Source organism: Ruditapes philippinarum, unplaced genomic scaffold, assembly GCF_026571515.1.
Source record: "Ruditapes philippinarum isolate M1 unplaced genomic scaffold, ASM2657151v2 ctg2707_1_1_1_1, whole genome shotgun sequence".
NCBI classification, from domain to species: domain Eukaryota; kingdom Metazoa; phylum Mollusca; class Bivalvia; order Venerida; family Veneridae; genus Ruditapes; species Ruditapes philippinarum.
Window position 1 is genome coordinate 17,320 of NW_026861209.1, and position 72,089 is coordinate 89,408.

Sequence of the window (72,089 nt, forward strand, 5' to 3'; positions counted from 1 at the left end):
TATAAAAATGTACCTTTTTCTCAATTATTGTACATATTTATTGTTTTTATGTCATATAGATAAAATGAAACATGCTATTGTTGTTGTTGTTCTTGTTGGTCTGTTTTTTTTTTCGAATTGTATGTTTATGTATAATAAAAATCAATAAATTTGAGAGTTGATCTGTGTTCATTAATTATTGTAACCAAATTAACTGACAAACATTCATTTTGGAAAAAAAAGCTATTTATCTGTAAAATATTTGTTTTGTTCTGTAACGATATCAAACATCTACTCCAAAACCGGGAGAGACCGGACAATAAACGTGTGGTACTATTCGCCGGTCACTAGTAAATCCCGGTCAAATAGACCTGGAATTACCGATAGGAGCACACCCCTCTATAAATAGATTTTCGGAATATTTAGGTCATCAACTCATCATTCTATTTATTACAGCTTTCGGATAAATGTACAACAATAACATACCATAATAACCCACTGTGTAAATAAAAAAAACCGAAGAGCACGATTTATTGACGGAAAAGGTTATTTCATTTGAAAATGTTTGCAAGTTCGCTATTCATTGTACCACGGATTAATTAATAATCAAGCACCTTTATACCGTTCGGAATGATCGGCTTTTATTATGACCGACTAAAAGGCTCCAGAAGTTGCTGTCGGCCTTTCACAAAATCTGATTTCATTCCATAAAGGGGCGCCGCGCTTCGGCGCGGGCGCCAATAAATGTTTATAATTATCTGTGTAGTTTGGGCTGAATACTCATTGATACTAAGTATCTTTACATCACTTGATTCTATTCTTACAGACATAATTTCCATTTTAACAGAAATAATTTCTATTTCTACACACATAATTTCTATTCTTACGGACATAATTTCTATTTTATACGGACATAATTGCTGTTCTTAAGTACATAATTTCCTTTTTACAGATACAATTTCTATTCTTAAGGCATAATTTCTATTCTTAAGACATACTTTTTTTTCTTACCGACATAACTTCTATTCCTACAGACATAATTTCTTTTCCTACGGACATAATTTCCATTCTTACCGACATAATTTATATTCTTACAGACATAACTTCTATTCCTACGGACATAATTTCTATTCTTACAGACATAATTTCTATTCCTACTGACATAATTTCTATTCTTACAAACATAATTTCTATTCCTACGGACATAATTTCTATTCTTACAGACATAATTTCTATTCCTACGGTCATATTTTATATTCCAACAGACATAATTTCTATTCTTACCGACATAATTTCTATTCGTACAGACATAATTTCTATTCCTACGGTCATATTTTCTATTACAACAGACATAATTTCTATTCTTACCGACATAATTTCTATTCTTACAGGCATAATTTCTATTCTTAAGGACATAATCTCCGTTCTTACGTTCATAATTTTATTCTTACAGACACAATTTCTATTCTAAAGACAGAATTTCTATTCTTACCGACACAATTTCTATTCCTACAGACATAATTTCTATTCCTACGGACATAATTTCTGTTCATACAGTCACAATTTCAACATAACATTGTTTATAAATGTATAAAAACTACATTTTATTAACACGAATTTTGTAAACCACTATAACGTATGTTAGAAACAAGCTCGTATGTTAAAAACAAACTGTTTTTTTCTTTCATTTTTAACTTGTTATGTTGTTCTGTTATTTAATTGTAGAAAGGTTCGTATATAGCACTGGTGCTGATTGTATAAATTTTGAATAAATAAACTTACTTGTGTTTACTTCTCTCAAGTATTTTTCTTTACATTTCTTTACATTTCAGCACCAATACGCTCAATTGATCAAAATGAGTGTTTTGACTTAAATGTCATTAATTGACGAGATGAATCTAAAGAACAATATAAAGAGTAGGGATGTCATCCGGAGTCCGGATATCCGAACGTTCGAAATCACGATTCAATTTTCAGATCCGGACATTCGTATAAAATATTTCAGTCAGAACAATGAACTAAAAAACATGTCATAATTATGTGTCGTTTACTTGCGTTAAGATAACCGATTAAATAGCCATTCAAATTATCAAAAATGATTTTTTAAAATATACTTTTATCTTTTATAAAACGTGAAATTTCTTATCAACATCATAATATGAAGATAGTTACCTCCACATAAAGTCCCGTTTTTATCAATTTATAAAATTTCTACAACTGTTTGCTAAGTCGCTAGAGAAGAAAGCTTTCTAAATGTCAGTTTTCTTTCTTTTTTTATATATTTTAAATAAAATATGTCTTTAGAAGTGACTAAGCAGTCGTTTTCCAATTCTTTTCCAAACTTTTACAAGATTAAAATTTTAGGCCGCTAGCCAATGTTACCTTCTATATTCGTCGAAGGGTTTTTTTATAGTTCTCTTTTGTGATTGAGACTGCAAAAACACACAGAGACAGTAAAATAAATAAATTATCAACACAAAGACAGGAGTTAGGTTTTCACTCTACATCTGTAATTCAAATCTGCCGTGCATTCCATAAACATACAAAACCGTCAAAATCATGAAACAAACGATGAAAGAGAAAATGAAGAATGAATATACATGTATATCAATACACTTTATAAAAGTAAAATTACCTGCAAAAAACACACAGAAACAGCAAAATAATTAAATAATCAACACAAAGACAGAGTTAGGTTTTCACTCTACAACTGTAATTCAAATCTGCCGTGCGCATGCGTGGCGGTAAATCATGACGAAAAAAAATGAGGCCCGTCACCAGTTTCTATAGTTGTGTATGATATATGATGAATGATTATGAGGCTATGGGAGTAATATGAGATGTTGAGTGGATGGGACAAGGAAGAATATATTTATTTAAGAAATTGCACTATATATCATATAAGATATAATAATGGTAAAAATATATACATGTATTATATTAATAACAAAGACCCTGTGACATCCTTCCCCGCTCAGTCAAATGTCGTTCAGACATTTCCAATATCATACAAGTCATCTAAATTAATACTACAACATACCTAGGGTCAGAAGTCTATAAACATCTACTTTTTACAAAGCAGTCACAAAATATTCCACCAACAGCTATGTTGTTTAGGTTATAATTAACATTTAGTTTACATTAACGTTCTATCAAAAAAAGAAACGTTAATGATCAAGATAATTTCATACATTCCAAAGGAATGTTTCACAAAGTATTTAAGATAGACTGCAGTTCTATCTAAATACAAAAATTAAAATTAATTCTTTACCTTTCTTGTGTAGTTATACACATAGAAAATAAATAAACACTGTATCAGACATTTCAAATAATCCGACATGTTCAAATTTTATTTATTTATAATGCAACAATTATCACAATAAATGGAAGATAATAATGCAAAATTGATGCTACATATACTGGCAAATATAGCACTGGAATTCGTGAAGATTTTAGTAAAACTACAAATCATGTAGATAAAAGATAACGAAACGAAAACATGTAAAATCATCAATATCAAGTAATCCAGTCTTTGTCACGTAACCAGGCAGGCTTCTGTCTTGTCAGGAACAAATTCCTCAGCTTTTGGATTGAGAGTAGATGTTCTTCTCTGAGGAATAACATATTTGGGAACATCTTGACTTTCTGGTGTGTTATCTGAAATGTTAGAAGAAGAATCAGTGATGGGCTCGGTCTGTACAAGAAGCTCGGGTCCATCATTCTCATAAGAGGGATTTAACTGAGCTTTCCGTACAGGCAAACCCATAAATGGGAACAAAAGATTTATGTGGAGAGTTTTTATGCAACCTTGACCATGTTCTGTTCTAACCTGAAAAACAGGTATAGAAGGATTAGGTTGAGATGTCACAATATAAACCTCCTTATCCCACCTATCAGCTAACTTGTTTTTTCCCTTTCAGGTCTACGTTTCTAATCAAAACTCTAGCCCCGCGCTAAATTTTAGCGTCCCTAAACCTTAAATCATTACGACGCTTATGTCGTTTACTTTTACGCCTGGACTCACGGTTGACAACCTTATATGCAAAATGGAGGCGTTTCTTCAAAGAAGAAATGTACTCCGAGGTACTTTTCTTGGCTGAAGTTTAGTCAGGTTCGATTCCAAGAAAAGAAATAGATAACCTCGGATGCCTCCTAAACATCAAAAAAAGGGGGTGAGCCCAGTGGTCTCATGCCTCGTAGAATTGTAACCATGGACTAAGGTGGGTATATGAGCCTTCCAATTCTGCTTTTGCTTAGTTTCCAGGGTCCCCAACATATTAAAAAGAGTCTGATAAAACATTTCGGCCATTCCATTTTCTTGTGGGTCATCTTTGATAAGGAGTTGTGTGAGACTTGTTCAATATTGGCAATCTTGCACAGCTCACTTAATCACCCCGCACTTTCGAAATTTCGACCCTGGTCCTATATAAACGGCTGGGAAAGCCATAGTGAATATAAAATACTTCCAAAAGATTTTGGCTTTTGTACGTTTAGGGACCGTTTGGTTTTTAGTAGTTTATGGCCTGTGCAAAGCGGGTAAAGGTGATCCGTAATCACAAGTTATTATTTTTCTAACCGCCTGCAGACATTTTTAAAAAGATACGAAATTTCCATACAAACTTAATTCAAGGGGGTTTAAGACGTGTCAATGGGAATTTTAAACCAGCAGGAGAAACTTTGGCATGGTGTTTCTGAAAATACGGCGGGGCCCAGTTTTGACCCACGATTGTTCAAACAACTGTTCTAAACCAGGCGGGTAAAAACCGTCGATTTTAAAACAGCCCTAAAAAGGTTCTCCCCCGCCCCTGATGTGGGACATCATGAAGGCCGTAAAACATTTTCAGGGAAAATTTTTCCCGGAAAAGAACAATTTTGTTTTAATTTAAAAAGGGCCAGAAAAATTTCCCTTTGCGAAAAAGGGAATATGGGTTTTTGATAAAAAAAAATTTGCCCATTTCCCCTTAAAATATGGTCTTACAAGTGAGTTTTTTCTAAAGAACAAAGAGTCTATTTTTTTTTCGACTAAATGGGAAAAGTGCAAAGGGTTTAAAAATTTTTCCCCGTTCCACCCAAAATTCAATATCAAAAAATTTTTGGGGGTCTAACGGTTCAACCTTTTTCCATCGAGGGTCTAACACAAAACTAAAGAAAAAAAAATTAAACACCAAAAAAGGGGGTTTTCCTGGAGTTTAAACAAAAGTAATAGGCAAAGTCCCTTTACAATCTTTTAAATATAACTGTACAGGACAAGGAAAATGTGGAAATAGTGAAAGTGTGTCTGGATCGACGTTGAACTGCGATAAAATGATAGTTTTAAAACAAAAATTAAACTTAAGAAACTAACCAACGGTGAGACGTTGCGTATGTTTTGAAATGGGAAAAAAACATAAGTTTAAAAGGGTTATTATCAGTACGGGGTTTGAAAATAACCATACAAAATACTCTTAGAAATTATCACCCCACAGCCAATTTTGAGCAAGGGAAAATTTAAAATTTTTTGAGCGGGATTTAATTTTCCCTTATTTGGGTTTTTCCCACGAATTTTCAAAAGGGAACAGCTCTTTTTTTATTATGTAAAATTTTGGGATAAAACCAAACAATGCCAAATCCCCTGGCATCGATTTTTCTAAAAAAAAATGGTTTTTCTGAAATCCCCCATATAAGATGGTGGCGGTATAAAACACTTTTTGTAATTTAAATCAAAGGCAGATTGTTGATCAGGACCCCATTTCCAAGGTGTAGCTTAATTCTTGGATTTGCTGGCTTTTTTGGTAGGATGACCAATCAGTAAATCGTTCAGTGGTTTGGTTATCTGGGAAAACCCTTTGATGTACCGCCTGTAGTAACCAGCAAAACCAATAAAGCTCCTGAACTCCTTGATAGATTTTGGGACAGGCCAATTCTTTAAAACAGCAATCTTGTCGGGATCGGTTTCGACACCATGTTCACTGTCAATATGGCCTAAATACTTCACACTGGTTCGAAATAAATCACATTTAGAACCTTTAAGCTTGAGACCAGCTTTTTCCAAACGCTGAAAAACAGAATTAAGACGCTGAAAATGCTCTTCTTTGGATTAAGAAAAGATGATAATGTCATCTAAATAGATGAGACATCCAGTAAGGTTAAGATCACCCATAATACGCTCCATCAGACGCTGGAAAGTAGGCTAGGGGCATTGGTAAGCCCAAAACCCATACGGTAACACTCTTAAAAACCGAGTGGACCAACCGAAAAGGCTGTCTTATACTTGTCGGCCTCCTTCATGGCAACTTGCCAGTAAAATGATCGAAAGTTAAGCTTAGAAAAGAATTTGGCACAAACTAAGCTATCTATGGTCTCGTCTATCCTTGGCAAGGCATATGCATCCTTGATGGTTCTATTGTTTTGCCGACGGTAGTCCAATACAGAATCTTAAAGGCCCATCTTTCTTACGTACAAGGACTACATTCGAAGAGAAGGGACTATTACATTCTCTAACGGCACCAGCAGCTAATATATCTTTCAGATGTTCCCCTGACTTCAACATACATAGCCCGGTGGAATACGCCGATAATGATCCTTGAAAGGGGTAGGATCATGGAAAGTGACATGTCTGCATTGTTTTTCTGGCAGTAGAACCTTCAAAAAGGATCTATTCTTCCAACGACTTCTATATCTTGAAGACGACAAAGAGAGAATTGGGTTTAATGACCACAGGATGGGCAGACATATTTACACATTGTCACAGGTATCCTACAAAAAGAAATTGAAGGTTTCACATGGACAAGGTTTGGGACAAACAGATACTGATACATTTATTGTCAATATCTCAGTAACAGCTTCAGACATATTACAAACATTGCGAACCTTGCCAATAACAGTCTTGGTCTCAAAAGGTGGATCTGAACACTGATATCACTAAGACTCTCAGAAGGCAATTTCACAGAAGGTCATATTACGTTTATTTAAATATTTACAAATATGTTAAAAAAAAAAATTTTTTAAAAAAAAAGAAAATCCCCAAAAAAAAACAAAAAAAAATAAAAAACCAAAAATAAATAAAAAAAAAAAAAACAAAAAAAAAAAAAAAAAAAAAAAAAAAAAAATACATATTACGGCCCCGTACATCTAAGTATTCAAATTTCACTTTTTTTACCTGTCTATCTATAATTAACGGAATTCCGTATCCTTTATTGTATCCATATATTTTGCGCAGTGGTCATAATGGCGTACAATGCGTAAATTTTTTAGTCATTTAGACTGAGTATACATTTTAAAGGACGTTTAAAGAAAAAAATCAAAAAATTATTTCAGGAATTTTTTAAAAAGCCCCTTTAAAGCCGAAAAATGCGGCTAAACTGAACGTCAAATTTTACACAAAATTGACAGTATTCTTTCTATTTTTCAAACATTTTTCGGCGTAAAACGATAAATTTTATATCAGCTTATAGGAAAAAATAATTTCCGTCGAAAACTGTAGGATTAAAGATATTTTGTTCGCCAATAGCGTTGAAATACCCGTAACAGTTGCCAAGGATACGCAACGACGTCATGTTCAAAAACGGTCTTTGATGGTCAATTTTGACGCCGTGTGTACAAAAATTGGCTGAAACTATTGAAATAAAATCAACAGACCCTAATCAGAAATATGGTCAACTTTCTGCATGCCAATTTTCAAGACGCTACTCGAAAGTTCGCAAAGTGTCGCGTTCTACCTTAAATGCCGTTTTACTGTTTAAATAACATTTCTGCAACATTAAAATTTTGGCCGTCAGCCGCTGACTGCTGACTTCACAAAAAATGATAAAATAAGAAAAAAATCAATGTGATTTTTTTCTTTTTATATATCCTTTAAATAATCAGATATGTCTTAACGCCGTTTTATTGTTTGAATAACATTTCTGCAACATTAAATTTTTTTGCCGCCAGCCGCTGGCCGCTGAATTCACAAAAAATGATAAAATACAAAAAAATCTCAAAATATTTTTTTTCTTTTTATATATATGATATCCCTTTAATACAAAGAAATGTCTTTAGAACTTCATTAAATGCCGTTTTACTGTTTAAATAAAATTTCTGTAACATTAAAATTTTTGGCCGCCATCCGCTGGCCGCTGACTTTACAAAAAATGACAAAATAAAAAAAATTCTCAAATTGATTTTTTTCTTTTATATATCCTTTAAATACTAAGAAATGTCAACTTCACACATCTGATTTAAAAATCGCCCGGCGTTCGCAAAATCGTCAAAACCGCCTATTTTGTAAAAATCGTTAAACCGGGCGGCGGCCTTTTTATTTGTGACCTAGGCATTAAAATATCGCGTTTCCACGACATATTTACTCGTGGCCACGACATAGTATGTCGTGCGCACCACTTAATTACTTAGTAACTCGTGGCCATGACTTAGTAACTCGTGGCCACGACATAGTATCACGTGGTCACGACTTAATCATCTCGTGGCCACGACTTAGTAACACTAACTATAACTTATTAATCTCTTCACAACAGGGTGCTCGCCCACAGAAAATTTTTCGTCTTCACCTTATACTACAACAAAAGAAGATAAGGCACTTTTTGCAGTGTTTAACGCACTTGAACCTTCATGAAAAATAAATTGTCATGAATTCTACTACATGATTGACAGTAGCTAAGTGTACATTATTTCTATTACGTTCACAAAACTCCTGCCATTTTTTAAAAAATACACATTTTACTGTTTTTTCGTGCTTGCTCGCCACGAATTCATCCTGATTGCTGATACATGTCCATGACAGATGACAAACAATCAACTGAAATTTTGGATAAAGAGGATGAATTTAATCTTGGGCACATGGTAATGTCAACAGATCTTTCCTCCGTGGAAGGAGATGTGGGCGTGACACACATTTTCAGTACATTGGGGTACCAGGGTTGAGTCGTATAATATGGCAGAACAAAAATCCCCTGACCTTTGTCTATCAGATGTTTTTGTAAAACTCTGTCGATGACACTGAAAGGCGGAAAAGCATAACACTTTAAACTTGTCCAGCATAGCTGAAATGCATCATCAAATAAAGCCTCCTGATCAGGCTTAAACGCAATACATTTTGGTTGTTTTGCATTTTATCTCGAAGCAAACAAAAACAATTTCTACATGATAAGAAAACCTTACTAAAATGTTCTTGAAAATAGTGTCATGTAACATCCATTCAGTACTATCATGAAACACGTGACTCTCTTTATCCGCTACCAGGCAAGTGAGTTGCTGTCAGCCAAATGTAACATTTCTGAGCAAACTGCCAAATTTCCCTAGCTATTCGATTACACTGATCTGAGCGCGTGCCCTCCATATGTTTTATATAGGCTACCATAGTACTGTTGTCTGACCGAATCATAACATGTTTATCTTTTAAAAGTTCACGAAAGTCATCATTTCCAGACAGAAAGCCTTGAGTTCTAGATAATTTATGTTACCAGATAGGTTTGATGCACTCCACTGACCCCCCCTGTGCTAACATTATTACAAACAGCTCCCCAGCCGATTAATGAAGAGTCAGAGTTATTTGAGGGTGAGGCCTATAAATAGGTGACCCATTATTGATTTCAGGAGAGGTTAACCACCAATGTAAATCTTCAATCGCTGTAGGTGTTAAACACTTTTTCTGATCAAAATTGCCCTTTGTACCTTTTAAAGCAGCTAATTTTTCTTGTTCTTCTAATTTTGTATAAACAAAGCCAAAATGAATAGCGACACAACAAGAGAAAGAGTTCCTATAAGTTCTGTGATTTTGCGTAAAGTTGTACCCCTATGTTGCATAACAAGTGCTTCTCGGCTTTGTTTGTTTCAATTTAGTCAAATTTACACGCATAGTGATAGAATTAAGTTTAAACCCTAGAAAGATTAACATTTGCGGTGGTTGGAACACTGATTTATTTTCATTGATACTAAATCCTAACTGTGAAATAAGATCTCTTGTACACTGAACATTGTGTAAACATTCTCGATAACTGTTACCTTGTAAACAGGAGTCATCAATGTAAATAACTGACAGTAAACCTTTTGCATGAAGCTGACCAAATACGGGTTTCATTAATTTAGTAAACAATCTTGGAGCACATGCAAACCCATTTGATAGACATGTGTATTCAAACAATTGGCTTTTCCACATGAATCGTAAATGTTTTCGAAAATGTTTGTTAACGTTTACAATATAAAAAGCGTTTTTTAAGTAAATAGAAGCCATGTAGCAGCCGGGAGTCATCATTCTGGTGGCTGATTGCAAACTGCAATTTAAAATGTACATATTCAACAGATTGATTTAATTGCTTTAAGTTTAAAATAATTCTATAAAAACCGTCCATTTTTGGACGCAGAAATACAGGAGAAATATATTCCACTGGTGCATGCACGGCTGTAACAATTACACCAGCAAAGAGAAACTTTTGGATTTCAATATTAAGAACTTTGGCTTCTAATTCATTTAAAACTGTAGGCCGATAAGAGCTTGGAAAAGGTTTCTCGAGAAATTGAATGTTGCAACCTTGATTTGTTTATCTGATGTAATAGTTTTCCACTTTTCTAGAAATTCTGGTTGTCGACCAGCCTTGAAAGTGACACAGTGTCACGCACTTACTTCACTGTCTAATAATGGCGCTTTTAGATAAATGGTTCGGCACATTGTTGTGTGCTTGAGTTGCTGAAGTTGCTGACTTGCCTGCCCTCCCCTTGCTTTGAACATTAGGAACCAAAGGGCCTGTTGTGTAAAAAGGCCTACGTCGCTGCACATTAACTGGTTGATACCTATGGCCCGTACTGTGCCTGTATTGTTTCATTTTCTGCCCAACTTTGTTTGTTTCTGAAATATTTTTGAGTTGGTCTGCAATGTTGTCGCCAAACAAAAATTAAGTGACAGGATTATGATGAGAACAAAGGGATGCATAATCCTGATTCAATTCTTTTCGCATTTGGTCTCTTCTTCTGGAGTACAAGTCATTACTGGCTGTAGAGGTAAATGCCAGATTGTCCACTAAAAGAGTTACAACTTCCTCTATATTCACCTGCTCTGCGTTTTGTTGCGATTTTACTAAGACGTCGATAGCCCTCAGCACAGGAACAGATGCTTTCAAAATATTTGATTGTATTTTTTGGAGATTTATGTCTTTTGATCTTGTTTCTGCTGATAACACCCTCCATATTTCAGGATTGACTTTTGGTGTGTTTAGAGATGTAGTATTCTCCGGTATCTGGTGTTTCTTAACTTACTCGGCTTTTTTGCTCTCGTCTAGGCTTGTTGCCATTAGTTTCTGGACAAAGGTCGATATTTCACCAGACACAGATAACCCTTTCACCTCTGATAGTGAAGGCTGCACACTGTCCCAAAATGAAGCACTTGTTGTTTTCTTCACCCTTTTGACATTGACTCGGGTCACTTTCTGACCGGTCAGCAGAGAAACTTTCTGGGGAAATTTCACCATGCTCTTCATTTTCACTGGCATCATCCGCCATATTCCCAGAAATCTAGCACATTGTCTATTTCATTGATGCAAATTCAGAAACCAAGTTTTTCAGCATTTCAGCCTGTTGCCTTTGAAAAGACATGATTATTGACAATTCTATGTTTGCAGTGTCAGAATTATTCACTGTACATGTAGGGCTTAATGGTCTACCACTAGTGCCAGGCTCCCTGGTATCATCTCCACTAGCTGTGGTAGTGGCCTTTGAAATAGAAGACTTATCGCTTTCAGTCATAGTCTTTGGGTACTTACTGCCCCCTCCATTTTTTCAAAACTGAGTTCCAATCCCAGTCTTTGCAGGAAACCTTCCTGCGCCATGCTAATACTGTCACTGTCTCAGTCTTAAAATCTTAAATTGTTCTCTTCACAATTCTAACTTAATATCCCTTTTTATAATTTGCAAAGTTTCCATTAAATTTTGTAGTTTTAAATATTTTAGAAACACCAAGTCTTAAATCCAACTTTTCCAAATAACAAATACCATAAAATCACTTTTTCATATGTCACGTATGTACTCTACTGGAACTAACTTGCAATTGACCTACTAGATACTACAAGCATCTCTCATGAGGGCCACATCACGTGACCTTGTGCTGATGCAAAAATGGTGATGAACAGATAGTTTGAAATCATTATATTCTTGAACCATTATCGCCGAAAAAATCACTTTTTAACTACAAAAACCCGTAAGGACCCTCCTACAAAATTTCAACACAAGAATACATTAAATTTTACATTAGCAAAAGAAAATAAACAATACTTATACCTGTATTTTCAACTCACATAATGTATCAATCAATGTCAACATAAAAGTATTTTAAAACAAATATTTCTGGCAAATGATAAATCCCTACTCTGACCTTTTAGTTAAATAACAATAAATTCAAACATGTGCTCGTTTGTTTAGGAATATGTTGTGGTAAAAGTCTTAATGTATCCACTAATCTAATAATTAGAATAAGATAGGTCAGGGATCTATACAACAAAAACAACAACAACATCAACATTTATTTAGCAATATTGAATTACAATGCTTTTAGCCATATTATACAACTGACATACAAGGATCAGTCTTTAATCAAAATAATGATGCCGTATTGTGTATTTAGAAAGTTTATTCACTTCCATGGCAACGCATTATAATTTGATAGTCCATGTGTAATAAAATTCAAATTTTCGATACAGCTAAATAAAAGAAATATTCAAAAGATAAGAAGCTTTAAAAACAATGAAGTAAAACTCATATATATATGTCGTATATATATATACGAATGACTTACAGTCGAGCATCGGAAAAAAGACTAACTGTATGTCTCAGCTGGAATGACTTCAATCGCGGCTTTAAAGCCGTGCTTCAATTCATATTTTAAGAAACTTTAATTTGAAAACAATATTTGCCGCTGAAGTGATTAATGTTCACAATAATTTGAAAAATAAAATCAAAAACTTAAAACTGATATATTTGTGCTCTAGAAGTAATCGGTGGCATAAGAGGAATTTCGTATTCATTTTACAACGATTGAAAAATTACGAAAGAAAATGTGTTATTTACTCCACATAGCTTCGTTGTCAACAAAAACTCCCAAAACACACTATTTATAATACAATTCATAGATGTTCTCATCTATTTGCGGGAACTGGTAAGACGTACATGATAGATAGGGATAACCCATCGTAACTATAACAACGGATTTCTCGCAGTACATATTTAAAGCTAGTGAGGTTTAAAAATAGAATCTATCGGTAAACTGGTTTTCACTTAGATTGATTCAATTTTGAGATGTAATTTTTTCAAATACTTAGCTTTAATAAATATTTGAAGCCGTCAAAGTCAACGACGAGTAATGGAATGGGAAGAATTTTCTTTTGAAATAGATCTATGCTTCGAGAGAAGACAACTTTCTGTCCGTAGAGAATGAATATTAATACTCATCACAAGACAGTATCTTTATTGATCTCAATTATGTTATACGTAAATATGTTTTATTTTTATGTTCAATAAAAATGTTGCATAACTTGTAGTTGTTTTTATCTTTCAATGATCATAAAGTATTTATGCCGGCATGATGAACAGTGATAAGGAACCGTCAGTTGCAAAATGGTATTGTGATCTTATAATGAACAGTTGTCATACTTTCTGGCATGCCATTTCACAGTTTAGGTCTTCAAAATTTACATGATTAACAGTGCGAATGTAGTAATGAAAAGTTCTGGAATATTAACAAAATTATTAGTCCAGCATATTAACCATATGAACGGATAAACGCAACAGTAAACTTTAAAGATAAATGGCGCAATGGACATATCTTGTTATTTTGGAAACATTTGTAATTACAGCACATTTGAAGCGAAAAGAAAAGAATTTATAACTCTGAAACATTCTGTCACAGCCTCCCCATCAGTACATTCAGTGCTTTGATTTATATACATGTAGTAACTATGAGTCTCAAAAACGTTTATTGCGTTCGTTTTTAAAGCTTTTTTTACAAATTAGAAATCATAGCCGCATTCGGGACGACTTTTTTATGCTCATTTGTCAATCCTGTTCTTCCTACAGTTGTTGCTTTAATACTGCGCAAAGTTCTGAACGATGTGAGCAATTTGATTGAGGTCGTTCTACAGACTGACTGGACAAATTGATTTTTTCCAACAATTGAGTATATAAAATACATATATTTGATATACAGCTACAAATGTGTTGAGGTCGTCAGAGACTCTGGTAAGGGAACAGCTATCACAGTAATTTGTAAATTGTGACATGCATGTCTACGAAAGACCGTGGGGGACATTTCAACTTCATGAATCGCCGATTTCATCTTCGTGAATTCAGAATTTTAACTTTGTGAATTCACGTTTTCAACATACAGAATATACGAATTTACGATTTCAGCTTCATGAATTCAAGATTTCAACTTCACGAATTTAAGAGTTCAACTTTACGAATTCATGATTTCAACTTTACAAATTCACGATTTCAACTTCATGAATTCACGATTTAAACTTCACGAATTCCACTTCGTGAATTCACGATTTCAACTTCATGAATTAACGATTTAAACTTCACGTATTCTCGATTCCAACTTAATAAATTCACGATTTCAACTTCATGTATTCAACTTCGTGAATTAACGATTTCAACTTTATTAATTAAAGATTTCAACTTGATGGCTTTACGAATTCACGATTTCAACTTCATGAATTTGTGAAGATAAAATCGTGAAGTTGAAATCGTGAATTCGTGAAATTGAAATCGTGAATTCGTGTAGTTAAATTGCGAAAAATATAATTACGCACTACACTATATACCATACTTATATCGGGAATAATATCGATAGAAACAAGGAGTTAACAGTTTTCTAAAGAAGCCCCACGTGGTTCTTCATTTTATCTAGGTTTAAAGACTTCTGTTATATATCTTGAACTAGGAACTAAGTAAGAACGAAAAAAAAATCAAGAAAATACTTTAAAATACGACCTGAATCCATTCAGATTTCGTTTAAATATGGAAAAAAATTGTATTTGTGAAAAAATGCTATGCCACCGCATCAATACAACACTAAATAGAAGGAACAGTTGTAAATTATTTTTGTTTCAATACAGTTTTACTTTGCAATAATGCAGAAGTGTCTACTAAGTGAATATGGGGTCAATGTCATATATATATCTAAGCATGTCAAATGAAAGACAATGTGCGGATGATTGTGTCTAATGTTCAGATAAGAAGACCATAGTATAATAGCAGTTTTTTGCTAAATAACATTTTGGCATTTACTGTATTACATAGCTTTATGAAATTTAGAAAATACAGTCAGATTTATCTTTCCTATGTACTGTCTTTTGAAGTCATTAGCTATTTCTGAAAACATAAAAACATTAACAATTTAAAATCACGACCCCAGATCGTTTCATGAAGCAAACATGTCTCTTGCTAGAGGTCGTGACCTTAAGACTAACTCCCAGCTATTGAATCTTTTTTCTAGAAAAATTGCATAACATGTACACGTGTATAAAATACATTTTAAATATAAGTTGTTTCCTTTAAATAGTAAACTATGATTTGAAGGCCACTTGCAGCTAATGAATCGTTTTTAGAAAAAATGTATGACATGTACACATGAATAAAAGACATTTCAATATGAGTTGCTTCCATTTCTTTATTATACTATGATACGAAGAAACGCCATAACTTCATGAGGCAGGGCTAATTTTGACCCAAAGCTATTATTTGAATATTTTAAGATAGAGGTTCACTAGAAAATGTTTCATGCTAAATATCTAAGCTTTAGCCCTTGTTGTTTTGAAGAAAATTATTTCTAACATTTTAACTATTTACATATAAGTACAACACACTAACCCAGGAGCGGGGCCAATTCTGACCCCATGGCTATAATTTGAACAATCTTGGTAGAAATTCACCAGTCAATGCATTATGCAAAATGTCTAGTTTTTAGGCCTTTTGGATCTTGATTAGAATTGTTTCCCTATTATTCATTTTTGTTGTCATGGCAATATTTCTGCATTCATGAAATCAAATTCTTTGAACAACTTTGGATAGCCCTTCACCCAAGAAACAATCCTGACAAGTTTGACTGAAATTGGACTAGTGATTTTTAACACCGCATCGCAGATGCTGCGGTGGAATAAAAAACATTTTCTTATTGTTACCACTGGGAAAACTTAAAACAAAATAAAATATAATGCTTTTGTTTTATTTCATTTATTCTGCTTTATATCTTTATTTTACATTTACATTTCTTTGTTTATTTCTCACAAGTCAATACTTTTTCAGCGGACGACAACAGTAACCATAGAAACACTCGAAATTATTACCACATCCGTCATCACTGCTACAATACACATATACACCATTCACTTTTTTAGGTTTTCGAGGTATACCGTTGAAGTAAAGGCAGTTGATATCTGGAAATAAAATGACAATACGCTTAAATGAATCAACATAGTACAATATAGGAACTTCATTGAAAAAGAATTTCTTTGAGCGAGGATCAGACATCGAAGTGTTTGCATTCATGAGCATGATGAGAGAATCCCTGTCGCTTACTTTAGTAGTGGTACGTAATTTATCAAACTACCGGTATATCCTTTTAGTTTCCAATACCTTTAAAAAGAGAGTTTTGTTGACAAGATAAGTTGTTACTCTTTGTCATATATACGCTTAAAGACATCTACAAAATGTGTTGTTAATTCGAGTTTCTGGTTACAAAAAGTATTTCAGCTATGAATTTGAAACGTATACAGTGTATGTGTTATGCGATGATAATTACAAAAATGTACAAAGATTATTTCATTGACAAAGATTTTGCGAATTTTCATCGCATAACAATTTGTATTCAAACATATTTTTTTCAAATTCTAAAAAAACACATTTGGTTGCCACAGGCTAAAGGTGTCATACATTTCTCAGCAGTCTAAGAAATGCATATTTATTAAATATTTTTTCGTAAAAGAATTTCATCGTTTTTCGGCTGCACAACATATGTTATACATTTGTACATAAGTTACATGAAAATGATTAGACGCTACAGTCGCAGTACATTTTCTGCATACTTTAAGTCATAAGAAAAATACGTTATAAGTTACTTCTGCAGACTAAATTTTTGCATGGAGTAGCTCCGTCATTGTAAAAGGTGTTTATATTCCAATTTGCACACACGCAAAAACGTCTGTCTCCGCATCTCTGAAAATATAATAAATATATATGTATTGATCTCTTTTTATTCAGCCATATATTTTATGTTATCTTGATTTAATTAAGAAATAATATATCCCAAACTGTGATTTTATTGCTCAATAACATCACTGTTTGGAGTTCGAATGCGGGGAAGTGATATAATGATGCGCATCCGAACGACAAACAGTGATGTTATCAAGCAATAAAATCATCGATTTGGATATATTATTACGATTCTAACACGACATCAACAAATAAATGCTGCCGTACATGATAATTAGCTAAATTGCGTCTGATTTGTTTCCATACTTATTGTCAGCGCGTCACATTTTTAGTGGTTACGTCACGTGTATAATGATTACGTCACATGTCTAAATATAGAACGTCAAACAGTGATTTCATAGCATAATAACACACACTTTCGGTTCTTCTATGTTCAATAGGGAAAAATGCGGGTCGTGTTAGAATTTCTCATAAAACACTGTAAATTGAACTTTAGAGAATACATTGTTTTGTATTTATACAAAATGCAAATGGGTTGAGCATCAAGTTCTAGCAACATTAGATTAAACCTTTCCCAGAAATTAATATTATAAAAAAAATACTTATTGGGCAACACTGATTATTTTTAACATGTATATAAGCTTAAAAATATGTATTTGTGTTTTAACAGTTCATTTATTCGTTAAATGTACAATTTTGATATGTTCGATCCATCCACAGGTTGCCATCCTGATCTCACTTTAGCAGTGATAATTAACTGAATTGTAGTTTGTTTTTTTCGGCTTTGTCAAGGTGATGAGGATAATTAACAGTGGCGTAGCTACTATTAGGCAATGTAGGTCCAGGCCTACAAGTTGGTCAAGAAATCGACATTTTCAAAAGTCCCAAAAATACAATTAAAAAAAGGGCGTGGGTGAAATTGGTAGTATGTTCAAGCTGTATGATCGAATAAAGTGTCTTTAATGCTGATGCATGATTTACCGTCCTCAATAAAGTTGGCATCTAATCAAATTCATAGTTTGAAATTATTGTTTTGATAATTTTCCTTGAAAATACTTTAGAAGCGCAATTTGCTCTTTTCAATCTGAACTTGTTTTTGGCTTCTGGGGGCTTAGCCCCCAGACCCCTTTCATGGGCCTTCAAGTTGAAAAAAGCTGGCTACGCCCCTGATTAATATGAAAATACACCTTTAAAAAAACGATGGAAAGTGGTTGGACAATATGATGTGGTTGTGGCATTAATGGTGTTATGATGAGCTAGCAAACTATTTGCATATGGATATACCTTAATGGTATAAATGGTAACGTAAAATGCTAATTTTCAAGCGGAAGTAATAAAAAAATCCATCCAGAATTAAAAAGAAAGAAGAGTCTTTTCGTCCTGGCATCAAATAACTTAAACTTTTCTAAAGTAAACTTACTCGAAAAACTGATAAGCCCTTGCACAAATCTGCGTTCGCGTTCACCATTTGAATCATTGTCTGGAAGAGAAAAAAAAACGAAAGTAGCGTAACAACATAAATTAAAAAAAAAGTTAATATTACTTAATTGATTTGGTATCAATGTTATCACAAGAATCGTATTGAAAATATACATTATTTATTAATCAATGTATTTTACACTGCAACATAAAATGTTATTATTAATTATTTAAAGCCCCATTTTCTGAAAAACAACTTGAAATATGTTACATTGCTTAGTTTCATTTAGAGTGAAATTAAGTTTGTTTCCAAACATTTGACTTAGAAGATATTTGCGTCTTAACATTGACCTGCAAATGATAGAATAGAAAAGCTTAATTATCGCCTGTCTCGACAATGCAAGTTTATTTATTAGAGATTAAGCTAAAAAGAATGGAAAGTGTGATTCGTGTTCATAGTTCTCGCTAGTAGTTCGAGGATATTTTTATGGTTCGAGAGGGGCAATGGAGAGGCTAAAAGAAAGAAGTCATGGAAAGGGGTGGAGGGTAACCTTTGTATTATACGAAAACAGAAAAAGAAAGGGATATGCCATACAAATTACCTCAAGCATTACAGTTAAAGTATGTTTTAACCAGTCTTGTTATGGCAATTAAAAGTATGCATAGAAAAAGACTTAAATATGGTAACTGAGTACTTTTAAGATTGTTTTCTGTGTATCTGTAAAGAATTTCATTTCTGAGTGGAAGGTTTCAGAGAGTACTATGCACCGGAATACACACAAAAGGTTACTTGCAATATTTTTATAGTGATTTTACAAATTAAAAGCGATAGAAAAAGTCCAAGAGCTTATGTATTTTAATGTTTTTGTTTTGATTGGGATTTACGTCACAACGACACAGTATAGGTCATATCGCGAAGTTCCAGCTTTACTGGTGGAGGAAGGCCTCAGGTGCCCCTCCGTACATTATTTCAGGCACGAACGGGCACCTGAGTAGAACCACCGACGTTAAATGTTAAATTCACTTAAATCGTATTGTTTACATTTCTAGCCCTCAAATTCCTGTACCGGATATGCTGTGTAAAGCGGTGCCTATGTGCCAGCTTATCTTTGTACCACTGGTCGAATAAATGGGTAAAATTCATTTCTGCCAGCATGCAAAGTGATATAAAAATGAAAAAGGCTTAATTTTGATATACATACCAAAGTAAAGAGGACAACAACACCGAGAACTCGAGCCATTTTCACTGAAATCCAGAATACTTTTGTTCACAACTGATAGAAAAAAGATAGGAAAACATATGCAGCTAGACGTATGTATATACAAAACAGCAAATCATTTGTGTAGATTTTAGTAAAGTAAGCTATTTAACAATATAACAGACAAGCATGAAGGCACGCATTTTTAAGTGGGGACCATATGTCGCTTTTCACGGAATGAAACTAACGCGTCACATTGAAGGTTCGATAATAACCGCCATATGCACACATCTGCGGATGTTTCAAAATTTTACCTTTTCATGTTAAATTCTTCTTAAGCCGGTGCTAGTGGCGCGAGGATAACTTGCTATCACCACTACCGTCATTAAACATACTCAATCAAACCGAGCCTGCAACATTTCAATTTTGCCATGTTGGGCTTTCTTTATGAATTGTGTTTTTTTTCTCTATTCTATTGAACTAATCACAAACACATATACATGTATTTGCAAAACGTTATATTGTTAAAATTTTTGTACATATATTTAAAGAATTTTCTATAAACTCCTTGGGAAGTAAAAAGAAACAGAATAAACATCTAAATTTTAAAATAGAGAAAAACGGAATCCGTAAAGAATGTCCAAAACGACAAAATTGAAAATGTTGCAGGATCGGTTCCTTGTGAATGGATGATAGAAGTTATTGCAAGCTACCGCCCATGCCCCTACCAAAGGCTTAAGCAGTATTCAACATTTGAAAATGGTGAAATTTTGAGTTTAGGAACAACCGCAGATGTGTTCATACGGCTATCATGGAACCTCCAATGTGTTCAAACTATGCAAAAGTTTTGTAAACCTTGCTAATAGACTTAATAATATAAAACAAGCACATTTGAAATCCCAGTTTTTTCTCTATTATAAAGCCTACTGAAAGAAGATGTAAAGAAGAACCTAAATATTAAAACTAACTTGATATCAATACAGTTTGAAAAGTTAAATTTCCACAATGTCCCTAAAAATTAATAAATGAATATTAAAAAGACTGAAAAATAATAAAAATACATTAAAATGTTAGTAGAATCTTACCTTTAGTTTAGGTGGCCAAAATCTATATGAATACCAGGGAACGGTTTGGCCTTTAGATAGATGTGCAAACTGCCATCTGTTGTACAAATATGCAGGCAAATATAATTAAATCCTGATGTTTTGTATAATTGACGAGTTCATTCTTTATACTAATCCTTATAAATGCAAGAATAATCTGCTTTTCAATGTTAACAGTTAAATCGTTGAATTAATGCATTCCGACCATTTTCCGGACAAAAACTGTACAAAATTATACAGTATAGTCATTGTTTCTTTTATAAACATTTTATGCACCGTTTAGATTATTTAAGGAGAATCTAAAACCATTCATATTTTAAAAAAATTAAGAATGCAGACATCAAACGAGAATAATAAAACTAGTAATACTTTAGCTAAAGTGATTATGAAACTAAAGTAATGCCTGAAATTTAACTCCATTGGTCGCAGCACGTTAGTGTTTAGTAGTGAATACCATTTAAGCCGGCGATAGGGTGGGGGGGGATGGTTAGAGATGTTACACATTTACATTGTCTCTCACGAAGAAATACAATCGAACTGAGTCTGTCAGCAATTTACATATATTGTTTCTGTTTTCATTGCTTCCACTGTATTACCCTTTTCCCAGGTGTTCTTATAACCTTCTGGCCAGTTTTCTTATAAAATTGCAAAACAATGCGGTTATTTCAAAATATTTATTCACGCAGCACAAAATCGTTAAACTAGGAATCAGATTTGATATGTTTCATTAAAAGAAAACAAACAAACAACAACAAAAAACAACAACTGAAAATTACTATACAGTCTCTTTTGAAATGTAAAACTTATTTGAATACACACAGAGGATATTTGTTATGTTTTATAATCTACACACAACAGGTAATCTCAGTATGATAACATATATAGTGTTATTAAAAAAACAACCTTGCAGTTTTTATAGGAATAAACCACATTTATTTGACAAATAATAAATAATGCTGCTTTCAAAACATATTCATACATTCACTTATTCAAAGTAGACACATTCAGGAAGAATTTATAGATTTCATTAAATCTGGGATAGAAGTATTTTATCAAGATATGAGCATAGGAGATCTTAAAGAATATACAATTGATCACGAGATTTTGGGTCATCGGGCATCACACGTTTGATGGTATTTTTCAAAATAAAAGGAATTAACATTAACATGTAAAGGTATGATATAAATTAAAAAAAAACTTTCTTCCCTGGAACTAAAAGGCCTAGAACATAGATATTTTGCACAAGACATTATCTTGTGGTCCTGTACTAAGATTGATCAAATTATAGCCATTGAATCAAAAGTGGCCCCGCCTCTGGTTTAATGTTTTTCTTTGTATGTATTTAGTAAAGTCTTCAAAACTGCAAGGGCTAGAGCTCAGATATTTAGCATAAAACATTGTCTTTTGTCATGAACCTCCATTAACATTATTCAAATTTAAGCTTTGGAGTCAAACTTTATCCAGCCCCAGTCATGGCTTTTATCATTCCCCTTGCTATAAAATAATCCAGCTCATGAGTTAAAAAAAATGAAAGAGAATCAAGGTAATGGCTTCTAGCAAGTTATGCTTGATTTTCGTTGCAAACTTGTACCTCAAGCATTTCTGATTGCAAGCTTATTCTTATTTTAGTGAAATATAAAACTGCAAAAGGATTCACCGACGATCATATTTATTAGTCACCTATATTTCCTTGACAATTTTATACAATTATGTTATTTCACTTGCTTTTAAAAATGCTTTATACGAATTTGATATTAAGGGTTTCCTTATTTAGATGCAAATTGTTATTATTTATTGGTACGACCACTTTAGGTCCCGGCTTTTATGCCCTCTTCTGCTTTTAGTTGGGTGCCCTATTGAGTGTCCTGGCAGTAGTCCAGTGTCACTGTGTGACTGGCCTTTTCACTGACTTTTGCTGTAACTGACTGTAATTTGGTAATTAATATATGGACTATCTTCATTCTTAAACAAAACAACCTTTTGGACAACCACTTTCTAAATGATTGAAGTGACATTGACCTTTAGTTTTAAATGATCTTGACTTAAATATGGATCTTGTCATAAAACACACATGAAAAGAAACCTTACTTTTCGTTTGTACCAAGTAATAGTTTTAGTTTGGTATATATGTTCGTTATGTTGTTGCTTTTGGTCATTAAATTGTATAATATGTAATGTGTACGCATAAGCATATTGCCTAGATGTTGTTATTGTTTTGAAAGTTCTATATTGCTTCTATAACACGTGGCGACTTAGTAACAAAATGAAAAATGGCAAACTGATATCTAAAATAAAATGAGCATTTAAAAAGATCCAAACGAACATATTCTTCATTTATTACATATTATGTATTGAGTATACATTTTAGTTTTATGTATATGTAGTAATGGACATAAAATTTCATGTGTTATATCATTGTTAATGGCCACTTCATATCGGGAAATCAGATAGAAAATGTTTATGTATGTTAGTAAAATCCACTAATCATCCCATTCATCGTCGTCATCATCAAGATCATCACTTTCTTCGTCATCATCATCTGAAATGTTAGAAAATATTTCACATAATTGAGCTGCGTCATGACAAAACCAACATAATGGGTTTGCGACCAGCATGGATCTAGACCAGACTGCGCAGTCTGATCAGGATCCATGCTGTTCACTTACCAACTTTATTGCAAGTGGAGAAACTGACGGCGAACTGCATGGATGGTCTGGATCCATGCTGGTCGTAAAAGCACTATGTTGGTTTTGTCGTGACGCGGCTCATATATAAGTTATTGCATTTGCCTGATTGTACAGTTATGAAAATTGAACATATTTACAGTATCTATAAACGTTTGCCTATATGAACCTTATGCATAACATTAGGTTAAACTACTATGACTTGTTTTGTAAACTCACAGTCGGTCTTAGATATATTTTAAATAACATATTTTTATGTAAAAGTGTGTATGGTAGCAATTAAACCCTAATGAATACAATTATCAATTGTTTAAAGAAACTCTCAGTCGGTCTTAGATATATTTTAAATTATATAATTTTATGTAAAAATATGATAGCAATTACCAATTATGAATACAATTATCACTTGTTTTGAAAACTCACAGTCGGTCTTAGATATATATTTATATAATGTCATATGAAAACATGGTAGAAATTGTTACCTACCTGAACATTGCAATGCAGGTTTTCTTTTGTTCAGGGCATCCATAAGCGCAGAAGCAATACCACCCGTAGCTTCTACCGCGGGAGCCGCAGATCGCTCTACCTGCATGGAAATAGACTATTTGAGGAAAAAACTGCTATGTTACCAAAATATATATCATACTCATCTATATTTTTCTAAAGTTAAACATTTCCTTAACAACGTGAGTAACATCGTGACCGCACAATCTTAAGAATTTTATTAAGAGATGCGAAACTTATAGCTGAGCGATGTTTCGATAAAATTGATTTGCAATCAAAATTGGTTGTAGCTCCTTTATTCATTTTTAAGGCAAACTATGCTGTGCCGAGATTTTACGCACCTTCATAGACATAACACTAAATATATAAGTGTGATCAGACGACAAAGTGATGTTATTCTAATATAAACTACTGAAAATAACAAAACTGTGAAACATCTGTTTTACAATTATTCGAATATCCTTCATTGTGCGACTATGTAACGGACACTTTACCTTCCCATTTGCTATCAGCATTTTCAACTAAGCAATAATGACATTAAAACAAATTGTAAAAATTGATATATTTGTGTATAAAAAGATGAATACGAAAGTTTGAAATGAAAATAGAATAACATAACAAACCTGACTATGGTCGACTGGTTTCAGCGCAGAACCTTTGAATTTCACAATGTCATCAAGAAGGCCTGATCTACCTGAACAAACAGGAGGGGATCGACTTTCGTTACTTGGTTTCGAGTGAGGAGGAGGCGGGGCGTAATACGCTGGTGGTGCAGACGGAGGTAGAGGAGGAGCAGGTGGGACACCTTCCTTTGAGACGCTGCTCGAATGGCCAGCTCTGGATGGAGGTATAGGAGGCAGCGCTGATCTGCTAGATGGAGGTTTCGGTGGCGCAAAATTTGGTTTGGATGGTAAAGATGACCCCTGGTTTCTGTTTGAAGATGAGTAGTCTGAAATGATATAAATATTACGATTAATCGTCTTTTTACATATTTTCTTTACTTGTTTGTTAAGTTCCTTTTTCTCATTAAAATTTCTATCTGTCAGATACATGCGACAGACATGGTTATTTTAGACCTATAGTCGACACTTACCTATAGGGGCAGACGGTTCTGGTTTTCGTCTGGCAAGATCTTCTTTTACCGCGTTTAGTCCGCCATGCTTGTCTACAAAATCATAAATAAAGTTAACCGTATCTTCGTCCACCTGTGACTGTTCATCTATGCCTATTTCCATAAATAAAGCTTTCATCTGTGGGTCCAGTTTATCCATCTATAATATCATATGCCAAACTTATGTTAAAAGTTTTAGGTCAAATTCAGACAGTTATGAACACATTTCAAATGATTATAACTTTTAAGATGTACACCAATTAAATTGCAGCAGAACGAGGAAAATTCATCAATTTTCTTAAAGTTTCGTGAATAAGAAATTATGGAAAAGATTGTTGACGATTTTCGCAGGAAACTATTCAAATGTGAGTGTTTTTATTAATGAATATGTGGAAATTTGTTCCATTAGCTACCAGGGTGGCGGTATCGCGTGGTACATTACGCCATTAAGATGTCACACGCTGCATTTCTAATTAAATATAGTGCATGCTAATTGAATGCCGTTTCCTACTTCTAAGTTCAAACTGGATTTTGTCAAATGCAAAATAGCTTTCTAACAATCGGGAAAACTGTTTAGAGTTTGTGTTGCAAAAAGCATATGGCTTATGTTATAACAGTTTCTGATATCGAGATATAAATGCTGCCTTAAAAGGACGTCATATAGTATAGCCATCCTTATTACTAGATTTTTTCTGTTCCCAATTGTTAATTTTCTAATTTCTATTTTGAAATTAGTATTTGCTATTTCTATGGCATGTTTGAAATATTTTATTTTGACACTGTATGTGTACCTGAAGTCCACAGTTGGGGTCCCATCCAACATGGCCGACATGCCGAAAGTCAGTTGGTGTGCTGATGTCAGCTTTTGTGAGTTTCTTTCTTCCTTTACCTTTACCTTTGTCAGTTGATTTTGATTTCAAATTTCCTGATTTTTTGGTTGATATCGGCAGCTGCGGTGCTGGGTCTGAAATAAATGTTGAATACTCAATCCAAGAGATTTCTTTTTTGCAAGTTTATTTATTTGATCAAAAATTACTGTTTCTGTTTCATTGAACTTGATTACAAAAATATTTTTTCTTGGTGAAATATAAAACTATGATTAAAGATATTTAACCGCAAGATTGAAAAAAGGAATAGAAATTCGTACATTTGTACACTTATAGACCACAAAAGATGTCTGTTCATTTGACAAGGGGACGCTACATGGAAAAATATCTTTTAAAAGTAACCTGCAATGTATTTTTCTCGGCGCATTTCCAATATTTCAAGGATCAATTCCAATTTTTAATATTTTAGATTATTTACTTTCGACAATAGTTTCAATAGCATTATTAATTTATTTTCATTCAACCATTCATGTATGTAACCACGGAACCTTACTCATGAGCATAGTGTTTCCGTGTTGTTGAGGTGGAGTGATGCGATTTCCGCCATCTTGAAGCTTCCTCTTCTCTGAGGAGGAAAAAAATCAGGTTAAGGTCATTATAAGGCTTTAAAATTGGCTGAAGCTGGCTTGAAGTTTTCTGGCAAAAATACACAGAAGTATGGTCTAAAATGGTTTTATTTTAAATATCAATTAAGGAGTTTATTTCGTATTGAATAATACTTGAATAGGTTAGTTTTGTAATGGTTTAAAATGGTGTGTCAAGTTTTCGATTGCCAAATTAATTTAAAATTTGAATCAAACGGTATTGCAGTATAGAGATAAAATACGTTAACATTAAGTCAGTTTAAACATAGTAGTTTTTATTTGTATACAGAATTTATAATTGTAAATCGCAAATGTTAGTATAAATATACAGAGCTTACAAGCAAGCCATCTTCTTTATTCTAACTTGTACGTTAATTATTCAGTTTTTTGCTTCTGTTGTATATGTTATATCCAATGAAATATACCAGTACGAGAAACAAAATGTAAACTTGAAACTAGAGATAATCGTTTATCAAAGAATGAAAATATAGTGCTTGTCGCTTGATGGCGTCCATCAAAGTTTGTAACTTACGAATTCGTTTATTGTGTCTATCTAGAATTTTCTGCTGAATTGCCGTCATGAACATTTCTGCCTCATCAACACTTGCGAAGTTCAGGGCGGCCTGACAGTCCTAGATATGTCAAAAGATATATTACATTAGTTTGAATACTTCACTGCATAATGCATTCTCTTATAGTGTATGTTCTTGTACTCGGTAATAATATTGCCAACGTCCCTAAATGATTTTAGTAGTTACATTGATAAGGAACACAATCATTGTAACTTTACCAACGGTTCAATAAAGATTATGACATTATAACGGTATATCTATGTGTATATATTGAGCACAAACAAAGATTCTTGCAGTTGATATTATTTGAGCAATATTAGTTGAGTTGATAATGTTCTCATTGTAATGGCATTTAAGTCAATATATTTCTTTTTGTATACGCTTACTTGAGTAATACACAAGGGAGAAGGGGCAGGTGGGGGCCAGGAGAGGGGGCAAGAGTCCAAGCTAGTCATCATATAAAACACTAGTGTAGTCAAGGGCCTTAAAACATATATAATGAAATACATGTAATGACAAAATATATAGAATGAGGGTAGAAGAAGGTTTTGAAAATATGAAAATGCCTAAAGTTAACTTACATCTGCTTCAAATGTGTGAAAGAAATCTCTTGGTGTGTGGTATTTGAATTGGATGTAAAGCTCCTGTTCCCACATCTTCTGCTGACTCTGGAAAGTCTTGACATAATAATCAAACGCTAGTGACAAGACTCTGTCGTCTGCCCAAGTTTATTTTATTTTTGGTTGTATTAAGGAAAATAATTCCATAGATTTAATATACATTATTATCAGAATAATACTGTAAGTTGATTTAATGATTTGCAGAATGGACACGAGCATTTCATATTAACATGAACATATATCATGGCATTAAGGCCATTGTCTTGATTTACAGCATGGACGAATTTAATTGTACCTAGAATAGTTCTTTTTTTTAAATACATTGTGAAACTGGTTCAATTAAAGCTACTCGAGTTTGTATCAGTTTAAGTATGATTTTTTCGCATAATTCAATTATATTTCATTAACATCCATGCATTCGATCTGATTATACAAAATCAATAATTACCGTGTTGTCGTAGATACAGATGAAGAAAGATCTGTTGGGGTTGTCCTTCACAAAGCAAGCAACGCCGCAACATATCTTGTTCCATTCTTGTGTGTTATCAGAATCAGCGAGATATAGTTGAACAACAGCTGTCGCCAACGTCTGTAACATATAGTCTGTACTTTATTTACTATTTACACTTTATTATATACTTACTCGTATAAATGAACTATTGAGAACTATTAAAGAAATAAAATGCGTATTTTCATCTCCCGTATTTCCATTGTAAATAATATATTTTTCACTGCATTGAAACACATTTTTCGTTTTTTCACTACTATCTTGCCGGACTACTTTCTTCTTAATTCAGCCAATAAACAAAATACAGGATAGGCTTTAAATTGTAATGTTAAAAAGAGGGGAAAATGTATATAATAGTCAAACAATTCAAGTATTTTCTTTATATGCAAGATTTATTTTCATCTGGTGGTATAAAAATTATCAAATTTGGCGATCTCCACTCATGAAATATTTATTTTCTCACCACTTGATAAAAATACATATTGTATTCATAGAAAAGAACCCTTCAATATTATCTATATATTCGTTAATTAACCCACCCAACAGTAAACAGCGAGTGTTTAAGTAAAATTGACATATTTTTCTCGAGTTTATGAGAAACGTCACCTGTGTAATCTTAACCCGCATGGTCCACATAAATGTTTATAAATATCCTTCAGAAATCATTGGCAATGCTCAATTATAAAGAGTGGAACAGTCGTTTTAGATTTTAGGCACTTTTTATATTTTATCCTTAACATTTGTTTTTGTCAATTATTGCTCAATCTCCATTCAAATAGTCAATCATGAAATATACAACTAATTTATATCAGCTTCACAGTGAAAAAAATGAGCATAATGACACTTTCATAATTTATGATTAATGAAATTATCAATTTAAGTGAAAACGACAGTGTAAACAAAGAAAATGTAGTGTAAAATATTGATCGTAATGTTTCCGGATATATAATCATATAAAAATGGTCTAAGTGATAAAGATAAAATACTTTGAATAATACAAAACTAAAAATAAATATAGTTTTCTTGTCTTACTACACATCCTCGTCCTAGGGTGTTAAATATAGTTTCATTTTCCTGATCTGATAATAATAAAGATCCAACATTATTTCTAGAGTGCCTTGACATTTCATTAAATTTTTCTCAGATTTTTTTCTTTAATAAGCTAAATATATATATTGCAAAATATACGTGAATGAATCCAATACGATATTGTCCGCTTCTTTGTTTATTTAGAGTAAGGGACATTTCTAGGCCGAAGTAAAATATTCATTTGTGTTCAGTTTATAGAGCGTTTTATTATGTACGCTGATTTTTACGGATCTGATATCGCATAATATCATTTCTCAACTGGCAGGAACCGAAATAGATAAGCATTTGACACCAGTGGCTAAGAGCCAGGCTAGGCTGCACTGCTGAGTAGTCTAACCAGGCTCCCGACTGTTGGTAGTTTATTTTTTTCCCTATGACTGAGACTGTTTTTAATGCAAAGCAGGAACCATTCATTACACTATTTCAGCAGGGTAATGGTTAATGTAGAATTAGATTTTACTGTTAGTTTTGGCTATGAATATACATGTATATGCATAATGTTTATTTGCATCATTTGATTCAGTCACTAAGTAATGATTTGCATACCTATTAGACAATATTCATATTAAATATTAACTATTGTGATATCATCTGAAATTTTATGATAAAAATGAACGTTCTGGGTGATATATATATTGAGAGATATTATTTTTAATTCACTGATGAAAAACTATATCGCATTGATTAACATTAGAAAAACTATGAAATGAATAACATAATATGACTTGAATAGATTTTATGATATACATGTTTTTTGTTTAAACAATTGATTTAATAATGTTTAACGGCGTTTATTCAAAAGTATTTCATAAACTATTGTTTAAATTTGTTTTGGCCTGTTGGACACCGGGATACTCACTTATCAAAATTTATATCAAATTATTACTTCCGGTATTTATGATTTACTAAGTGAAGAAAGTTTAGTTTATGTGTCAATTGATCGAAGAAGACATATTCTGCTGTCCCTCCGCATCAAGGAAGTAGCACAGGCACTTGACCGATCTCAGAGTGTATTCATTTGATTAATCCATTCTTTAGCATGTGTACATATGACCCCTTATTTAAGCAAATTTCAAGGGATCATTTTTTTTCAATGTTTAACTATACATTTTTTTAATTGCATATACACTTTTATCATTCTAATAGAACAATACTACTTGACTTCTGAAGCTCTTGAATAATCCCCCCGTAATATATCAATGTTTCTGAAAGCACCTAAATTAAATCTTACTAGACGTCACATCCGTTTACGTCGGTCATCAAAGTGTTTATTTGTTTCTTCCTTAATATATCAGAAGAAAATGGAAGGTTTCAATTAAAGATTACAAATATTTAAATTTATACATGATATTTTGACAATAATTTACAAGTACTCATAGACCATTAGTTATACCTTAAAACTCCTATCTTTTTCCCAGGAGTCAGTACCATTGACCGGTACAGAAATTAGAAATTATTTATTGTAGTTAGACGGCTGCCAGAAGTAATGAGAACCCTAACTTGACGGATTAACAATGAGTATGAACATATTACAGACTATTGATATTGGTATTTTAAAGAGTAAATATAAACGTACCGCACTATAGTTCAAATATTGTATTTGTTTAATAATTTCTAAAAGTTTGAAAAGTTGTTTTGCTATACTTCGGTTAAAACCACAAACAATTAGTACAAATGCCTATGTCATTACTTCTTGGAAAAATATGAGTACTTCTTGCACCGGTTTCAAAGTTGCAGGATCGAAATTGTTTATGTCATGCAATAGTTCAATGCTTTCTTTAAAACAGCTTAAAATTGACGTTGATCGTAAAATGTTGGGTTCAGCACTAAATTTTTCGATTCCTTTTTCTCAATGAAGCAGTTGTTTACGTATTATTAGTCTTTATCACTGTTACTGGTAGGTTTTGATTCTTGTTTTATTGGCAACCTTGTTGCTGGACGAAAGTTTCGTGTCTCGTTTGAAGCGACATCTTGTGCATCTCTAAACCGTTATCTTTTGGACTGTCTGAAGGTATCATGATGTTAACAAAAGACATACAGTTTCTGTGTGTTGATTCCCGGGGTGGTGATAGGAGTGTTAAATTTACATATGATAGACAAGACAACTTTTATATTGAAGTGAATATATTATTGTTATTTCCCAATATATTTTGCTTGTTTTGTTTTTCAGTTATTTAATAAAAGTGAATTCATTTGAGTTGACCAAAACATTTCACAGACAACGATTCATGAAGTTAGTGGGTAAATATCACAAAATAACAGACTAGAACATATATTTAAGGTATGAGCCCCGTAATGGGCACTATAAAGAACTATAAAATTGACAACATAGGTCAGTTATATACCTTAAAAGACACAAAAATGCAAAATTTAAACAAAGTTTACCGTATGGTTTACGAGTTATGGAGATTTTTCTTAAGTAAAACTTGCCTATTAGAAGGGCTCTTTTTCAGAAATGAGAAACTCTAAATATTCTATTATATAATCATTATGAAAAAATGTTTTCCTATAGAACATTTTTAAGAAACAAATAATAGCATTCAACTAACAAATGACCCAGCAAAATTATTGTTTCTACTCAAAATGTTTGAAATATGTATACTAATGTTACCCTACCCCACCCATTTAGATGTTAATTGTTCATTTTTCTTCTTGGAGGGCCTTATTCAAAATATCCCTAAAATTTACTCAAATTAGAGGCTGTTTTCAAAGTTTGCATAAATTTTCTTAAAAATATATTGGTTGCGCTTGTCAAATATAAAATACCTTTACCGTCTATTTTTAATTTTATGAGACTTTGAAAATATCAGGTACCATATTTGATAATAAATTTGGCACAATTTAGCCAATAAATACCAGTAATAGTTTTATAATTAAAATGAAACACATTTTCTTATCATGAGTGATCTAAGAGACACAAATAATGTTCAAAGAAAAAAAAAAGAAAGAAAAAAAAGTTGCCTCTTCTGGGGCTTGAACCCGCGCCCCTCAGTTTCAATGCAGTTGACAGTAGTTCTAGCCTATTTGAGTACTCTTCAAAGTGGAGGTAATGCATTAGGTGGGTCATACCTTAATTCATGACAAAATTGTATATATACAATTTATAGTCAAACAGTCAAATGAATTGCGGTGTAAAGTGTAAGGACTTTATCTAACAAGATATGTAAATAATTCAAGTATTAATATGTTACATATGTTACTTTAAGCAGACAAAGTATTGAATAAAAGTACTTATACATGTAAATCAAAGTTAAAAGATATTTGTTAACGTTTTTATACTCGTATCTCATCATCTACCAATTATTTCTAAAATGACATAACCGATGTATGTACTGCACAATTATTGTTGGGGTTATCTCCCTTTACATAATATTCATTAATTCATACATTTTTTTTTCAATTTCAACATGAATTGGAATATTAATAATTCTAACAGACTTTCCCCTTTGCAGCCATTTTTAAACACCAATTTAAGTGTTCTAAGTAAGATATCCATAGGATTATTTAAACCAAATTAGGACTATAAGCTCACAATGTGGAAAAAGAAAGTAACAGTGATACAGTATTTATTATTTTTAAGATGACATAACCGATGTATGTACTAAGCAATTATCGTTTTCTCCCTTTAACCAGAATGCATATAGTTAAATGAGTGTGCATATGTCCCTATACAGATAACTTGCCTAGTTATTAATTGTTTTGATAATTGTGCTTGACATAATTGTTTCGAACTTCGGCATTGTGGGCCATCCTTTAAAAAAATTATGTGTAAATTGTAATTTTTTGGGCATATTTATTAATAAGAAATGATATTCTGCTTCTACCAAATTCAATTATTTAATTCTGACATTTTATATTTTCTCTTTGAATATTTTCGTGCCTTCCTTTTTTTATTTTCCCCCTTTTTGTGAGCTGATAGTCTAAATTTTGTTACAAGTAATCCTATGTTTATCTTTACTTGTAACGTTTAAATACTTTCACACAGAAATTCGTGTTTAAAGATACTCTCCCAAATAATTCAGGTTTAAAACATATTTGTTTACAGCTATTTGATATGCATAGAGGTGAAAATTTGCAGGTATACCCAAGAGTTGTTATGATTCACCTGGCACACTCCTATTACCACATCCGTGAACATGTTGCGACTAGGACAGCTTGATTGTCAGTTTAAAACAGGTCTTCTTTTTTGTATATTTTTATATACATAATTTTCTATGATAATTGAGCCGCGTCTTGACAAAACCAACATAGTGCGTTTGCGACCAGCATGGATCCAGACCAGCCTGCGCATCTGCGCAGTCTGATCAGGATCCATGCTGTTTGCTTTCCAACCCTATTACAAGTAGAGAAACTGAAAGCGAACAGCATGGATCCTGATCAGACTGCGCGGATGCACAGGCTGGTCTTGATCCATGCTGGTCACAAACGCACTATGTTGGTTTTGTCATGACGCGGCTTACATATTGCGCAGCAATTGATTAAAGGATTAAAAGATTACCAAGCGAACAATTGTTCTACCCGCAACCATCGAATCTACTTGCAACGAGTTATTTTTTAGCTTGAAACCGCATTTTCTCTTGTTTGGAAATAATATAAATTCTCATAGACTGACAGAAAAGTTACATGTCCCATGACAACCATCCTTGTATCACCCAGTAATGAGCAATGAGTTTTAAGTGGATTTTAGCCCGATAGCTAGAGGCCCTAAGATTATTAATCCGACGCGTTAACCACTCGGCAAAGTCGCTATTAGGAAGCCCATTCTTATTCTTGTTGCTCTATTGCTTCTGTTGCGTTTTGGCATTGGAAGTCAAAATACCATTTTGTTTACATTTTGTTACCTTTTGTTACAAATGATTTAACATTCAACGTCGTTTTTTTTCACGTGTAAAGGATTTCAAATTTTCTAAATCCATTATTGTAACATGATAAAACGTTCATTTGCTTTGCCTTTTCTACCAAAGAAAAAACGTTTTCATGTTTGAGGCATTATTTACCTTTCCTTTTTTTAGTTTCAGAGTTATATATAGCAAAACGGAGAGATTTCGTTTAAAATACATTTCTATAATTATGTTTATTAGATATAAAACGATTGATCTAAAGGTGACAATTGTATAAAGCATACACAAGGGCAAACACGCATGCGCACATGTACACATGGAAGTTAGACTCTAAGGGTAATAAAAACTATATTTTCAAGAATTATCAAATATTTTAACAATCACATGTACTACGTCATTCAGGTTTTTTTCCCGAAAGCTCATATAGGTTGAGTTAACTCTAGAAATCATACAAGATATGCTTTGATTTCCTATGCGGACAATGACAGATTGTTTAGCTACTTAAATCTATAAAACATCGGAAGGGCGAACAATGCAGTTTTCCGCAAATGACGGATATAACTAGCATTATGTTATTATGAAAACGATATGTACAGGCATGTACACAACATGTCAAAAATATTATTGAAAAAGAAAATATTTTGAGTGTTTCACTCAAAATATCCTCAGAATATAAAATATGCGGAAATCACAGATTTTGGGTTGGATTATGAATTTAACATCGATGCGCTTTCCATCGTAGCAGTTAAAACCAACAAATATAAGAATTAAATGACAATTTTAAGAAAATGACAGATTGTAAAAAAATTATGAAAAAATGAAATGAAACTTTCGTTATTGTTCTCACCTTCAATTCGAAACGAAAATGAAAGATAGTAAATAATAGAATGAATATTCAGAATTATACTGTTTGTCAAAATCATTGTCATTTTTTTAAATTGATGTAGCATTGCGTAACAACATCTGCCATGAATCTTCACTGATGCATCTTTATTTGAATGCCAAGCAAACTCATGAAAACAATCAGCACTTCGACATATTTCACCCCTGACGATCCATTCCCAGGAATACATTCACAGTCATTGCATACCGTAGAAGCACGTTTGGATCTTTTTCCAAAATCACTCGTTAGTCCTGACGCAAACGGAACATCTTTTGTAGAACATTTCCATGAATGCACTTGAAATCCGCTGTCTTTCCAGTTATTGAAGCATACTTTGATTAGGTTTTCTTCGTATGGATGCACAGTCCTGTCCTTATTGAGATAGTATCGTCCATCAACGTAAGTCATCGCCACACTATTAAACGTTATAGAGTTATAGACAAGACCACGGCCGTTTGACCCTTGGTAACAATATCCAGATGCTACAATGCGTTGCTCGTTTTCTGGACATTTTCCATAAAAATGATAGTAGGCTCCAGCATGCATAGTCTTCCTCGAACAGTGATTTCTTTTCTCCTCGGCAATGTCGGCGTCGATGAAGTGAAATATCCCTGTGTTCGGAGCCTCCTCTCGTCCGTTCCTCATGTAAAGGGTGAAGGCTAGGTAGTTACCATCACTCTTTACAGCAACATTCGCGGGATGAGGCTGCAAATACATCACTTCATAAGATGAACCTTCACTTGGCACAATATATCCATTATTATTCCATCGTAGGTACCTCTTTACAATGTCCAAAGGTTTTACAAGACTGTGATCTGTGTTGCCTTGAACCTTGCATGTCTTCCAACTAAAGGTGATGATAATAATATATAAGTAGCCAATGCAAAGCTCCATTTTACAGTTAAACTAGAAATCTATGTTTAAATAATAGCTTTATGACAGCATGCACTTAGTATATCTCTATCCGGGTAATGACGAATGTGTATGCACTCTTAAAACACGTATAATCGAAACCGAAACAACAATACGTGAAGTAAACAAATAGTTAAGATGACATGTATAAAAATTAGTCATTTATTTAAACAGAAATGCATCCTGGTTTGGCAATTTTTATGTAATGTTTTCTTTCATCGTTCATCATGTGTTTGACTATTTTCGTTATTAAACATTGTCGTTTCTTTGTGTATAATTGTTTTTCGAAACGGGGTACTTTGAAAATCCCTAAATGATTTCCTTTGAGAATCCTTAACTAATTTTCATGGGCAACTAGTAAATACCAGATTTGTGAATAAAAATATGATTATTCTGTTTATACCCTCTTTATCTTAGATAACCGCGCAAAATAAACCGCGCAAACCCAAAATTCTATATATGTCGTTCTTTTCAACTTATCAATAACTATTTGGGTATTTTTATAATAAACGATTTTTTTACTGTTTGAGTCAATGATAAAACCAAATACTTTGCTGTGGTTTACAAGTGTGGGGATTTAAATATGTGCCGGATATAGAAGCAATACATATAACTTTTTTTGTAAAAATATTCTAAGTGTCAAAACATGTACCAATAATAATATTGTGTCGTCTTTCACTATGTTTAAATTGATACAAAGAAAAAATACAGGTACACGAAACGCTGTTATTACATATTCAAATCTTTAGATAATGTTGGACGATCTAACTGGGCAACAACAACAAATGTTAATGAGTTATTATTTTGTATCGTTTTGTATTGGTATCAGATAAAATCGGTGACATTGATATTTTCATTTTGTTTTTAGGCAGCGTCTAATCGATTGTTATATACATACCGGGAACAAATTTATGAATGAATCAAGTAGATGTCAGTATTATAACCTCTTTAAGATATTTAACAATAAATTTATACCAAGACCGCGACTTTGTCAATATTCCGATGTTCTAGTCATAAACTAAGCAGATATAACAGTATTCCTTACAAACTTACTTATTTATCTTTTTTATCTTAATATATCCAATGTGAAATTCATGTTTCCTTTAAATTTTATAAATTTCATGACATTATACAAGAAATACTGCTTTCAGATAACATATGAGAAAATGTATTATAAAGATAAATTCATAATACTTATCTATAAATAGCTTAAATGTACTATAAATTACTGGACTAACATTTGTTTATAGTACAATGTTACTTGAGTCACTGCTTTTTACATAAAGCTGTTTTATTAAAAAAAATATGTATATAACACAAAGTGTAAAAACATGTGCTATTATTACACGCTTTTCGGTGGTTTATAGAAATATATCAGTAAAATAAAAACTGATAATTTCACTTCTTTAAACAGTGAAACTATCAATTTGATAATTTCACTGTTTTGAATATTTGAGCCCGTTACGTTGTGTCAGTGAAATACAAGCGTTCACAGTACTGGAAACCAGTTTAATGACGTGACGTCGTAAATGACGTCATGTTGTATTATTATTTGCACCCTTTTCATTTAATACTAGGTTAAAATATCTTTTTAAACGTTTCTTTGCATATAATAAAAAGAAAATTTGTCCAGTTTAATGTAAGATCGAAATATATTTCACCTCGTGAACACCAAAAGTTCATATTTTTCTCGTGGCTGCGCCACTGGTGAAATATACCTTTTGTTGCTCACTCGGTGAAATATATTCCGATCTTACACTGAACTAAACAAATATCCTCTATATAATGATAATATATAAACTCAGAGTTACCAGTTATGATTTAATTATAACACCGTAGTTTCTCTAAACGACACGTGTACTCGGTAATATTTAATAACTACGTTTTAATCTTTGTGCATTTACAGTTAAATACTACGGAACCATCTCGTCAAATCAGTTCTAATCCCTGAAATGTATTACTAGTATTGATTTCATTTGATGTTAACAAATTAATGAATAAGGGAGTGATATTTATAGTTATACGTTTTTGAGCGCACCACATTCTCACATTCATAAAATGTAAATCTTTTCTTCGACTGTGAAAGTTAAACAAAAACTATTTCGAAAGGTATTTACAACAATGTTGCAGTCCTGGTATGATTTACACATATATGCAATTCTTTTTGCCAATGTTTATCCAATTTTAATTTCTGTTTCATTTGGTACGCTCAGTAATAAAATGTTTCTTTTATACTGCACAACAGAAGGCGTCAAGTGCCTTGTGGCAGCTGTAAAACGTTGACTCGTACTTCATGATTCCAGCACTGATCAGTGTTTAAAATGATTACCGCTTTAGCCGGTATTAGAGGAGTGAGGGAAGTCGCACTTTTTTATTATCCTTAATGTAATATTGTTGGGATTAATGCTTACTAGAGATCACACGGTTACCGGATTTTATTAATTATTCTTTTAATCGATTTCCTTAGTTCGCTCTATACTTCTGAGCCTTCTAGCTCACTCTAGACTTCTCAGCCTTCTTTCCGCCGAGTTTATATATACAGAAGTCAAATGTCTACTAGAAAAACCACATTATTCACATATTTCATACACCTGCATTTTGTTTGTACCATACGTCAATTATGATACCAATAATAGACTGAAATTAATAGTTATTTGATAAAATTTTGTAATATGTTCATCAAAATTACTACAACATTTCAAGTTTTGAATGTAAATATTAAATAAACTTTAATATCGTCCAACTTATACATGAACTTTAAATACCAATCGAGTGCTTAAGTAGTCAATTCAAATGTCGAAATGTACGTGCTTCAGTTCCAACATATACATTATTTGCATAGACATGTATAACAACTCTTGATTTAGATGTTACATGTATGTATCTACAGAGGTTAAAAATACTTGTAGCACAAAGAAGTATCAACTAACTGATTAAAATAATTAATTAACTTACATAAAAAACGTGATCTCGTAGTTGACTATGTTACATTCGTGAATGATTCAACATTGATGTGTTTGGAATATTGTAGTCAGCAAATAATATTTTGTCACTTATTGGTATCGCATTTATAAAAAAAATATTTTTTTTGACAAAGAAGTTTTGTTTCTCTCTGGCTACTGAGATACTAATTTCAGACATACATTCATATTTGTAATTTGAAATATCTTCAAACTATGTATAAAACAGGGTATAAGATCTTGATTATTGAACGCATTCTCCTTTGTTTAGTTATAAACTGATTCTTGTTTAATTGGCAACCTTGAGTTATTGCTGGACGAAAGTTTCGTGTCTCGTTTGAAGCGTCATCTTGTGCATCTCTAAACCGTTATCTTTTCGACAGTCTGAAGGTATCATGACGTTTACCAAAAACATACAGTTTCTCAGTGTTGATTCCCGGGGTAGTGATAGGAGTGTTAAATTTACATATGATAGACAAGACAACTTTTATATTGAAGTGAATATATTATTGTTATTTCCCAATAAATTTTGCTTGTTTTGTTTTCCAATTATTTAATAAAAGTGAATTCATTGGAGTTGACCAATACATTTCACAGACAACGATTCATGAAGTTAGTGGGTAAATATCACAACATAACAGAACAGAACATATATTTAATTCATGACAAAATTGTACATATACAATTTACAGTCATACAGTCAAATGAATTGCGGTGTAAAGTGTAATGACTTTATCTAACAGGATTTGTAAATAATTCAAAGTATGAATATGTTACTTTATGCAGACAAAATATTGAATAAAAATACTTATACATGTTAATCAAAGTCAAAGTTATTTGTTAACGTTTTAATACTCGTATCTCATCATCTACCAATTATTTCTAAAATGACATAACCGATGTATGTACTGCACAATTATTGTTGGGGTTATCTCCCTTTACATAATATTCATTAATTCATACATTTTGTTTTCAGCTCAAAGTCTGGTAAGAGAAAATGACATATTAAACGGCAGTTAACATTTTTTCTAAGATGACATAACCATTGTATGTACTAAGCAATTATTGTTGTGGTTATCTCCCTTTTATCAGAATGCATAAACTTTAATGAGTGTACATGTGTCCCTATACAGATTACTTGCCAAGATATTAATTGTTTTGATGATTGTACTTGACGTAAGTGTTTAAAACTTCGGCATTGTAGGCCATCGTTTAAAAATCTTTCTATGTAAATTGTAATATTTTAGGCATATTAATAAGAAATGTTATTCTGTTTCTACCAAATTCAATGATTCAATTCCGACATTTTATATTTTCTGTAGCCGAAAACTGTCCAATTTCAATATGATACCAAGAATGAAAGAGAAAACAAAATATGATACGATATTAAAATAAATAGACAGCGATTTGTAGTAGAAGTTTTTCCTGACATTACTAGCAAAAATGCACACGCATATTACGAAAATCATTTTCTAGATTGCAACATGTGCTGTATCAAAAAAAGAAGTTCTTAAGATTATTCTTCGAGTGTTTTCCTAATCCCTCTTTATTTGCACATAATAGAGTGATAATGAGGACTGCATGTTTTCGCATAAAGTTTTCGTCTATTCGATCATTATCTATAGTTATATGTTTAAATTTGCTTCATTGTTTCCTTGATGTACCAGGAAGGTCTTTTTTATATCGAAAACAAATAATAAAAGGAGATAAATCTAATCGTGAGTAATTTGTATGTTGCTTATGTTTGTCGGATTTTCACTTATTAACAAAGTTTTTATTTTATTTGTTAAAATACAAACACCAGAAGCGTTTAACATTAACCAGATATTTAAAATTCAATCAATATGGTATTTTGGTTTTGACTGATGACATAATTTATGTAGATTTTCTGACATGTAACACGGGAGAAAATACATTTTAACAATGGAATGGGAAGTGACCTTTTGCTTTTACATAAATAAAGCCATAATGTTGCATAACAAAACAAAATACTTTGTAGTCTTTGTTAAATGTTGGCCCGACCCTATGACAATAGTAAATCTTATTTGTATCAGGATTTGTTAATTCACAACTATGATCTCTCGAGCCGTTCTTTGAGGTTTCAACCTTTTCTCTGTCAATTAAATGATACATATTTTTGTACTGTTACAGAAGATTCTGATGGGATAATGAAAGAAGCAATAAATAGTTTAAAAGGTCCACAAAAATTGAACAAAGACTTGTACAGTGAATCTAACCAAGATAAATGTGCCCTCAGATTATCTGATGTTTCACAACACTTCAATCCCATAACGACTGACTGGGGTACATGGACTTATAAAAAGAGACTTGTTTGTCCAAGTTTTGATCTGAGAAACTATCGTTTTACGAACCATCCTCCTGTAATCTACATCAAATGCGGAACAACTAACCTGCATAAGCGAAACCAAATACAAACAATATCACATGAAAGTGACTGTGTCGATTATTATATCAAACAATGTTGTACAGATAAAATGACAGTTCCGAAGATTGTGCATTACGTGTGGTATGGACTTAAAGTCAAATTTGATTTTTATGGATTTTTAGTTTTATAAGTGCTTTACAATTCGTCCGTCCCTGCTTGATATTGATCCATGGAAATATTTTACCGCAAGGTTTATATTGGAAGTTTATTATGAATATATATCCGAAGAAATTCACATTGAAAGACTTATTGAATCCAAGAAGATATTCGGAAAGAAAGTGAAACACATCAATAATTTAAGTGATGTTATTCGTATTGAAGCCTTGTTGAAGTATGGAGGAATATATTTAGATATGGACATGGTACTTATGAGAGATGTTGACTTGTTACGACAGTATCCATGCACTATGTCTTATTTAAGACCACATTTTCACCTTGATTCTTCGTATATTATGGCAAAACGAAACTCCACGTTTATGCAAAAATGGCTTGATGGTTATAAGTATCACTATATAAACGATTCCTACTCCTATAGTGCTATGCGATACCCTTACATGTTGGCTACAAATTTCACAGATTTAATACACGTTGAAAATGAGACAATTTCAAGACCTTACAGTCTGTATGGTGTTGCAATATTTAAACATGGACTTCGTTTACTAGTATTTGATTGGTCAAAACTTTACGGCGTTCATCTTTACAGCAGAAAGAATGAGGAAGCTGTGAACGAGATGGTTATAAGAGACCTAAATACAACGTTTGGAGCTATTGCTCGGCACATAATATTTGGAAATAAAGAACTATGCTCTAAATAAAATCTACTATAGGTAGTACTTGTATAAAGATATATTAATTTGTGATTTTTACGGCCAAATAAGGTGTACTCTGTATATGAAAAGGATAAAAAGCTCAATAATTACTAGTCCTTTGTCGTCTTATAAATGGTATTAGAGTAACATCTTGAATGATCAACCGTCAAAATAAATAGCAGATACTGATTAACAAGAACGATATTCAAAGAAACATCACTATACATTGATAGTAGAAAATGCATGATAAAATAAAACGTGTATTTTGAAGCAGTTCTTATTGTGCATACTGTGTGACATTGCTATAGAAATACAGTGTAGCACAATGGAATACTTATTCTGTTAACAGACATCACTATCTTGATTAAACGACCTAGTATAAATAAGTTGATGACAACGCTTTATGTCATTCATAACTGATGACGATTAATATGGAACACTATTACCTGTACCAGAAAATGAGATACGTCTTATATTAAGATAATTATACAAAGTGTTTTAGGTGATTGCCTTGCACTTTTTGTAATAAAGGTAAAGATGGACAGCAGAATAACTGAGATACGTCTCTATATCATATTAAATAAACAAACAGAAATGTGAAATGTTTCATTTAACCGATTTTACTGGAAATAATTCCTGAAGGAGTTCGATATCTGACCAAATTTTAATTATATTGAGTGGAGGGGTGTTTGAAATTTCAAGCAAGCAAAATCAAACATTAACATTTTTTTGAATTCAATACACAATACATTGCGAGTATATCACTCTTAAAACATATCACGTCCTTAACCTGCTGGAACCGAAAGTGATCAGCGTGTGCCACCATTATAAAGCCTGACCGGCGTTCATGCATATCTGTGCACTCCGACAAGGTTATATACTGTCGGGGGCTCTATTTCTGTATTTTGATATTACGATATATCCAATATTATTCCAAATTCATAACAGAATATTTTCTTACACTTATTCAGCTGGTTAATGATATTTTTCGAATTACGTTGCTTTCTTAAAAAAAAAATCACTAATGAGCATAAAAGCTAAAAGAAAAATATATGGGCATAATTGCATTTTAATTTCTGAAGCCGTACCTCCAATTTTACAGGTCTTTAAAACGGTCTGCCAACGAAGCCCTTACTTGTAGGGTGAATACAACGCGTGACTTGTTGTGAAATTGTTATGGTATGACCGTGTTTGTTAACACAATATGTATACAAATTAATATCATTTGGGTACAACAATATAGTTTAGCTATTTCACTGATTCCCCACCATTCGTTTCCAAAATGATCATACAAATAATTGTTGTGAGTAAGGTCAAGACAGTAAAAGCATAAAAGTTGAATTTCTCCGACATGATCACCATGTCTTCATATGTGTATTCAAGTTGTTCGTCTAAGTTATCATCCTCTGGTTTATCAGTTTCATTTTCAGCCCAAGCGGTGCCTTTACTTTTTGATAAGTCAATTTTCTCTTGGGTGACAACTTGAGTCTCTTTGATACCATGTACATCTTTTACCTCGGACAAGGCATCACCTCTGGGTCTTCGTCTGAAAGCGAGAGCGGATTTAGATTGCAAACAATAATAAAATATTCGTTTGACTGATGCTGTTTTGGTCCTAAAATTGTATTAACGTAATGTTTACAATATAGCATCAGTGATATTTTATATGAAACCTTACTTCAACGATTTACTTCGTGTCCACGATATATGTATTGTTTTCACGACATACATGTACATGTAATATCTTGTTCACAAAATATAATTTTCTGTTCCAACGATATAATACCTCGTTTTCACAACAATAATATAGACATGTATCAGAAAATAAAAAAGAAATTCACATGATACCACTGTACCACCGTGAGTACTTGAACCAAACTATAACTTCCAATAATAATTGACTTTACCCCGACATAATGAATTTCTTTTGTACGGATCACCAATAACCTAAAACAATACAATTAAATTGCATCCGCCAATTTCAAACAGAAATCTATTTGCAGGAATTAGTGTGGTCATTATGTAAAGGATTACTTTACACAACAACTATAAATGTTAATAAAAGATTAAACAACTGTCATTGTATTACAAGTATCAGCGGATGGAAGGTGATAATTTACAAGGAGCCTTTGTATTATAGTTGAAAAACAATTTCGAATATTTACATTATATAAAATATACATTTCCTGCATTGTAATGTTAGAATCAACAACACAAGCATACTAACCCGGGAAAGATAGTGTTTTATTTAACGAGTTTTGGGAAAAAAAATTTTAACAACAAAAAAAAAACCAAAACCAAAAAAACCCCAGAATGACAAAAAATGAAAAATGTGAAAAGATCGGTTTGATTGAGCCTGTTTATGGACGATATTGGTGCAAGCTACCATCCACGTCCCACCTAGCACGGACTAAAGCAGAATTCACCATTTAAACAAAAACAAAAAATGGCGAAAGTGGATCAGAGGATATGAAGTCTGCATATCACAGAGAAGACGTCAAAAAACTAATTTAAAAAAAACATGCAACATATCCTAAGGGTGATTATACAGTATTCAAGAATGAGGAATACAGGAACATTCCTGCAGTATGACCAGTATGACCAAATGAAATCATTGTTGTACTGATAGCTTATATTTTATATTTTGATATCGAAATCCCTTATTATTGTTTAAATAAAAAGCTTCAATTTCAAAACAGGACAAACAAATTACATAGATTCAGCGGAATAAAATTGAATACAAACCTGTATTTTGTTAGTTTAGCAAGAAGTTGGACAGTTTTCTTGCATGTTGTGCCCATGATGTAAGTCTTATTATGGAGCTCGTGAACTCTGCATACAAGCACCGTAACCAGTGTTTGTACAGAACACAGAATAAATGTCATTAATAAATATACACCTGAAAGTAAATATAATTAAATGATTAATATATATGATAACTTGCATACAAATCATATCGATAAAGTCTGCATTTTCTTATTTCGCGTTTAATAAGTACTTAAAATTTAATTAACAAAAACGTATTAATTAGGCATTAAGGTATTTATTGAATGCCGTTTCCTAATCTAATTTGAAGAACTCAGGGTTGCGTTTTATATAAAGTGTCGTAAGTGTATCCTAAAGTCTAAGACATAAAACCAACTTCAGGATTATCTTGAGGCTGTTTCGATAAAAAATTTTATCTTCAGTCAAAGACGGAAGACAATAATTAAATTCATTTTGCTGATAAAAGTTAAGAAATACAATGACAGATTTTTATATTCACAATGTGTTGTTGCTCATCTTTATTGCTATTCAGAAGAGTCATAAAATAAGAGTCTTCTATGAAATGCAAAATTGGCTCAGTTTTGGTCTCAAGACTGATTTCAGACTTTCTATTTAACACAGCAAATGTGTGTATCATATAATAGCCGCTAAAACAGCTATATTTTGACATACGCAAACAATCAATCGCGCTATGATATGATGTTTGAGTACACAGTTTCATACCCTGTTTATAATATATGTCATGGTAATTTATGGATAAAAGACTTTACGAGAAGTACATGTTAAAACAAAACTATCCGATGAATGAATTTGTTCAGAAATTGAAAAGAAAGATAAATATATGAAAATATTTTTTAATCCAATCCATATCTGTTGTTGTTGTACTAAGTTGTAAACATTGGCTGCAAAATGATTTGTTCATCTAGTGTAGAGTTTAAGAATTTAAACACACGTTATCGATGCATATATAACTTACTCAGAACGCAGATATGAGTTGATGTCGGCGGTATACTGTCTGAAACTATTGTCATAACAACTGACAATGACAATAAAATTGTCAGAGCAAAGCCAATCTTTTCTCCGCTTTCTACCGGCAGAATAAAAACAAATGGCGCCATCGTAGCAAGAATGATAACTGGGAGGAGCATGTTCAACAGATAGTATGAATACTTTCTCTTCAGTTCAAGAGTGAAATCTATTGCTGGCAGCTGGTAACCACTGAGTGATCTAAAACAATCAAGTTAAAACAAACATAACAATCGAGTGTAAAAGTCAGTGTATGTTGTCAGTTTTCAGACGCAAAGAAACAAAGTATTGACAAAAGGGGGAAGTACTAGTAACAAAATATTACCGTTAAGAGATGTTGTATTCATATTTTCACAAAGAAAACAAGGATGTTGTTAATCAATACGAGCATTTGCTTGAGTCAATAAAAAACCAAAAGCTAACAATACAAAACTGAAACCAATTGTTTTCATGCATCATATAATTAATAAGTATTAATATGTTTTAATGATAAATGTATATTTTTTAATTATGTCCAAATGCTAATGACAGGTCTAAATAATGCTTGCTCGTACATGTACACTAAAATATTACATTTGCGTAGGTAAATGAGGGTACTATAGGATTGGATGATGAAAACATATATATAAGAAATCAAACCTGTAGAAATTTGAAAGACTCAATAACACCAAGTCTTCAATTTCATGGTTTTGCAAAACTCAAGTTACAAAAGTGGTTTTAACATTTCAGATATATGTAAGTTAACAACAGCAAATGTTGAGTGTGTGGTGGCAGCTGTTTAATATTGGTTGCTCGACGTTTATCTCAGTGTTCTGATAAATTCCTGGTTCTAAGGAGTCAGTACAAAATTTGTGAAGTATTGAATACAGGTTAAGCTGGTGCTAAAGGTCATGTAAGATGTTTCATTTTTCATTTTGAAACCTGTGCATTATTATTGTTCATAATTGTCCCAATTTTTAAAACAGTGATGTTAACACTTTGCTTACCTTGTTCTGTTTGTTACTGATGTCCCAGTGACTTCCCATTCGCCGTGTTCCTCATAAATGTCAAGATTGATGGTTCGTGACATTGCACCAAGGTCTATCATAAATTCAAGAAACAACCAAGATGAAACCTTCAATAAAAAACATTGTTTTTACAACTTTACTGATTAATATTCAACAGACAAGTTTGTCAGTGTACTTGTGCAGAGACGAACACATTTGAATTGATTCTCTGCTACATTTCGATTTCCTTAATTTTATAACGCTATAAGAATTAATGAATGATGTTTCCAGAATTTTGTGAAAAAAACTCGATGCGTGCACCAATTCACTGCTTATTACGATAGCATCAAAATGCTGTATTTACATTTTTCATTGTCCTATTCAAATGTGTCATAATTGCTTTTCTAGTTTGTTTTTTTTTTTTTTTTTTTAATGAGGGGTTAGACCAATATTTGGGTGCAAAGTTTCAGATCATTCGCTCACTCTTTTTTTTTCTTTTCAAAATACTGAAAGAAATTATCGCATGACTGGGACATGAATGGTGATACGCCTTAGGCATTGATTGTAGTAAATGTTGTTTTGAAATAATTATATTTTTAGATAAATATGTTCTTTAAGTGGTGACAATTAATGTCAAAGCAATAGTAAGTGAAAAAAGTCTTACCACTAACTTGCAGCTTTGTGAATCAAATGGATAGTATTTAATGTTGACTGTGCATTGTGCTACAAAACTGGCAGGTGCCATCCATACGACATCCCCTGTTGAAGCCACATATACAGGAGAACTTGCGAAATCAGAATTGTCACCTAGTATCTTTAGTTCGTCAGCTCTGAATTTTGTTTTATTTTATAATAAATATATACACAAGTTTATTCAGGTAAATGTTTTTAAAACGATATAATTTCAAAATGGTATACACACACGATACAAACAGTATACGATGAACAAACAAAAGTAGAAACTGTGAAGAAAGAAAAACAAAAATATATTTTAAAAATATATATAAAAACACAAACGTTTAAATGAGTGTGTGAGCGTTTATTAATATATTAAACTTTTCAGAAACTGGTAATTACATAAAATTTATATCGAATGTACGATTTTATGGTTTTAAAAACAAATCATTGAAAGAAAAAAGTGAGGTTGGTTCTAGAAACCTACGCGTTGATAGGAAAAGGCGAGCTTGATTGTAACTAAAACATAACTTACGCATTACTCAAAACTAATGGCGGGATCCATATGTCAGAAAGTCTAAACATAGAAGCCGTTATATTTCCGTAATTTGAAGGTGTCCATTGCAATCGGTCATCCTTCCAGTCCTGGAAAAAAAAGTTTGAAATTATGTAGAAAGAGAAATATGACAACATAAAATGTGTGTGTATGTTTTTTTGTTTTATTAATTTACTAAAACTATTACTTAAAGACTTTGTTTGTTTGATTAATCAGTCTTTCTTTTCTATCATAGATATAAGAAATTTAACTAATCTTTCAAGTTCATTGGACTAATTGTGTAACTTGGTTTGGCGATTATACATTTTACCAACAGTATAAAGCCATGTCAATCCGTTAGTAGCTATTTTTTCCGGCCAAAGGCAATTTAATATCAGTTTGACTTCCTGTAATATCTACATGGAAGTATTGAATTTAAGAAGAAATTGTCGTGGTATCATTGATAATTTTTACATTTTACATTTCTTTTTACTGCACTTTTACATGTGATTTGGTATCTTTTATTAAGATCCTGTATATTGAATAAGTACGCCGATTTGTGTATTACTTCTTGACGTCTCTTCCTGTAAGATGAAGAATTCTAGTCGAAATGTTGTATGGATTTTATAAAACAATTATTATATTTTTAAGTTGAAACTGGAGTTCATTTCTATATTCAAACTTACATTTGTCATTTCAAAAGTTTTGGGAGTACCATTGGCCATTCTGATATAAAATGTAAAGGAAAGCTATTGTTTATTTTGATTATTATTTATAACATTGAATGCAGTGTTTTGAATGCAAAGCACGGCAAATCAATTAAAAAACTTTGCGAACATAAATTTTACATATTAATGTAATACAACTGCATCTTGTTTTGTTTTGTAAGATACATACTAATTTTCCTATATTGTAATTATAGTCACAGTCATATGGTAATTAGTGTATATAAGACATGTATATATTTTTATTGGAGCATTTAATTTGACCAAATGTGAGATAAAAACAAACAGCTAATAGTTTTAAAATATTTATCTTCATTGTAAAAATGGTGTAACATTTTTGTTAATTCGTGAAAGGTAAAGGAGACTTTTCTCGCAACCGTTGAACTGACACGTCACGACCCATATTTTCTGTATACATGGATATATGGTTCTTTTTATTTTCAATGAACCAGATAAGTGCCTTTAAATCACAATTGTTTACTTACAATTAAAAGAAAACCCATACTGAATAAACGTTGAGTTACAATGTCCTGAAAATATAGAATGAAATTATGAAAAATAAAGTTATATAAAAATATATTTTATCTAAAATGTCTTAATAATTTATATTTATTCAACCATGATATAGTCTGATTTTATTGACCTGTCAATTATGAATACATTATAGGACTCATTTAAATATTCGATCCGCTTTCGGTTTGGTCCGTGTAGTTTACGAGAATTAATGTGTAGTATATTAGTCATGGATTGAAAGTCACGCCAGCTTAATGTGAAGGTTTTCGTTAATTCACAATAGCACAGTCGGTAAAGAGAATGCCTGATAACTGAGAGGTCTGTGGTTCGATCCTTACTATTGCCATTGTTTTAGTACTTTTTCTTTATTTTGGCAGTATATTTTAATGGAACAGATTTGTAGTGTGTTTTAAGGCATTGAAAAGACATTTTTTTGAATTTAATCCGTTTTAATTTTAAACATGAATTCTTAAAAAAACATTTTATTTAAAAAGAGTATATACATAACAAAATTAAGTAAAACATAATCAAATAAAACGAACAACATAAAAAATCATATATAGATTCAATGTTGAAAGTATTAATAAGAAAAAAACATATACCAACGCGGCCTCGAACTTAAAACACGCGTGGCAAGTAGATTATAAACTCGTGATTTACCCTATTGCGCTATTACGTTGAGTACACTTAGTTTAGAGATACAAATTAAATTAAATTGCATCGTACAGCGTACATCTCACGGAACTTACCGAACATCTACCGAAGATTAATATACTGTGTGCATCGACCGTGTAAGACAGGTAAATAAAACCAAACAATAAGTGTCAACTTATTGTTAACGTATAAATTTCCTTAAATATCTTACCGACTTGAATGAGTTTTTGCGTTGTATTTGTTTGCAATTTTTGCAATGTCGAATTAATAAAAGAAAAACTGCCAAAATAAACTTTTGCCATGGACATATTTTTCCGGTTTGTAATGGCAAATACTGCGTGTATGTTTTTGAAAACGATAAAATAAAGATTTGTTCTTTTAATCATTTAATAAAATGTGATAATTGTATTTGCAATTTAATAACGCATATACAATTCATATTAAATTTCTTTTGTATTGTTTTTTAAAGTTACCATATAAAATATAGAATTCTCGCAACGTTTCTTTCATATGCTCTGCAAGATTTATTGAATTATTTAATTATATTTTATAAAACACGAGGTATTACATTCCTGAAATAGTAATATGGAATAGAGCTAAAGAAAGCCAAAACATCGACAAAACTGAAACCTACCAGTTCAGATATATGCAACAGTCCAAATTCCAACAAAAGGTTTGTTTGTGACTGTGGTCTTTGTTTCTTATCGTAATTAGCCAACATGTCTTTTTGTAACGTAGTTGTATCATTTACTGTGTAGACTCTCTGACTGGCTACTTCTTCTTGGAAAATGCTAAGACAACATACTGAAATGAACACATCGTTGTTAACTTATTAAGATACTCGAATTATCCCTAAAATATAAGGCCTGTTATCAACCCTACTAACAATTTTCCTAATTAATTTTAAGTTAATTGCTTTATGTATAGAACTGTTTAGTTCTAAACGTGTCTATTCAGGTTTTTGACACAAAGTTGAGCTATTCTTGATTAATTAGTTATTTATCTTTACTACTGAAACATTTTCAAAGGAATATCTTTCTACAAAAAAGATTAATTTGTAGGCAAAGACTAACAGACATGATAAAAAATTATATTTGTAATATAAATGATATTAAAACTTAAAAAGACTTCATGTGTAGATCTACATGAATAATTTGAAATTTATTCAATTGAAATAATGCTTTTAGTTGTACAAAAATGTAACACATAATAAAGGGCGAATTGTGCACTAGTTGTGAAAACAAAAATCTTGGAACATGGCTCATGAAATAAATACGATTCCTTTAAACCTGGTATTGAGGTTCTGCTTATAAAATATTGCCGCCAAAAGCCGCAGTTATCAAATTTTAAATCAAATATTACACATTAGTATAAAGTTTGAAGATAATCTAAGGAAACATTAATATGGCTGTAAAAGTTGAAAATTACCACAAAAACGTTTATTTGACCCTGTTAAAGGACGTTCGCTAAAGTTGTCATAAAGTAAAAAACCTCCGTATAAAAGACATTTACATTTTGGCGACGATATAGGATTTTACTACTAAAAAAACATTTACTTTCTGTCTGTTTTTTCACAGAAAGTAACCAATGATTTGAAGGATAACAAGTATATTAATCACTAGTATAGTCAAAAATGACAAAATGGATGTGGGAACATTCACTTACTATATTTTTCAGCATTGGTTAGGAAACCTGATTTGAAACAAAGAGCTAATTGAATAGTCTTTCCTCAAAGAGGACTAAAAATTAAGCACATGTTTCAGTGCATTTCTACTATGTTAAGCCTATGGTCAAAAATGCAAGATGATGTCACGGGTACTGGATTTTGTAAGATTGTTGATCACAGATGGAGTTTACATTGGGCACCTAATGAAAAAAAACGGAGGCAATATATTTTCGTAACGCGCCAATGGCAAATTGTAACAGCAAACTGTTTCCAAGATCATATATTTTAAGAACATTACGGTGAACAAAATGCCCCCAAAGTTAGTATGATAAATAAACCTGGCCCACAGCCTTAACGATAAAAATTGCGAATATAATTGAAATGCTTGTTTACAAATCCATGTATATTGTGGTGTAAAATGACATATGCTTGTGAATTTGTTAAAATAAATATTTTTAAACTCAAATTTGCGATAACATGTGGCCGAACATTTCTACTTATCCAATGAACAAGTTTTTGCACTTCAAGTCAAATCGAATGTCTGAATATTAAATACCTAGTCTCATGATCAAACATCAAACATGCAATCATCTATACTGATAACATTTCATGTTAAAAAACAATACATTATATAAACCCTAGAATGTAACCTTTATAGAAATTTAAAAACTAGTAATTGTTCTGTAATTGTCAACCAGGGATATTCGTTAAACTGGAGTTGATTTCTATCACCCAGTCAGGACAAATTATTTCTAATTAAGGACTTTATTTCTGAAAGAAACAAAATCAATTTTCATAATTGTAAATCGTTGTTTTAATAGATTTCATCACAAAGTGTCGGGTATTGCTTGGTATTTCAATTATTTCCGTACTGTTTCGCAAATATTTGTATTGTTTCGTTTCAACGTTTTTCAAAGGTATCTCATTACTATGATGATTTCTATAATGCTTTATCGATCATTAATAGTAAATAATTAATACCTAACTCATTAACTGATAACGACTATGAAAAATTACTCGTTTGTGATTCTTTTATGACATTTAATATTATTATTGCCCGCGTCTTTTATATAAGCAGCAATCAATATAAATAATTAGAAAACAAATCATCTACGTAGCATGAGTCTACGACTTTCTAAAAAGCTATTCGCTCTCATTATCCTGATATTCAGATAACTATCAATACATGTGTTCAATGGAATTTGCAACTGACGTGAATGCTATATTTATCGTTTGAAAAATGTTTTGCTTTCTGTCCAGAATAAGATAATTATTTATGAATTTATGCTTTAATAGAAACGTCAACGGAGATTTGATTCCTTAATATTATTAAAGAGAAGAATTTACAAAGCGCGCTTTATACAAACAGATGCTGTCTGACTATAGAACATATTTGCTTTCTGAAGGAAGCAGTATAATCTCTTACATTCGAATTTGCCCTTTATACATGTTATATTCTGGTTAAGCGTGATTTTTTATAACTTAAGTTATAAAATACAGCACTTTTGACCTTAAAAATTATAGTTACCTTTAATTCAGCTCCAAAAGTTGAATGGACCTTAACTTCTGGCTGATTATTGTGACTAAATTTTGAATAAGAAAATACCTAGTAAGTTATATGTTAACTTTTAAATAAATCATGCGTAATTCATTTAGTAGTTGAAGAACACATTATAAGGGTAGATTAATAATCTCAGTATATCCAATTTTAGTAACAAAACCAAGCTTAATTGTCTAAATGGATTATATTATATTAAAAGATTTACTAATTTAAAAAGATTACAACAGATTAAATTACAGCGGTATGGCCGGTATCTTAGATAAATGTCACAAAAAGTTTTAATTTTAAGGTATAAGGTGCCTTATGCAGAACCTCCTTCTGACAAATATTTATTTTCATTGAGGATACTGAGTTTACTTGGCGCGTGGGTTCAAGCCTGTAACAGGGCCTATTTGTTCTTACATTTCATTTTTGGGGTCTTGGTAGATTATGGTTTTAACTGTTTTTAAAAATCATCTTAAAGTAAGAAATATTTGCAATTTGCTTTATACTTTTTACTGTTAATTGAGTGAAAATAAGGTATATTTACAATTTCAAAGTGATAAGGTCTACAATGGGCACATTTTACATATGTATTTCAAATATTGATTAAAACAATAGAAATTTATAATTTGGATATGTTTTTATGAAATGATGCTTGAAATAAAATGCCGATAAAGCGCTAAGTGTTGTAGAATTGTTATTTATATACAACTATATGAAATATCCCATCATATATCTCACACTTGAACAGCTTCCGTGTGTAATTCTTTCACGGTTTGCAATTATGTCTAATAATAAATACTATCAGAGTAATTATAAATGTATAACAGACATTCCATTATAGACCGATTCACTTTAAATGTTTATATTTCAGATCGGGATGGTAAACTTCCTTTATATTGTTGGTACAAATGTTTAGAATTGTATTTAGATAATTATTATTTCAAGATAAAACGATATCCAATTGATAGATGAAAAATAGACAGTTTTAGAGCCCACCCGTTTTCTGTTTCATCAATCAAACAGATACATGCTTCAGTTAACCTCAATTATTAATTAAGATATGATTTTCATTTGTTTTGTTTTTTTAAACTATTGCTGTTTCTTACCTCTTTTATTGTATGATTGTTTGTGATTAGAAACGTAAGTTTTTAGAAGACTTTTGAAGCATTGTCAGTCATACATCAGATACCTTAACAAATTATAGCCATGAGTAAGAACGGATTTTTTATTAATAACCTTTAGTTTTATATCTAAATCATTTTACGTAAGCATTCATAAAAATGTATAACATTTTCATGATATTAATGTTCAGAAATTCAACTTCGCTCGCTAAATGCTGGCTGTCTGATTAAATATATCTTGTGTGCTCGTTTATGTCGGATTCATTTTTTTAAGTGTTTTATCAAATAAAATAATAATTATCAACACGTGACGACAGTTCTAATATATTTATCTATTTCATGCTAAAAAACGTGGAGACTTACCTACAGTGCATGCAATATCACGTATACCCATCTTAAAAAATGTATAATTCAAGTATTACGCCGATATTATCTATCATATACTAATAGCAATAACAGCGTTTCCTTTTTACACTCTCACAATATTTCAATTTCAAGTGTTAAATACAATATTGATTCAAAACGCCGGATCAAGTGTCACAAAAATACTTTTTATTTAAAATGTGTTTACTTGTTTACTTGTAAGTGAAATGTTCTTCTTAAAGCTATTGAAGGTTAAAGTAATTAATTACTTTACTATGACACTGGAACGGCGCAGACTTTCATTCATTGAAAAAACACACGCTTGTTTATTGATATAGTTATTGGGTTTTTTCAAGCTTTTGGACACCATCTTAATTACTTGTTTAAAGGCATGTTTTCATTACTTTCCATTGTTCAAATATTCTGAATATTGTCTAGATTAAACGAAATTAAGTACACGAAAAAGTGGTGGCATTTTTGTAAAACAAGAAGTATAATTAACTGTGGAATGACAAGATTTATTTTGCCAGCAGTTAAGAAAAATCCAAGTACACAGTGCATTAGTCTGACACTTCGGGACACATTTTAAATGTACACGTTTCCTTTTATATTTCCGTTAAATTAAAAGGTAATAATTTTCTCACGTTGTCGCCGTCTGTTAATGGGAACAGTTTTTGCATTGGACAAAACCCATTGGCTTAAGAGCTGTTGATTGCATTGCTATGTACCTTCTGACTTTTTTATATACCCATCTATTTGAAGACAACGATACGAAAGCATTTAAGTATCAAAAAAGCGTTATAACGGGAATGAAGGCATTGTAACGCGAAAAAAGGCGTTATAAGGCAAAAGGCGTAAAAACGCGAAACAAAAGGCGTAGTAACGCAAAAAAAAACGTAGTAATGCGAATCAATAGCGTAATAACGCGAATCATAAATCTGAAGGCGTTATAATTCGAATTGAAAAGCGTAATTACGCAAATCAAAAGGCGTGATAACTCTAATCAAAAGGCGTAATTACACGAATCAAAATTATTATTATAACGCGAAACAAAGGTGAAATAACGCCTTATTCGCTTATAACGCGAAACAAAAGGCGAAAAACGCGAATCAAAAGTCGTCATAACGTGAATAAAGGCGTTATAACGCGAATCAAAAGGCGTAATTAAGCGAAAATTGAGCTTTAAATAGCCGTAATTTTTCTATTTTGTGGATAAGTCATTAAAAACATCAGACCCTTCAAGTGTTACCAAAATATTAAAAAGCACACATCGCTTCGTTTGTATTGATGGATAAAGGAAATCATTTAAGCATGAACACGCTGAAATTGTTTAAGTCTCAAAAAGGCAATATTCAATATTTTGTGATCTTGATAGAACAAATATTTTACATGACCCATTATCCCTCTTTATTTGACCCTGTCCCGACCCTAAACTGTCTTATTCAGATTATCAGAGTAGCAATTACCCAACAATTTCACTATAACCTTTATGTTAACAAATGCTATACTTCTTAGAAACCTCGCGACGCGAGACAGCTTAAAAATTCAACATATAAACTTTAAGGTTTTATAATCGTGCCTTTTTTAATATGGTTCAATTCTCAATCATCTGCAACCATTAAACAACTTCGTGACGACGTTGTTAACAATTTTGTCAAAATACATCATTTGTTCGCAGCCATTGTACGACTGCGTAAAAGCTCGCTTATCAATATTTCAAATAGTTATTGAGACAATCCACTTTAAATGAAATGTAAAACAATTGGAAATGACAGATCTTGAATCAAAATTAAATTCGATTCGAATACAATCATCAAGACAATATGTTTAAAATCCAAAGAAGTATCTAGTTACTAGTACATGAATACAGTTGATATATCATTATAAATCATCTCGATCTCGCTTGTCAATATTTGAAATGCTTATTGAAATAATACATATTAAATGAAATGAAAAGTAAAAAAAATGACCGATATTCACTTAGAACCGAATTCGATTCCAATACAATTATGAAAGACAGACGAGATGTTCAATCAAAATAAGTATCAAAGTTACATTAATACAGCGAGTATATTCATTATAAAGCATCTTCCTTTTTAGTATATATCCTACAGTTGTATCTCATGTATTTAGAGCTTGCTTCACTTCGGGTAAATTATAACTTGAAACACATACAATAGTTAGTGTTTACATACTTTTATTCAACATATTTTACATCTACAAACATTTACAATAGTGAATATCATCAAAGTGTTATTATTATCTGACTTCTTTTCAGAAGTTCTTCATTTTTTTCAAATGAACGAACTCCACTGAACGCCGAAACACATTAAAATTGAGCTTCTTACATAGATCAGGTGAGAACATATTACACAAAAGTATGCATTACAGGAATAAATAGTAATATTGTAAAGATTTAGGAACATTACATATATACATAGTAACACTATTCTAAGAACATTACAGAACTACATAGGAAACATAGTAACACTGGTCATAGTTTCAGATTTAAGAACATGACAGGAGAACATAGTAACACTGGTCATAGTTTCAGATTTAAGAACATGACAGGAGAACATAGTAACACTGGTCATAGTTTCAGATTTCAGAACATGACAGAAGAACATAGTAACACTGGTCATAGTTTCAGATTTAAGAACATGACAGGAGAACATAGTAACACTGGTCATAGTTTCAGATTTAAGAACATGACAGGAGAACATAGTAACACTGGTCATAGTTTCAGATTTAAGAACATGACAGGAGAACATAGTAACACTGGTCATAGTTTCAGATTTAAGAACATGACAGGAGAACATAGTAACACTGGTCATAGTTTCAGATTTCAGAACATGACAGGAGAACATAGTAACACTGTTCATAGTTTAAGATTTAAAATATAATTCATAGTAACACTGTCCATAGTTTCAGATTTAAGAACATTACAGTAATACATAGTCACACTGTTCATAGTTTCAGATTTAAGAACATTACAGAAATACATAGGAACACTGTTCATTGTTTCAGATTTAAAGGAATAAATAGTTACACTGTTCATAGTTTCAGATCTAAAGAAATAAAAACATTACAGGAAGTAAGATTTTTATGATACAGCATAGTAAGTTGTAGGTTGTCAGAACTGTACATTTTAGTATTGAATTCATATATTAAATATTGATATGATTTCATTACCTGACCCCGTTATCACTAAGAAAAGATCAGGATCAAACGGTCATGGTTTAGTTTACATTATTTTATGAAAACTAACATTCGTCGTATTTTGCAAGAATTAAATGGTACATATTCAAAACGCAACAACCAAAAATGCTGATTTGCAAAGAAACAACCTATTTTGGGATAAAATCGACGAATAACAAAAACAAAATCACCGTATTAAAATCAGGATCAATTTAAGGATCAATATCACTATTTGGATCAACTGTCAAATGCCTATATCTTGCAAAAATAACAATAAATTTATTCTTGAATTTCATAAACATGCTAATTCAAGTCCATTTTTATCAAGTTGATATTAAATATTTGATTTATGAGGATAAACAATGGAGAATATATGAGTTTTCGAATGTGTTCGTTGACCCTGATCCTTTAATCTTTGTGGAAACAGGGTCTGTACGTTTAGTAATTTCACAGCTTATGCATGTGGATTTAAAAAAAACTTTCTCCTATCAAATCGTTCATTTAATTAGAAAATTAGTGTATTGATTCTCCTCCATTTGTATGCAAAATCATCATACAAATAAATGTTGTGAGCAAAGTCAATGCAATAAAAATGAAAAAATTGAATTTCTCCGACATAATAACCATGTCTTCATATGTAAATTCACTTTCAAGTTGTTCACTAATGTCATCGGCATCCCTTTTAGCTTCATTTTCAGTCCACGCAGTGTTATTTCTATTGGATAAGTCAACTTTCTCTTGGCTGACAACCTGTATAACTTTCGGATCATGTTCGTCGTTTAGCCCAGGATAATCACCAATTTTTGGTCTTCGCCTGAAACCGTTTTTGAACTTTAAATACACACAAAGTGACAAATGACATTTGAACAAATCTGTGTTTAACTAACGGTGATACAAACAGTAAGAAAATAACAGAATAACAATTATTTGTAAGAAAAAAAATAGATAAAGAAAACATTTTAACTGACTAAAAGTGGTGATTATCAGAATCTTAGTTACATGTAAATATGGTGATTATAGAAGGCTCCAGTTCAAAACAGGACATAGATTCAGTAGGTTAAGATTGAATACGAACCTGTATTTTGTTAGTTTAGCTAGAAGCTGGACAGTTTTCTTGCATGTTGTGCCCATGATGTAAGTCTTATTATGGAGCTCATGAACTCTGCATACAAGCACCGTAACCAGTGTTTTGTACAGAACACAGAATAAATGTTAATAACAAATAGACACCTGAAAACAAACAAGAAACAATATGAGTTTCGTTTAGGTGAAATAAATGTTAAGCTAACAATGTCTGCATTTTGTGTTCATGTACAGTAAGAGTTAAGAAGTGATGTAAATATGTTTAGGTACATTATAATAAACTTTTAATTAAAACACTATTTATTACGTAAAACTTGATCAACTGCGACATGCAAATATCAGTCAAGGAAAAGAAAACCGTTGAAAATTGTTACATCTTTTACGTCAGCATGAAAGGTACATGTAGTCGCCAATAAAAGACTAACTTATGCTAAAGAAATACCACTAACGAACCAATGATAAATCAACAACACACAAACAGGCAATGTTAAAATCAGTGCTTAAGTTACAGTATTACATTTTATGTGTAGACCAGCATAAAATAATGAATAAAGAGATGGCAAATCAAATGAATTTCAATGAGTTACTAAATTCTTTATTGAATTTAGTTGCCATCTTAAACATGTCGTTCATCACTTTGATCACTTAGAATAAAAATGTTGTTTTTTTATCAAAACTTGGATAGAATCATACTTAGAACACAGATATTGGTCGATGTTGGCGGAATATTGTCAGAAACAATTGTCATAACGACTGACAATGACAATAAAATTGTCAGAGCAAAGCCGATCTTTTCGCCGCTCTCAACAGGCAGAATAAACACAAATGGTGCCATCGTGGCAAGAATGATAACTGGGAGGAGCATGTTCAACAGATAGTATGAATACTTTCTCTTCAGTTTAAGAGTGAACTCTACTGCTGGCAGCTTATATCCACTCAATGATCTGAAACGAATAGATAAATATAATCATTATTGATGTATTAGGTCTTGAACTTCTTACTCATACAATAGAGAAAAAATCCTAAAGAGCGCCAAAAACGTCAAAAAATGAATGACATGTTCAGTTTATTTGAGCCTCTTCGAAACAAAATAAGTCACATCGAATAATTGACATGTCGTCAATTCAATTAATATCTCCTTTATACGGAGAGCAGCATTTAGAAATACGTCTACCAGAATAAAAGAAAACAACAACAACAATAAAAACAAGTTTTGGCCTAGCCTTGGTTTCCAGTTCTACTGGGATTACGAACATTTTTCCTCAAACGAAATATCAAACGAAATCGGTTACGATTAGTTCCAGAAAGCATCTGCCTAAATCTAGCATATACATGTTTTAACTAACAGAAAGTTTGAGTAAATATAACTCTGTTTAAATTTACAGAGAGTTTTGAACAGTTTGAGCTTAACAAAATAATGGCTCCTTGCCTTGTCTTGTTTACCACTGACGTTCCAGTGATATCCCATTCACCGTGTTCTTTATAGATGTCAAGGTTAACTGTCGGTGTGCTGGAGCCCAGATCTATCATGTGTTCAAGAAACATCCATGAAGAAACCTTTGATACGAAAAACACTCTCATGAGCTTTGCCAAGTATAAAATAGTTTTTATTACAGTATCCTGTTTTTCATATTTACATTAATTACAAAGCAATGCTTTTAATAATTTAAACAGTCTCAATCAAATGTTTTGTTGTTGCTTTTTTTTAAGTGGGGGGGGGGGGTCTTAAAGATATTGCAAAAATTCTCTCATAATAAAAAAAATCAAACGGTTTGGTGAGTTATCATGGGTGACTATTACAAAATAAAGCATATAAATAATTTTAAATTGCATAACAAAAAACTAATAGACTAAAATAGAGTTTTTGTGTCAGAATCCCAGTGAAAGCATGCTTTGATGTTTGATGCAGAAACTTCTAGCGAGCAGTTTGTATCTGAAACAAAGGCTTCAAGCCCAATGGCAACTCACAAACAGTTGTGATTATTTTACATATTGAATATTTGTTTATTTAAAACCAAGAAATTTTGCTTTTCAATGTTTTCCTTTTTTAGACTATTTGAAAGGCTTTGTGTATATTGTGAATTGTATCATGACAGTAGAGATAAAATATGTTGAAACTGAGAAATGTTGTTGCAAAATTCATTCTTTTAGTGAAATAATGGTCTGTTAGTAATAAATAAAAAAAGCCGATAGTAACAAGTATACCAACCACTATCTGACAGCTTTGTGAATCAAATGGATAATACTTGATGTTGATTGTGCATTGTGCAATAAAAGTTGCTGGGGCCATCCAAATAGCTTGACCTGATGAAGTAAAATATACAGGGGAACTCGCATAATCAGAATTGTCCCCAATTATCTTAAATTCGTCAGCTCTGAAAAATTCAAATAGTACCTATTATTATAATATATAACAAATTTTCATCATGAAAGATACTTTCAACTTATGAATGTGCAAAATGCTTATAAAAATGTTTGTGACAGGAGTATGTACAGACTAAATCCAACCAAGTCTGCAATGTTCATGTAATTTGTTGTAATTGATGCTTCCGATGGATCACCCTTTAACCAGATTGTTTAAATATATTGTATTGGACGTACCTATATATAAATATATACAACGTTTGATCAAAGAAAACTGCATCATGACAGTTAAATATAAATGTCTAAAATAAATTGGTCAGTTATTGGCGCAAATTAAGACTAACTAAATCCATATAACGACAACAGACTGACTAAATAATGCTTACGCATTACTCAATACAAGTGGTGGAATCCATATCTGTGACAACATAAACATAGAGTCAGTCATATTTCCGTAGTCCGAAGCATTCCATTGCAGTCGCTCATCATGCCAATCCTGAAAGTAAAAGTTTTTATATATTTTTTTATATAAATCAACAGCAAAAATAAAAAAATGCACCACGCAATCTGGCCAGACTTTGAATCAATGTCCATTTTTGGAATTCTGAAGGGAACGCGATTAAACAAACTAGAAGCCATTTTAATTAAAAGCATAAAAAATTATACGTTTAAATCGGTTCCTCAGTGTTTCGTTATCTATAATTGGTACGAAGAAACAATATTGTCATTCCATCCCCGTGCTATTGCATTTTCAATTGACAGTAATGTTTTGATAATAAAACTGCCAGGCCATCTTTGCATTAAGCTCCTGTAACATTGCGCCCTGTAGATAGCAACGGTGCGTGCACATGCAAACATGTCCGTTAATGTATGTTTGATTTTCGTTATTGCTTACCTGTGTGCGCAGATTTTATGCAAAAATAAGAATTGTTATAGCTCTTTATAAAAACATATACAGGTAAAGTTTGATTTACCCTTAAACAATATTTGTGATGACACTTAAAGATGTCATTCAATATAGAGATGTCTAATACATAGATCGGATAAACTGTTAACTTAAATTCAACATATATACACCATTAGTTGACTTGCTGGTGCTATTGGTGGGGGGAAGTTGGACGGTAACTTGCACTTTTCAGTACTGTCCATAAACAGGCTCAATCAAGCCGAGCGTGAAACATTTTCAATTTTGTCGTCTTAGGCGACCTGAAGAGATTCCGTTTTCTTTACTTTAATGTAATTGGAGAGGTCATCAGACCTCTCCACAGTGTTCAGAATGATTGCTGGCGGTATCCATTTTTGCGTATCTGACTGTAGTAATTGAATCTCATTGAAAGCGTAAAAGAATTAGTAGCAGTCTACAAAAATTGTTATGCGCATTCTTCGATTTAAAAAAAAACGACTTAACTTATACGAAAAATTAACATCGAAGTGAAGAAATCGGTACATAGAAAAAATGGGAAATATTATTTACGTTACTTTGCTTTATGTGGATGTTTCATTTACACTGAATAAACCGATTACCGCATTGCTTTCTGAATAGCATTTTACTATTTCATGATCCGACAAGTAGAGATGTTGATGCTAAAGCATCAAGTCGCCGGATAGAAATCTGTATCTGTATCTGATGAATTGTATTATGATTGTATTATCATAAATAAAAGAAAATATCAGTTTAATGGTTCGAGTATAAAGAAAAGAGGAACAATAAGTTGAGTAATGTTTATTCATAAACACGTTTTCATTTACTTGCCACAATTATATCTTCCTTGATGAGAGTTTTATGCAAAAAATTTATCTTATGTTGTAATAAAACATCATATTTGAATCAAACTTGCTTAGCAATTTTGTCAAGAAACTGTTATCATTATTAAATAAGCAAGTATTGTTTGGCAATATTTACCCGAGACTCAATAATTTTTGGGAGCTGTTTCGTTTGCTTACATAACTTATTATGATTAATGTTAACGATTTTATTGTAAGTATAATTACATGTATAATTATAAAAATTAATACTGCTCGATGGCCTAGTGGTAAGTATGACGAAGTTGTAACCTACATGTAGTAGGCACAAGTTCGAATCTCGGACAAATCCTGTGTGTAGTTTTCATAAATTGATTTTTATTATATCTTTTAACTTTATGAAACATAAGTTTCGTGTGTTTCATTTCTAGCACTTTTTTATTTCATAATTTTGATAAACGGTCAAGTTTTGCAAAATACAAAAAATATTATAAAAGAAAACATAAAAAATCACTTTATCGAACCTACAGTCTTCAATTTGAAACTAACTTAAAATCTAACACCTTGTCATCGAGGCTTGTAAAGCAAGTGATATGATTATAATTCTATTTGTAATTCTACTTTATACATATACCGTTGTACGTATGGTTTTCTTCAGCATCCGATAATTACCAACAAATTATTACCGATCATCGAATATTTGCAAAGTGACTATGAAAATATATATGCTTAATTATTGCATAAAACAATGCAATTCTACTGTAAAAGTGGTGTCTGCATAAACAAATTATTCTTATGCACTATCGAAAAAATATATTATTTAGCTGAAATCAATATTCCTGTCGTTACATACGATAAATTTTATGTTTAATTGCCTTTTAGTGCGATAAACTATCAACACAAAGATGGTTTATTAGTTTTCTCTGTGTATCCAATACGATTCCGACCCCTACTGTCATACCGAGATTTTTCATACAAAATTACTTTGATTTGCACTTTATCAGCTGCCAACTATTCACATGTTACCTGTATGTCTATCTTATCAGCCATTTGTTACTATTAATAGATTTCATAACAATAACATACAACGTGTAGTCACGTGATTCTGGGAGAAACTGTTCATAATAAATAAGATAAAAAATAGAATAGGTCTCATAAGATACAAACAACAAGATAATTTAAAAGTGTCATTTCAAATATCATGCATGATTTATTTATCATAAAATTGCAACGCTTGACACTTTAAAAAAAGTAAAAGCATCCCTAAATTCAATGACTGGTCCATAGGGATACGTCATTAATTCATTTTATAAATATTGTAATGTTGCTTTTTACGATGTCAGTATTTGAATATTTCATTTCATTTAGCAACATATTTGTATGTTTGAATTTTTGAGATTACTGAAAACAATTGTAGTCTTTAATTGTTCAGTAATTGTTATGCTTTTATTTACAGAAATTAATGCCTTCTCCTACCATAGGTATAATATTAAACTATTACAAATATAGTCGCCGGTTTCTACCGGCGACTAATAAAGTAGAAACAGTGAACATTATAGCTACAATATCACCTTGCACTATTTATGACTAGTTAACCTTGTGCCCCCGGTATAAATCAATTACGCAACGGAGATATTTTGGCGCAAATGGCACAACTTTTACTAAAGATTGATTTTCTTCAAATAGTGTGGTTTGAGGCATGCAGCTTTATATACTGTTTTTTCCAGTCAAACAACATAAACATTTTTTATGAAAATCTGTGACTTAAAATAATTTTATTAACATACTTTATGCCCGTTTTGGAAAATGTAGAGGAAATGTTTGCATATACCTACCAATAACATTAACCGAAAATGTGCTTATTGAATTTTACAAGAGACTTTTATTTTGACACTATTTTTAATATATATACCATTTATTGTTAATTTAGATTGAAAACATTACATTAATTGTTCCTTTTGTAGAAAAAGTATCCCAAGATCCCATAATGTGCTAAGAAAAAAGTCAATTTCTCAGGCATATAATCTTTCAAAAACATTTTTTAAAAATGAAGTGTAAAACAAGCTTTCATTATGATACTATAATCAATATATATATAAGATTCTTTTTTTTTAAATAATTGTAAATTATAACCTTTCAGTGTGCCTTTTATGCAAAATATATCCAAATATTTTCGAATTAAACTGCAAAAGACTTCTTGCATGCTTCTTTTTAAACAGGAAAACTTTTATTTGCAGAGGTTAATCACATTAAAGGTATCTTTTAGGTTTTATAACTATCAGTTTGGATATAGAAGACATTACTTACTACTACAAGAAATCCCATACTGTGTAAACGTTGTGTCACAATATCCTGTGAAAAAAAGAGAAATAATATGTATTTAATCATAACACTTTTTTAATGCAGCATAACAAGCATTCATAACCCATCTATTTGTAATTTATCAACTTAAACTAGGCACAAATAAATGAAATAAGTATAATTTCACGATTTTCTTTTTATAAAAAATTCTGATATTCATATCACTTGCAACATACCTACTACCCGCCTATGTGACTGAAATACTATTGGGAAAAGGCGTAAAATGAAACAAAAAACAAACAAACAAACAAACAAACATCAACGTACCTACTGTAAATTATTTTATATTCCCGAATCATTTCGCGGATTCATGAATTCGCGACGGTAGGGTCAGAGATTTAAATTCGCAAGATTTTGTTTCTTATTTCCGATATACGATGTCTCAATTGCATTAATTTCCAAACTTTTTCGATGTAAATTTACCTTTAATGTTTTAGCTCATCAAGTGATGATTTAATATTATGATTTCAATTCCAAACTTCTAATAAAAATAGAATATTACATTCATAATATATTGATTTAAAGACTTTTTCATATAAATTAACCGTATGTTATTTATAATTATCGTTTGAAGTGCAACACTCATTCATATGAACTATGTTTTAGTCTTTATTACAACGTATCTGGATCGCTTTTGTTTTATAATACAACTCTCAAAATGCAAGTTTCAGTATAATTTCAACTAATAAGGATCGCTTTTTTATGAAAAAAAAAAAAAAACACAAAAAAACTTTATAAAATGTAAGATTTGGTATTTATTACAACTTACATCTACACGGATCGGATTTTTCTTCTAAAAAACGTTCACTTACATTTTATGATCATATTGTTATATGCATAAATTAGTAGGGTTTCATTTTAATATATATTTAAAATTTTTACAAAATTACTTCCTTCATGAAATTTGTGAAAACATACAAAAATTATTGTAAATTGATGAACTTTAAGTCTAGATTTGCTCCGAGTAACCATAACAAGTTTGTAGGAAAATAAGCTAAGCGTCGTGTCCGGTACCAAATCTGTTCGGCGGTCACCCTTTATATCTGTTTCATTTTGAGATGAAAAGCATGAGAAACAAATATTAGTAGATTTTGTTTATCCCAGCATGGAAGGGTTTAAATTTCCCGTTATATAAAATTTCCCCAGCTCTGTTAGGGATGACCCAAATTCCCAACATAAGGGTTTGTTTTGCGACTGGGGCCTTTTGCCTCTTGCTTTTGATATTTTTCTTATGTAGTGTGGTTGTATCATTCACAGTATAGGCTGACACCATTCCCTTGTGGATGCTGATAAGACCCGCTGAAATGACGAAAACTTCATTAAAAAAGATATTAATTCCTGAAAAAACCTTGTATTAAATAAACATTACATTCTTCTTATGACATAAATTCATTTTGTTCATTGAAATACGTTTATTAGACCTTACTCGTATAAATACATTTGATACACTTTTTGTTACATTTTGGAAAAAAATCTCTTTTTTTTGTAAAATATAGCGGATTCGTGAAATCAAAGTGGCAATTCGGTATTGAAAAAATAGATAGCTTTTTTTTCAAAATGGGACTTTTTCAATGACGATTAAACAAGGGGTGTTTTGTTCTTCTTTGATTTTTCTAAAATATTATTGTTAATGGTAGATATGGAGGTTTTGTTGTTCGTTTCAAAGTTATGTAAGTAGTGTGTACTTTGTTAAAATAATATGATTTATGTTTAGCAGCGATTAAATACTTTTTTGTTTCGTTTGAACACCTTTTTTTAAAGATTTACTGTATAGTTGCTCTTCAATGTAACAATTTATTTGACATTCTTAGTAAATATTTTTCAATGCTTTTTAAAAAGGGTAATTAGAACAAAATGGAGCAAATTCAAACTTATTTCGGTTTATACTTGTATTTGATGAAATAAAAAGCAACAGTAAAAAGTAATATGTATACTTGTATTATAATTAATTATGTAGTTTAATTAGTACTGAAACTATTCATTTAAAATCAACACTTTCCTTGTGCAAGAAAAAATCAATACATTTAAATAAGTGCAAAGACGTATCAAATGGTGTTTAAGGCCAAAAAAGCTAAGAAATAAAATCAAAATTCTTGCATAGATCAAGTAATACACCTTAAATTGTAAAAATTGTATGAAAATACCAGGAGTTTCAGTTAGAACGTTTTTTTAACGATCTTTAGTCCAGAATGAGTGAAAAACTTTGCAGCGCTGATCTTTTTTTATTTTTTTTTCATTTAGGACAATGAAAATAATTGTTCAAGGAAAACGAAATGAAATTTTGCACACAATTTAGAAGGTCAAACCTACATCAAATGGTTTACATATCTGAAGTCCCGTCATGTAAACAATCTCAGACAAGCAATAGAAAGATGATTGTAGTTATGGTAATTTGCATGATTCCGAGGACGAGTATCATTCTTTCGTTTTTGTAAATGTCATGTTAAATTAAAAACAAAAAAAGAAGATTTTTTTAATCATGAATTTGGTCTGAAAATGACTAAGATTGTAAAGAACTCTATCGAGGATTTCTTAGATAACTAAACTGGAATATTACTGGAAATATTTTGATGTATAAACTCTTGCGCAAAACTTTTCGCTTTCATTTTCTTTTTAGGATACTAAGTAACATTTTAAAAAATGACATAAAAACGAAAAGCGTTCATACACTTATAACTCAAATCGAGTAAAGATTATCACAAAGGAGAGTTTTTAAATTAATTCTAACACTATCATTAGTATCATCTTTTGCATGTCTTTTCGTTTCAAGAAATTCTTTTATAGAAAAGATCTATGTTTTTACTCTTTTGGATTTCAGTGAAGCTCCTTTTACAAATGGTAATTTTTACATTTGTCTTTTATTGTATATAGATAAAACCACTTACCTAAAATACACGATGTTAGCAAGAGATTCATTATGAAATTTTAATCCTTATGTTGTCAAGAATATTCAATTTTTTTATAAATCAAAATATATTTTAAATATTTCCTAAAATGAACATTCAGACCAATGCTCATCAAACAAAACTTTAAGATAAAAAAACCCAATACATATTACCCTGATCAAATTTTAAAAATTAAATTTTTGCTCGAAATTTGCTTAAAAGTATGCAAGCGGAATGCTCTGTTAAAACTGATTTGAGGGAAAAGTAATTTATACTAATGATACAGGACATGCGCAATAATTATTAATTGTTATAGGTCATTTATTGAATGCTCCCCTTTTGATTTAAAACCATGATCGGCTTATTCACTTTCTGCAGTATTTATCATTACATAAACAGATTTATATCACTCAGTCAACTCATGTTTCAAATGTTCTGACTTTTTGGTTTAATTTAACGAACTGCAATGTTTGACCTTAAATGTGGGACCGTGACGTCTTTGAAGATTGAAAGCTTAAATGTTTGAGTAATTTTCCATACATTTGTAATGTTTACTCAATTGTTACAATATTTTGTCAAATGTTCACTTATTATGTAATTCACAAACAGAATTGATTTTATTCACACTTAATGACTTATTGATCATATCAATTATGTACAAGACTGGTTGAATGGCCAATGATCATTATTATATTACATCACCATTATATCACATAAAGTGACAATGTTTAAAGAAAGGCGCAACAGTTAAAGTGTTTATTGCAAAAACAAAACTCCTGGTTTTCGACCTCATGCAGAGGTGCGTCCATTAAGCATTACAGATCAAAAAGTGGGGAAGGTTATACGTGTGAAAGTAATTAATCCCTCCTATAAAGTGAAAGATTATAAACATAAATCAAATAGTACATATTGTTATATATTTTGTCCCTTCTTTTCAACTTTCAGTGTGAGATGGATTTAAGGCTTCTTTATAGTTTTAATTATTTTACATAACGAACAAGCCGTGTCCTAGAAAAAATGAAAGACGATTAACTTAAAATATGTATTGTTGTTTTAGTTACTGTTTTCTGTTCTTGTTTAATGTTTCTATTGTTAATTTATTTTATGTTTTATTTTATTTTTTTATTTTATTTTATTTATTTATTTTGATGATGTCATTCTTTTCTTATATATTGTGTTTGATTGATTGACTGATTGATTAATATTTATTTATTATTATTTTCTTTCTTTATTTATTTAACTGTTTATATATTTATCTATTTATTTATTTATTGCTGTTGTTGTTGATTTTACTAATGTCTTAGTTTTGGTTGCTGTAGATGTCAATGTACCATTAAAACGACAAACGAGAAACCGAGCTTGTACACAAATTTATAAAAATATTTCAAACGGTTAGAAAAAATACCCTTTCTCCATTCATCTTTACCATAAATGTAGAATTAAAACCGCTTTTAATTTTCTTTAACTAGGTCAAAGAACGTCAAGAAATATCAAATACATGTACAATAATGTAACAATCAGATAAGTACATGTATATTATGTTAATTAGGTACATAACAAGACCACGAGACGATTACGTCACGGTCCACCATTTTGATCCTGATTTAAATAGAATAAGTAGCTTATGAGAAAACAAATAAGTGATTAACATTTTCTCTTTTAAAAGTTAAACAAAAAAAAAAATAATTGAAATCAAATATTGAGCAGTTTTAATCCAGTCTTAGGAAATAGGACTGTTAACAAATTAGATAGATATAAAAAATATTAATTCTGGTAAATGGGATGCCTTCAATTTGTTATTATCTTTGGTAAGATTTTGATTTATATTCTTCTTTCTTTACTGCCTTCATGTATGTATTCTGGGCTTAATGAGGGTCCATCCGCCCTTTCAGACATTGAGAGTACGGACCCGGACATGTCACCATTCACGTCCTTAAATTTTATTGCCTTCCAAAGGTGACATATGAATTTTGGATTCAGTAATTCACTGAATGATACTGAATATGTATGCAAGTCGATTTTCTTTACTGAACTGGGGAACGTTTATTTTTTCAATCAATAAATAATTTTGTTAAGTCGGCCTGACAAGCTATCAGGTGTAAAAAGACTAACCAGAATGACTTCATCTATGTTGAATTTGGTCGAACCTCTTTGAAGACAATACCTATGTACAAAATAAGTAAAGCAAAACAGTTACTTTTTCTTTTTTCAAAAAGCGCCGAAACTATTGCGGAGGTATGAGCGTGACATTGTCATGTAGAAGTCGGATATGCTTAAAACATATGACAGGGCGTCGTTTCTTTTAATACTTTTTCAGTTTCTTAAATACTACGTCATTGTGATACTTCCCAGTGATACTTTTGCGCTTTTTCACCAGCACTTTTATTGCGACTCCTTCACCAGAGAAGAAAATTGCATACAAAACCTTCTTTGCACTAAAAGACCGTTTGGCAATTATTGGGCGTTTGATGTGTTTAGTGGCCCAGATTTTGTTGCTTACTTTTCTGACGGGCTCAAAATCATTGACCAAAGTTTCATCTGTGACGACATTGGCAAACTGTAATTTGTCATATTTTGGAAACTTTTGAAGCAGCTTTTTGGCCACCTTAACCCGTTACCTCTTATGCTAATCGCTCAACAGATATGGCACCCATCTAGCGGAGATCTTTCTAACTTTCAAATGCTTCTTCAAAATAAAATAAATCGTTGATAGTGATATGCCTACCTTTCGTGCAATATCACGAACTGTAAATCTGGAGTCTCCTGCAATGGTCAATGACTGCGTGTATTTAAATGGCAAAGTGTTTGTCTTACACTTGTACATTGTTATGTATGCAACATATTACATGTATATAGTTTGTATCTGACCAGTTGGTATTTCCAATATTATCATTGTTCTATTTTTAGAACATAAACTACATGTATGTACTAGAACGTTCTTAACTGTTGTAGAAAACTCATGCATTATATTTGGATAGAAATTTCAGGAATGATCTTTATTGGTGAAGTTGCTAGATTATGATTACTGTAGTAAATGGAAGACTATTCTAGAAACTTCTTAGTTAATATATATAATGAGACATTTTTCATTACTTTTACCTTTTAAGTCATCAGTGATCTATTAAGTCATCAGTTACCTTTTAAGAAATCAATATATTTGGAGTATTATTCAACTTGGAAATTAAGTGATTTATTGGAGCTTGGATTATTAATTATTCTTGTGGATTTTATTGTGGGAATTTATTCTAAAGTGTTCTTGGATTTAACTTGGATTTAACTGTGCTATTCAAAAAGGATCATTCCAGGATCAGACTAGACATTTGTAATTTTCATTTTTATTTGGACTTCAGGTATTTGTAATCATAATTTGTTATTTTATTTTTCTTTAATAATTTTTCTGTAATAAATTTGTTATTGTTACAAGTTTGTTGCTGGCTTTTCTTTCTCGTTACGCCTGGCTCGTAACAGAAATTGGGGGCTCGTCCGGGAACGAATATTTCTTTTTTGGCTACATTATTGGAAATTATTACCGTTTATTTTACATTTTGTTATTACCGTATTTACTCATTTGAGTTGATACCATAGTTGTTCTATTAA

The 72,089-nt window shown here is 31.6% G+C and overlaps 4 protein-coding genes across 6 annotated transcripts in view; all 4 read right to left on the bottom strand.

Moving 5' to 3' along the window:
• LOC132714880 (uncharacterized) overlaps positions 1 to 2,479 on the bottom strand; it is a 5,053-nt gene extending 2,574 nt beyond the window's left edge. Inside the window, exon 1 of the mRNA XM_060697796.1 lies at positions 2,362 to 2,479. The gene's annotated coding sequence lies outside the window, so the exon portion shown is untranslated. The remainder of the gene's footprint in view (positions 1 to 2,361) is intronic.
• A 13,675-nt stretch (positions 2,480 to 16,154) lies between these two features.
• Positions 16,155 to 20,965, bottom strand: LOC132714881 (uncharacterized). Of its 2 annotated transcripts, none has more exons than XM_060697798.1 (5): positions 20,855 to 20,965; positions 19,773 to 19,816; positions 18,572 to 18,631; positions 17,058 to 17,154; positions 16,155 to 16,376 (listed from the first exon to the last, which is right to left on the bottom strand). In XM_060697798.1, exons 2-5 carry the CDS (start codon positions 19,809 to 19,811, stop codon positions 16,231 to 16,233), a joined length of 342 nt encoding a protein of 113 aa, XP_060553781.1. In that variant the 5' UTR covers positions 19,812 to 19,816; positions 20,855 to 20,965; the 3' UTR covers positions 16,155 to 16,230. The 2 variants fall into 2 exon arrangements, with proteins under 2 accessions (XP_060553781.1, XP_060553780.1); XM_060697797.1 differs by having other exon boundaries at positions 19,773 to 19,844; positions 20,855 to 20,959.
• A 2,255-nt stretch (positions 20,966 to 23,220) lies between these two features.
• Positions 23,221 to 29,563, bottom strand: LOC132714882 (actin nucleation-promoting factor WASL-like). 2 transcript variants are annotated; one of them, XM_060697799.1, is made up of 10 exons: positions 29,375 to 29,563; positions 28,283 to 28,423; positions 27,796 to 27,882; positions 27,175 to 27,274; positions 26,552 to 26,623; positions 25,963 to 26,135; positions 25,154 to 25,331; positions 24,684 to 25,009; positions 24,043 to 24,142; positions 23,222 to 23,411 (listed from the first exon to the last, which is right to left on the bottom strand). In XM_060697799.1, the coding sequence occupies exons 1-10, from the start codon at positions 29,465 to 29,467 to the stop codon at positions 23,353 to 23,355; spliced, it is 1,329 nt and encodes a 442-aa protein (XP_060553782.1). In that variant the 5' UTR covers positions 29,468 to 29,563; the 3' UTR covers positions 23,222 to 23,352. The 2 variants fall into 2 exon arrangements, with proteins under 2 accessions (XP_060553783.1, XP_060553782.1); XM_060697800.1 differs by lacking the exon at positions 26,552 to 26,623 and having other exon boundaries at positions 23,221 to 23,411.
• Positions 29,564 to 41,893: 12,330 nt separating this feature from the next.
• LOC132714879 (neuronal acetylcholine receptor subunit alpha-2-like) lies at positions 41,894 to 55,019 on the bottom strand. Its single transcript, XM_060697794.1, has 9 exons — positions 54,859 to 55,019; positions 50,797 to 50,966; positions 49,481 to 49,525; positions 48,271 to 48,380; positions 47,725 to 47,890; positions 47,061 to 47,188; positions 46,025 to 46,275; positions 45,028 to 45,181; positions 41,894 to 43,828 (listed from the first exon to the last, which is right to left on the bottom strand). The coding sequence occupies exons 1-9, from the start codon at positions 54,887 to 54,889 to the stop codon at positions 43,531 to 43,533; spliced, it is 1,353 nt and encodes a 450-aa protein (XP_060553777.1). The 5' UTR covers positions 54,890 to 55,019; the 3' UTR covers positions 41,894 to 43,530.
• Between the last annotated feature and the right edge of the window lie 17,070 nt (positions 55,020 to 72,089).

Coding starts and splice junctions, on each gene's coding strand:
- LOC132714881 (XM_060697798.1), bottom strand. CDS start 19,811: ATGGCTCGAGTTCTCGGTGTTGTTGTCCTCTTTACTTTG. Junction 18,632..19,772: donor TTGTTGTCCTCTTTACTTTG/GTATGTATATCA, acceptor TTTCTCTTCCAG/ACAATGATTCAAATGGTGAA. Junction 16,377..17,057: donor CAAAAATTTAGTCTGCAGAA/GTAACTTATAAC, acceptor TTTTATTTCCAG/ATATCAACTGCCTTTACTTC.
- LOC132714882 (XM_060697799.1), bottom strand. CDS start 29,467: ATGTCAAGGCACTCTAGAAATAATGTTGGATCTTTATTATTATCAGAT. Junction 28,424..29,374: donor CCCTAGGACGAGGATGTGTA/GTAAGACAAGAA, acceptor TATATGTTACAG/ACGTTGGCGACAGCTGTTGT. Junction 26,136..26,551: donor CGGAAACACTATGCTCATGA/GTAAGGTTCCGT, acceptor CATTTATTTCAG/ACCCAGCACCGCAGCTGCCG.
- LOC132714879 (XM_060697794.1), bottom strand. CDS start 54,889: ATGGGTATACGTGATATTGCATGCACTGTAG. Junction 50,967..54,858: donor TGATATTGCATGCACTGTAG/GTAAGTCTCCAC, acceptor TGTTCATTTCAG/TATGTTGTCTTAGCATTTTC. Junction 47,891..48,270: donor CCATTAGTTTTGAGTAATGC/GTAAGTTATGTT, acceptor AACAAAATTCAG/AGCTGACGAACTAAAGATAC.